General features: G+C 38.6%; 2 protein-coding genes across 4 annotated transcripts; both read left to right on the top strand.

Annotated features, from left to right (window-relative positions):
• The first annotated feature begins 47,314 nt into the window (after positions 1–47,314).
• On the top strand, positions 47,315–56,457 carry LOC110603701 (cytochrome c oxidase assembly protein COX11, mitochondrial). 3 transcript variants are annotated; one of them, XM_043951830.1, is made up of 8 exons: positions 47,317–47,649; positions 49,820–49,901; positions 50,004–50,313; positions 50,425–50,477; positions 51,341–51,413; positions 51,509–51,613; positions 55,954–56,034; positions 56,133–56,457. In XM_043951830.1, exons 2-8 carry the CDS (start codon positions 49,822–49,824, stop codon positions 56,229–56,231), a joined length of 801 nt encoding a protein of 266 aa, XP_043807765.1. In that variant the 5' UTR covers positions 47,317–47,649; positions 49,820–49,821; the 3' UTR covers positions 56,232–56,457. The 3 variants fall into 3 exon arrangements, with proteins under 3 accessions (XP_021597241.1, XP_043807765.1, XP_021597239.1); XM_021741547.2 differs by having other exon boundaries at positions 47,319–47,649; positions 49,989–50,313; XM_021741549.2 differs by lacking the exon at positions 51,509–51,613 and having other exon boundaries at positions 47,315–47,649; positions 49,989–50,313; positions 50,425–50,452; positions 51,341–51,446.
• A 3,075-nt stretch (positions 56,458–59,532) lies between these two features.
• LOC110604310 (phosphatidylinositol N-acetylglucosaminyltransferase subunit C) lies at positions 59,533–64,403 on the top strand. Its single transcript, XM_021742481.2, has 2 exons — positions 59,533–60,012; positions 63,140–64,403. The coding sequence occupies exon 2, from the start codon at positions 63,261–63,263 to the stop codon at positions 64,176–64,178; it is 918 nt and encodes a 305-aa protein (XP_021598173.1). The 5' UTR covers positions 59,533–60,012; positions 63,140–63,260; the 3' UTR covers positions 64,179–64,403.
• The last annotated feature ends 7,686 nt before the right edge of the window (positions 64,404–72,089 follow it).

Genomic DNA, 72,089 nt, shown 5'->3' with positions numbered 1-72,089 from the left:
AACAAGACTGGTGCACCCCAAGGTGAGGTGCTTGATCGGATGAAGCCCTTTTCTACCAGCTCTTGCAACTGTTCTTTCAATTCTTTCAACTCAGCTGGAGCCATCCTGTAGGAGAGATCGGTCGGGTTCCAGGCATCAATTCTATCTCGAACTCTATCTCCCTAGCAGGTGGTAAACCTGGCAGTTCGTCTAGGAAGACGTCTAGAAACTCTCTAACCACTGGCACCGAGGCGGGTTCTCTAACCTGACTGCTAAGCTCTCTCACATGAGCCAAATACCCCTGACATCACTTCCTAAGCAACCTACGAGCCTGAAGAGCTGATATCAGACCTCTAGGTGTACCCCTCATGTCTCCCCTGAAGACAACCTCTGACCCATCCTGACCTCTGAACTTGACTACCTTGTCCCTGCAGTCCAAGGTAGCACCATGGGTAGATAACCAGTCCATCCCTAGAATGACGTCAAAATCTGTCAAGTCTAGAACCACCAGGTCGGCGGACAAGCATCTTCCCTCAACAAACACAGGACTACACTGGCAGACTGACTCTGCCACTGATGGATCACACTTGGGTCCACTGACCCAGAGAGGACACTGTAACTCAGAGATCATCAACCCCAACCTCTGGACGGCTCTCGGAGCAATAAAAGAATGAGATGCACCAGGGTCCATCAAGGCGTACACATCTGAACAACCAATGACTAAATTACCTGCCACCACGGTGTTAGATGCATTTGCCTCCTGCTGAGTCATTGTGAAGATCCGTGCTGGAGCTGATGGACCTTCACCTCTGAAACCCGCTGAAGAAGAGGCTGCCCCTCTCCCTCTGCCTCTGCCACTGGCCTGAGTCATGGCTGGAGCTGCTGGCTGAGCCACACTACCAGAAGCCGTCTGCTGAGACTGTGCTCCAAAAGCTGCCCTAGGACACTCCTGAGCCATGTGTCCCTCTTGTCCGCATCTGAAGCAAGCTGCTGTCCCAGCCCGGCAAACTCCCCTGTGTGGCCTACCACACTTTGCATAAACTGTGTTATCCGCACTAGAGCTCGAGCCACTCCCTAGTCCCAGACTGGACTTGACCTTGTTCCAAAACTTGTTCTTCTTGGGCTTCCTAGTGGTGTTACTCCACTTTTTGCTACCTGAAGCTGCTGCACTCAGAGAAGAAGAGCCTGGGGTCTTGGAACCAGAAGGCTGTGCCACTGACTGTCTGACTGTTCCCTGAACGATGGCACTGGCCTCCATTTTCCGGGCCATATCTACTATGGCATGAAAGCTCTCCCTATCTGCTGACTGGATCAAGGAGGAATATCTGGAGTGGAGTTTCATGATATACCTCCTTGACCTTTTCTGGTCTGTGTCAAGGTTTTGCCCCGCAAATGGCAACAGCTCCAAGAATCTGTCTGTGAACTCCTCTACACCCATCTCATCAGTCTGCCTCAACTGCTCAAACTCTATCATCTTCAGCTCCCTTGAACTATCTGGGAAAGCCCATCCTGCAAACTCGTTTGCAAACTCCTCCCAAGACATGTTGTCTACTCTCGGGTTCACATAATTCTTGAACCATTCCCGTGCCTTCTTGCATTTAAGCGTGAACCCAGCCATCTGAATGGCTCTACTGTCATCAGCCCCAATCTCATCTGTGATTACCTTAACCATTTCAAGATACACAAACGGGTCATCCCCTTTTTCATACTGAGGAGCACCAACTTCATGTAGTCGGTCATCTTGACCTTGCTCCCACTGGCTGAGCTAGGTCTAGGAGGTTGAGTAACTGGGGCTGCTGGTTCTGCAGGTGGTGGAGGTGGTGCAACATTTTCTGAGGTAGGGTTTGCTGGATTTGGATAGTAAGGTGGAGGTGGATACATTGGATACTGTGGGTATGGTGGATAATAAGGTGGGTATGGCATCTGTGTGGGATAAGGGCTAAAGCTATGGTAATCCGATGTGCCTCCCATCGAATACCCAGGGTTTTGTGAGAAGGGTGGGTAGTGGGGTGGCTGAACAAACCCCGAGGCCTGAGCGCCTCCTTGGGACTCTCCCATTCCCTCTTCTGACATGCTAACTCCCAAACTACCATCCCTCCTCTGCTCTACATCCATATCATCCCCCATGTCTTCTGACATTCCTCCCTGAACTGTTCCCCTCACTGACCTGCTCCTACCCAGATCCAGAGACCTTCTAGGGTCTCTTACTGCTCTTTCTCTGTTAGACCTACTAGACATCGCCCTAGGCAATGTAGGAGGATGGGCGCTCGTGCCCTCATCCTCAGGTGGCACTCCAGTCAATCGCGCAGATCGACAAGTTCCTCTCATCCTGTTTTCTGAAAGGCAACACATAACAAGCAAACATTAGCATCATATGGTTCATGTGGGCACACCTCAAAATACCCCTTAAAACACCTCAAAATAATCATGCAAAAACATACAAAGGAAGGCTGGACAGGGCACTTTCAGCGGCAGGTTCGGCGGCCGAAAGTCCCTCTAGAGCCAAAAGTCCGGCAGGTTCGGCGGCACCTTCGGCGGTCGAAACTCCCAGACAGAGGCGAAACTCATGCATGTTCGGCGGCACTTTCGGCGGCCGAAACTCCCAGATAGAGACGAAAGTCCCTTTTCGATGGCAACTTCGGCAGCCGAAAGGCCTGCCTCCCCAGCCATGTTCGGCGGCCGAAAGTCCTTCGGCTGCCGAACCTGGTTTCTGCCAAAGGGCAGAAACTTGGCTCCTCTATGCACATTTGCCTCCCAAAACTTCCAATCATGCATAATCCTATTCTACAACACACATACTCAAACATACAAGCTCCTAGGGGCTTCAAACTACCTTAAACCCCAACTACAACACATCAAACATACATTTACAAGCCATATTGCTCAAAAACTCATCAAAACCCCATAACTCAACATAAGCTTACTCATGCATTTTCTACCCCATAGATCTTACATAAAACTTACTTAAAACATGCAATGAGCTTAAGATCGGCTCTTACCTCTTGAAGATCGAGAGAGAGACGACCTAAACTCGGAGGTGGGAGAGATTTGAGTTCTTGAACCTCAAAGCTCCAAAACTTGAAAATCTTCAAAACAAGATGAAAACTTGTGAAAATCATGAAAGATTTGAAGGAAAAGATGCAAGATTGGTGAGGAACGGCGGAAGGGCTCACCTTGGCCGAAAATGGGGAGAAAGCTCGCCCATTTCGGCTAAGGGGCTCTTTTATAGTGGCTGGCCAGGCCACATTCGGGAGCCGAACGTGCCCCCGCATGCATGCCATGTTCGACGGCCGAACTTGAGGTTCGGCGGCCGAACCTGGGCTTCCCTCACTTATGCCTTCGGGGGCCTAAGGCTCACCTGAAATGCATGCATGTTCGGCGGCCAAACTTTGAGTTTCGGCGGCCGAACCTGAGTTTTCCTCCAAGGTTGTTTTTATTCAAAAACTCATTTCCTCTTTACTTAAAATCATCAAAAACATTAAGACATTTCATGAAAACATGGTTTTACCCTTCTAGAGGTCTCCGACACCCGAGATTCCACCGGACGGTAGGAATTCCGATACCGGAGTCTAGCCGGGTATTACAGTCAAGATGATTACAGATGAGATAGGAGCTGATGACAGTAGAGCCATTCATATGGCTGGGTTCACACTGAAGTGCAAGAAGGCCCGAGAGTGGTTTAAAAATTATGTGAGCCCGATGGTGGATGGTCTTTCATAGGAGGAATTTGCTAATGAATTTGCTGGATGGGCTTTCCCTGACAGTTCAAGGGAGTTGAAGATGATTGAATTTGAGCAGTTGAGGCAGACAGAGGAGATGAGTGTGGATGAGTACACAGACAGGTTCTTGGAGCTGTTGCCGTTTGCTGGACAGAATCTTGACACAGATCAGAAGAAGTCAAGGAGGTATATCATGAAGCTTCATTCTAGGTATTCCTCCTTGATCCAGTCAGCAGAAAGGGAGAGTTTCCATGCTATAGTAGATATGGCCCGGAGGATGGAGGCTAGTGCAATAATCGAGGGAAGAGTTAAGCAGTCAGTGGCACAGTCTTCTGGTTCCAAGACCCCAGGTGGGGGAAAGTTGGATTCTTCTTCCTTGAGTTCAGCAGCTTCAGGCAGTAAGAAGAGGGACAGAGGCTACAGGAAGTCCAAAAAGAACAAGTTCTGGAGCAAGATCAAGTCAGGTCTGGGATTAGGAAGTGGCTCGAGCTCAGGTGCAGATAATGCAGCATGTATGAAGTGTGGGAAGCCGCACAAAGGAGTATGTCGGTTTGGGACGACAGCCTGCTTCAGATGTGGGCAGGAGGGAGACATGGCACGGGAGTGTCCTAGAGCAGCTTTTGTGGCACCGCCTCAGCAGACAGCTTTTGATAGTGTGGCTCAGCCAGTAGCTCCAGCCGCGACTCAGGCTAGTGGCAGAGGCAGAGGGAGAGGGGCAGCCTCTTCTTCAGCGGGTTTTAGGGGTGAAGGTCCATCAGCTCCAGCACGGATCTTCACGATGACTCAGTAGGAGGCGAACACATCTAACACCGTGGTGTCAGGTAATCTCATCATTGGTTGTTCAGATGTTTATGCCTTAATGGACCCTGGTGCATCTCATTCTTTCATTACTCCGAGGGTCGTCGAGAGGTTGGGTTTGATGGTCTCTAGGTTAGAGTGTCCCCTATGGATCAGTGGACCCAAGTGTGACCCGTCAGTGGCAGAGTCAGTCTGCCAGTGTAGTCCAGTTTTTGTTGAGGGGAGATGCCTTTCAGCCGACCTTGTGGTTCTAGATTTGACAGATTTTGACATCATTCTAGGGATGGATTGGCCATCTACCCATGGTGCTACCTTGGACTGCAGAAATAAGGTAGTCAAGTTCAGTTGTCAGGATGGGTCAGAGGTTGTCTTCAGAGGAGATAGGAGGGGTACACCTAGAGGTTTGATATCAGCCCTACAGGCTCGTAGGCTACTCAGGAGGGGTTGTCAGGGTTTTCTAGCTCATGTGAGAGAGCTGGATAGTCATGTCAGAGAGCCCACCTCAGTGCCCGTAGTCAGTGAGTTCTTAGATGTTTTCCCAGACGAGCTGCCAGGTTTACCACTTGCTAGGGAGATAGAGTTCGAAATTGAGTTAATGCCTGGAACTAGACCGATCTCTATCCTTCCCTACAGGATGGCACCAGCAGAATTGAAGGAGCTTAAGGAGCAGTTGCAAGAGTTGGTAGATAAAGGCTTCATCCGACCGAGTACCTCATCTTGGGGTGCTCCAGTGCTGTTTGTGAGAAAGAAGGATGGATCCCTCAGACTTTGTATCGACTACAGGCAGTTGAACAAGGTCACTACCAAGAATAAGTACCCGTTGCAGAGGATCGACGATCTATTCGACCAGCTAGCAGGAGCGGGTTGTTTCTCCAAAATAGATCTGAGATCCGGGTACCATCAGCTGAGGATAAGAGAAGAAGATGTGCCGAAGACAGCATTCAAGACCAGATATGGGCACTATGAGTTCCTTGTGATGCCGTTCGGGTTAACCAATGCCCCTGCAGCATTCATGGATCTCATGAACAGAGTGTTTAGTCAATACCTGGATCACTTTGTTATTGTCTTCATAGATATTATCTTAGTGTATTCTAGGAATGCAGAGGAGCATGCCCATCACCTGAGGTTAGTTCTGCAGACCTTGAGGGAACATGGCTTGTATGCCAAGTTCTCCAAGTGTGATTTCTGGCTGAGGAGCATTTCATTCTTGGGGCATGTTGTGTCAGAAAATGGAATAGAGGTGGACCCCAAGAAAGTGGAAGCTGTAGCTAACTGGCCTAGACCCACTACAGTGACAGAGATCAAGAGCTTCTTGGGTTTGGCAGGTTACTACAGGAGGTTCGTTCAGGACTTCTCTAAGATTGCAGCTCCTATGACCAGACTGACTAAGAAAAACCAGAGGTTTGTGTGGACCGACCAGTGTGAAGAGAGCTTTGAAGAGCTAAAGAAGAGGTTGACGTTGGCACCGGTGTTAGCTCTGCCAACTAGTAATGAAGACTTCACGGTTTTCTGTGATGCGTCCCGTGTGGGACTGGGTTGTGTGCTGATGCAGAATGAAAGGGTGATTGCTTATGCTTCTAGGCAGCTGAAGAAGCACGAGTTGAATTACCCTACACATGACCTAGAGATGGCAGCGGTGATCTTTGCACTCAAGATGTGGAGGCATTACCTTTATGGGGTAAAATGTGAGATCTTCACAGATCATAAAAGCTTGCAGTACATCTTGAGTTAGAGAGAATTGAATATGAGGCAAAGGAGATGGGTAGAACTGCTTAGTGACTATGATTGCAAGATTCAGTACCATCCGGGTAAGGCGAATGTTGTGGCAGACGCCCTAAGCCGAAAATCACTTGGCAGTTTGTCCCATATCACAACAGAGAGGAGACCGGTGGTGAGGGAGCTTCATAGGCTCATGAATGAAGGTCTACAGTTAGAGTTGTCTGGTACAGGTGCTTTGATAGCCCAGATGAGAGTGGCACCCGTGTTTTTGGAGCAGGTGGCTCAGAAACAGCATGAGGACCCAGAATTAGTAAAGATTGCCAGGACTGTTCAGTCAGGCAAGAATGAAGAGTTCAGATTTGACAGCAAAGGGATCCTCCGCTATGGGAATAGATTGTGTGTACCAGATGACGTGGGTCTGAAAGAAGACATTATGAGGGAAGCTCATAATGCCAGATACAGTGTTCACCCTGGAGCCACCAAAATGTATCAAGATCTAAAAAGAGTTTATTGGTGGCCAGCTATGAAGAGAGAAGTGGCACATGTCGTGTCAGCCTGCGAAGTATGTCAGAGGGTAAAGCTAGAACATCAGAAGCCGGCTGGAATGCTTAACCCACTGCCGATTCCAGAGTGGAAATGGAAGAATATTGCTATGGACTTCGTGGTGGGGTTACCGGCAACATCCAATAGATTGGACACCATATGGGTGATTGTGGACAGACTAACCAAATCTGCTCACTTCATCCCTGTCAGGAGTGGCTATTCTGTGGACAAGTTGGCGCAGGTGTATGTTGATGAGGTTGTCAGGTTGCATGGGGTTCCTGTTTCAATAGCGTCTGATAGAGGATCCCAGTTCACCTCCAGGTTTTGGCGGAGTCTGCAAAACGCTATGGGTACCAGGTTGAATTTTAGCACTGCTTTCCATCCTCAGACGGATGGACAATAAGAAAGGACCATCCAAACAATAGAGGATATGCTCAGAATGTGTGTGCTGGATTTTGACGGTTCTTGGAGGCAGCATCTACCTTTGGTGGAGTTTGCCTACAATAACAGCCATCATGCTAGTATAGGGATGGCTCCATATGAGGCTTTGTATGGAAGGAAGTGCAGGTCGCCTGTCTGTTGGGAAGAAGTTGGAGAAAGGGCCTTGGCAGGGCCTGAGCTAGTAGAGATCACCAGCAGAGTGGTGCCCATAACCAGAGAAAGGATCAAGACTGTTGTGAGCAGGCAAAAGAGTTATGCAGATATTCGCAGAAGGCAAGTAGAGTTTCAGGAGGGAGATTTGGTATTGCTCAAAGTGTCTCCAATGAAAGGGGTGATTCGGTTCGGGAAGAAAGGTAAGCTAGCTCCACGGTACATCAGACCCTTTGAGATCTTGCAGAAGATTGGGAATGTATCGTACAAGTTGGACTTACCTGCTTCTATGGAAAGAATCCATCCGGTTTTCCATGTTTCCATGTTAAGGAAGTTCGTGTCAGATCCGGGCAAGGTTCTTAGTGAGCCTAATGTGGAGATCCAAGAAGATCTCACCTATGTTGAGCAGCCAGTACGGATCCTAGACACCCAGATCAGAAAGTTAAGAAACAAGGAAATCCCGATGGTGAAAGTCCTTTGGAATCACCACAACATTGAAGAGTGTACCTGGGAGACACGGGAGTCCATGCTCCAGCAATATCCTCATCTCTTCTAAGGTGAATTTTTGTGCTTCGTATGTGTGTTGATGTTTTATGCTATGCATGTGTTGTTTGGTGAACATTCGGGGACGAATGTTCTTAAGGGGGGAAGAATGTAATACCCGGCTAGACTCCGGTATCGGAATTCCTACCGTCCGGTGGAATCTCGAATGTCGGAAACCTCTAGAAGGGTAAAATCATGTTTTTATGAAATGTTTTAATGTATTTGATGATTTTAAGTAAGAAAGGAATTGAGTTTTGAATGAAAAAGACCATGGAGGCATTTCCAGGTTTGGCCGCCGAACCTCAGGTTCGGCCGCCGAACATGGGATAGTTTAGAGGGGCAAGTTAGGCTTCCGAAAGTGATTCAGGTTCGGCCACCGAACTTGCATGAGTTTTGGAGGCACTTTAGGCTGCCAAAGGGTGGTCTGGCCAGCCCCTATATAAGGGCTTCATGGCCGAAACGGGCGAGTTTTCTCCCCAATTTTCGGCCAACGGTGAGTCCATGCTCTCCCATGGTTGTTTTTGATGATTTTCGTCAAATCCTTTGAGTTTTAAGAAGTTTTATCTTGGTCTGAAGATATTTGAACAAAAAAGAGCAAGTTTTGGAGCTTGGAGACCAAAGGAGCGAGATCTCCCCCATCTCCAAGTTAGGATCGTTTCTCCTCTAGATCTTCAAGAGGTAAGCTTCGATCCTACCATTCTTGTATGTTTTAAGTAAGTTTTGTGAAGATTTGTAGGGTAGAAATGCATGTTTAGGTTATTTTTGAGTTTATGGGTTAATGTTGAGTTTTTGAGCAATGTGGGTTGTTTATGTATGTTTGATGTGTTGTAGTTGGGGTTTAGGATAGTTTGAGACCCCTATATGCTTGTTGGCTTGAGCTTGCTTGTTGTAGAATAAGTAAATGCATGATTGAATGTTTTGGGAGGCAAATGTGCATGTTAGAGGCTGAGTTCTGCCCTTGGAAGAACTCAGGTTCGGCAGCCGAAGGGACTTTCGGCCGCCGAACCTGCCTGTGGAGGCCAGCCTTTGGCTGCCGAACCCTGCCCCCGAAAGTGGAATTTCGGCAGTGCCGCCGAACATGCATGAGTTTCGTCTCTGGAAGGAACCTTCGGCCACTGAAAGTGCCGCCGAAGGTGCATGACTTTCGTCTCTGGAGGGACTTTCGGCCGCCGAACCTGCCGCCGAAAGTGCTCTGTCCAGCCTTCCTTTGCATGATTTCTATGATTGTTTTAAGGTGTTTTAGGGGAGTTTTTGGGGAGTATTTTAGAGTCATGTTCATGTATGTTTGGTCCCTCATTTGAGTCCACCTCTGTAGGTTCGGACCCGAGGAACCGAGGACCCCAGCAGTGAGACAGCTGCTTCAGTGTCTTGTCAGAGCTAGCCAGAGGTGAGTGGAATAACTCTCTATGTTTCAAAACAAATAATGAAAGTTTTAGCATGATTCACGCATCACGAATGCCATGAGATATATTAGGGTGCTTGCATTAGAATTCACGAATATGTTACATTGCATATTATGTTGTTGATGTGGATGAATGTTGAATGATCCATTAGCCCTCATATGTTATGACATGATGATAGGATATGGAAGTCCAGGCGTGCCTGCTCTACGCCCCTAGCACTATGTAAGAGAAAGTCCAAGTGTGGCCTGCACTACGCCCCCGGCACGATTGGATATGTATGATATGATATGGAAGTCCAGACGTGCCTGCACTACGCCCCTGGCATGATTAGACTGTATAGAGGGCTAAATGGTGACAAGTTCATCCTTGATGTGATTTGTTTGTGCTGTGATGCATTCCATGATATCATATGTTTTAAATATAATGTTTTATTATTATGCTCACTAGGCTCTAGTAGCTCACCCCACTCCCAAATTTCCCCAGGTTTGCAGGTACGTGATAGATCAGGAGGTCAGCTAGAGTAAAGTCATGTCTATGTAATAGTTAGAAGTGGACATGAGAATAATGTAATGTAAAGTATAGCATTGAACATTTATGTAATATAATGATGTTATTGAGGATTAGAGTTGTGCTTGACCCTAGTTTGTATGTTAATCCCTTTTGTTACATGATCTTTCAATTGTAATGGTTTAATGATGTTTTATGTAGACCAAACTCATTATATGCGATGTTACCCCATTGGAGTATTGGTTGAGGACTCCAGTGTGGGGTTTGATGCTTATGATCATAAGTTGTGCATGCACAGGTTGAGTTTGGTGATTGAATGTGAAAGTTCAAAACTTTTATGTATGTGTTGGTCATGTATGGGATTAAATAAGTATGCAAGATGTATGTTAGACTTGCTACGGGTCTCGGCGGCCTTAAGCCGATCTGGATCCTAGCGCCGGTAGCGGTCTGATTTCCGGGTCGTTACAAGTTATAGATTATTATATTAGGGATATAGATACATATAACTTGAAATTTTTTCTACGTATGAAATTACTTTAGGTCTTTTAATGAAGATAAGTATAAAAGATGTTTTGTATAGCCTTGTAAAGTGATTAAGTTAGCGTAGAGGATAAGAAAATGAGTTAATGTTGTAACGACCCGAAAATCGGACAGCTACCGGCGCTAGGATTCAGATCGACTTAAGGCCACCGGAATCCGTAGTAAGCCTACTATACATCCTGTGTACCTGATAAAATTCCATATATGATCATACATTATAACAAAAACTTAAATATTTCATGAAACCAAGCTCAACCTGTACATGTTGTTAGTGTATTTGCCCTAGGCCATTATCTTGGACTTTTTTGTATGTCGTTTTGGTTATTAATAAAAGAGGTTTTTATTATCATTATTATTTTGTTTGCATGTTATATAATAATGATTAACACCCCTGGTTACTTATTATTATGTTGATAATAATAAAATATAACTAGTATGGTTATTGATTGATAATCATGAGATGATCATGTATATGTTGATATAATTCAATAATCATAGATATTTGTTAGAGAACAAAGTATTGGATGGACCCGCACTGAGATCACTACATGGATTATTGTCATAAATGAATCTCAAAGTAGTTATGTCTTAATCCTTTGACTTGATATTGTCATAGTTTCAACATAAGGACTGTTATGTTTTGACATAACCAAACATTGTCTTTAATCACGCAATCATAAAGGTTATGATTGAGCATAATAGAAATTATATAGAGGATATTGAACAATAAAAATAGAATTTGTCCCTCTCTTTGAGAGAGATATCTTCTGGGCCTCTCGATAAGTGAGACTGAGAAATGCATGGCCGTGCTCAAATGAATTGATAGTGTGATCAATATCATTTGATTTTATCAGTCTACTTAGAGATCGAGAAATCATAAGTTTGAACATTATAAGTTTGACATTGACCATGACTTATGTTCAAATTAGATATCGTGTGACAAATGGATTAATACATATTCTATTTATTAGATTTTATCGGACTATTGATCCTCATATTAATTGGGTAGTCATAATGTCTTGTTAGAAGCCGCTTATGATTTATGGGTCTTGTGGGACCAGGCCTATTGCCAATTAATATGAGTCTATTGGGTCACACACAAAAGAACATTGTTGATGTGTTATATTAATGGGCTAAAAGCCAATTAGTATAATTAATAATAATAAAAATGTTATTATTATTAATATTAATTATTATTATGAGATAATGATATTTAAAAGGATCTGCAGTCTATCTGTAACTGTTAGAGATAAAGGACTCTATTACATAAGATATTTGAGTATCTGCGAGATTGTGATAGTTGGTTATGAGCACAACTCTATCACATAAGATATTTGAGTATCTACGAGATCATGATAGTGGGTTATGAACACAACTCTTTCACGAAAAGAGTTGTGGGAAAATAAAAGACTAAAAACGAATAAAAACGGGTTCTGCGAAGCGAAAGTAACATTTTTTGAGAATTCATTTTTGAGTTGCAGATCGGAAACACATAGCATATCCATCTTGAGAGAGCTAGCACTCTAGAAGGGTAAGAGATATACGTGTGGATACCATAGCGGGTGTTCGTTGAAAAAGCAGCACCTTGAGTCCGGGATTGTATTTTCTCGTCGAGTCTAACAGGTTAGTAGCTTATCCTTCCTTTCCAATTAAACGAAGCACACGGATCCCGAGAAGGAAACCAGAGATTTTTAATTTTTCCGCTGCGTGTTTGGGTTGCAGTAATCTCTGGATTTCCTAACACATGCATAATACTGAAAACATAAAACCCATACTAGAGCCCTCATCAAATGCTCTAGTATGGTTAACATCACATGCCTCAAGCTTGGTTCAAACATAACTCATAATTAAAAACTTTTACATAAGGATCATGTTAACATGGATTACAAAGGTAAAGAAAACTAGGGCCAAGCTCAATTCTAATCCATTAAAATTTACATGTCCACACTATACTATTACAAAAGCTATATCAGCTACTATGCCGACTTCCCGATACTATTTTTGATTCTGCAAACCTGGGGTTAGGGGAAAGGGATAAGCTACAAGAGCCTAGTGAGCAGAACATAAAAATAGTTTAATAAAGATATGCTCGTATGAAATGCATCACAGCACAAACAATTCACATCAAGATGAACTTGTCACCAGTAACCCTCTACATATTCCAATGTGCCCGGCCCTCGACGGAGCTCCTCAGGACTTTCGCTTAAACATAACATAACATATCCATAATGCCAGGGGCGTAGAATGGGCAGCCCTGGTCTTTCCGTATCATATCATATCATAACATCTCGAGGGCTAGTGGGTCATCCAATATCTATCCACAATAATAGTAAATTATGCAATGCATCATATTCGTGAATTCTAATGCGAACATCCTAATATATAAACATGGCATTCATGATGCATGGACATGCTTAAAAAGTTTGATTACTTTAAAACAATATATTAGTTTAGTTCTACTCACCTCTGGCTGACGCTCGCCTAATATTGATGCAGTTATTTCACTGTAGGCCTATATGGTCTCTCAGGTCTGATCCTACACAGATGGACTCAAATGAGGGACCAAACATCACTATGACATGACTCTAAACATCTCCCCAAAAATTCCCTAAAACATAACAAAACATGCATACAAAACGAGCAGAGGAAGCACCACCTTTGGCGGTCGAACTTTTCGGCGGCCGAACCTGGGGCTTTCCTTCAAAACTCTTTTCTTTCTTTTTAATTCCAAACCTTAAAATTTTCAAATTCATTTTATATAAAAACCTTATTTTTTTTTTTACCCTTCTAAGAGATTTCAGCTGTAACGACCCGAAAATCGGACCGCTACCGGCGCTAGGATCCAGATCGGCTTAAGGCCGCCGGGACCCGTAGCAAGCCAAACATTCATTCTGTGAACCTATTTAATCCCATACATGATCAACAACATACATAAAAATTTGAACTTTTCCTTACATTCATTCATTCTTTCATTCATTCACCAAACTCAACCTGTGCATGCACTATACATAACATAGTCATAAACATTAACCCCTCCTTGGAGTCCTCATCAATGCTCCAATGGGGCGACATAACATACATTGAGTTTGGTGAACCATAGTCATTCATTAAAATCATTACACTTAAAAGATCATATAAACAAAGGGGATTAACACCACTAGGGTCAAGCACAACTATAACCTCAATAGACATCATTACATATCATTTCTATACTATACTTTTACATTACAATATATACATGTCCACAGCTAGCTATTACGTGACCATAACTTCATTACTCTTGCTGACCTCCTAGTCTACCCTGTACCTGCAATCCTGGGGGTTAAGGGAGAGGGGTGAGCTACTAGAGCCCAGTGAGCAGAATGATAAAACATTTTATTTAAACATTTGATATCATGGAATGCATCACATCACAACTAATCACATCAAGGATGAATTTGTCACCCATAGCCCTCTAAGTGGTCCAACTGTGCCAGGGGCGTAGAATGGGCCTCACTGGTCTTTCTCTTACATAACATATCGTAACATAACATTCCAACTGTCCCAGGGGCGTAGAATGGGCCTCGCTGGTCTTTCTCTCACATAGTGCCAGGGGCGTAGAATGGGCCTCACTGGTCTTCCATACCGTATCATATCATATCATGGGAGGGCTAAAGGATCATTCAACATTCATCCACATCATCAACATATTATGCAATGCAACATATTCGTGAATTCTAATGCAAACAACCTAATATATCTCATGGCATTCATGATGCGTGAATCATGCTAAGAATTAATTTATTTACTTTAAAACATAAAGAGTTTATTCCACTCACCTCTGGCTGAAGCTCTACTGACTCTGAAGCAGCTAAACTCACTGCTGGGGTCCTCGGTTCCTCGGGTCCGAACCTACACAGGTGGACTCAAATAAGGGACCAAACATCTATGATCAAGACTCTAAAAAAATACTCCCAAAAACCCCTTAAAACACCTCAAAACATCCATGAAAAACATGCAAAGGAAGGCTAAACAGGGCACTTTCGGCGGCAGGTTCGGCAGCCGAAAGTCCCTCCAGAGCCGAAAGTCAGGCAGGTTCGGCGGCACCTTCGGCTGCCGAAAGTGCCCTCCAGAGACGAAAGTCCATTTTCGGGGGCAAGCTTCGGCAGCCGAAAGGCTTGCCTCCCAAGCAGGTTCGGCGGCCGAAAGTCCTTCGGCTGCAGAACCTGGTTTCCGCCAAAAGGGCAGAAACTCGGCTCTTCATGCACAATAGCCTCCCATTCCATTCAATCAAGCATACAACTCCTCCAAAACATGCATAGATACATACATCAGCTCCTAGGGGCTTCAAACTATCCTAAACCCCAACTATAACACATCACAAGCATCTCAGCAACCTACATTGTCCATAAAACACATAAAACCTAATAAAGCTCAACTAACTTAAACATACATTTCTACCCCATGAATCAACTTAAAACTTGTTTAAAACATATAGTGAGCTCAAGATCGGCCCTTACCTCTTGAAGATCGAGAGGAAAACGACCCTAGCTTGGAGATGGGAGAGATTGAGTTTCTTGAACCTCCAAGCTCCAAAACTTGCTATTTGCTCAAAGATCTTCAAAATAAAGTGAAAACTCATAAAAATCAAGAAAGATTTGAAGGAAGAAACTCAAAATCGGTGAAGGACGGCGGAGAGCTCACCTTGGCCGAAAATGGAGAGAAAAGCTCGCCCATTTCGGCTAAGGGACCCCTTTATAGGTGGCTGGCCAGGCCACTTTCAGGGGCCTAACGTTCCTCCGCATGCATGCCATGTTCGGCGGCCGAACCTGGTTTCCCTCACTTATGCCTTCGGGGGTCTAAGGCACACCCGAAACGCATGCATGTTCGGCGGCCGAACTTGAGGTTCGGCGGCCGAACCTGCATCTTCCTCCAAGGCTATTTTCATTCAACACTCAATTTCCTTTTTACTTAAAATCATAAAACACATTAAAACAATTTATGAAAACATGCTTTTACCCTTCTAGATGTTTCCGACATCCCAGATCCCATCGGATGGTAGGGATTCCGATACCGGAGTCTAGCCGGGTATTACATTCTCCCTCCCTTAAGGACATTCATCCCCGAATGTTCACCAAACAAACATAGCATGGCATAAAACATACACATTCCTATAAAGCACATAAAAACTCACCTTAGAAGAGATGAGGATATTGCCGGAGCATAGACTCCCGTGTCTCCCAGGTACACTCTTCGATGTTGTGGTGATTCTAAAGGACTTTCACCATTGGGATTTCCTTGTTCCTTAGCTTTCTGATCTGGGTGTCTAGGATCCGTACTGGCTGCTCAACATAGGTGAGATCCTCTTGGATCTCCACATCAGGCTCACTAAGAACCTTGCCCGGATCTGACACGAACTTTCTCAACATAGAAACATGAAAAACCGGATGGATTCTTTCCATTGAAGCAGGCAAGTCCAGCTTGTACGATACATTCCCAATCTTCTGCAAGACTTTGAAGGGTCCGATGTACCGTGGAGCCAGCTTACCTTTCTTCCCGAACCGAATCACCCCTTTCATTGGAGACACCTTAAGCAATACCAAATCCCCCTCCTGAAACTCTACTTGCCTTCTGCGGATATCTGCATAACTCTTTTGCCTGCTTGCAGCAGTCTTGATCCTTTCTCTGATTATGGGCACCACTCTGCGGGTGATCTCTACTAGCTCAGGCCCTGCCAAGGCCTTTTCCCCAACTTCTTCCCAGCAAACAGGTGATCTGCACTTCCTCCCATACAAAGCTTCATATGGGGCCATTCCTATGCTGGCATGATGGCTGTTATTGTAGGCAAACTCCACCAAAGGTAGATGCTGCTTCCAAGAACCGCCAAAGTCCAGTACACACATTCTGAGCATATCCTCTATTGTCTGGATGATCCTCTCTGATTGTCTGTCCGTCTGTGGATGGAAAGCAGTGCTAAAATCCAACCTGGTACCCATAGCGTTCTGCAGACTCCGCCAAAACCTGGAGGTGAACTGGGGCCCTCTATCCGACACTATCGAAACAGGAACCCCATGCAACCTGACGATCTCATCAACATACACCTGCGCTAACTTGTCCATAGAATAGCCACTCCTGACAGGGATGAAGTGAGCAGATTTGGTGAGTCTGTCCACAATCACCCATATGGAGTCCAATCTGTTAGACGTTGCCGGTAACCCCACCACGAAATCCATAGCTATGTTCTCCCATTTCCACTCTAGAATAGGTAGTGGGTTAAGCATTCCAGCTGGCTTCTGATGTTCCAGCTTCACCCTCTGACACACTTCGCAGGCTGACACAAACTGTGCCACTTCTCTCTTCATAGCTGGCCACCAATAAACCTTCTTCAGATCTTGATACATCTTGGTGGCTCCACGGTGAACACTGTATCTGGCATTATGAGCCTCTCTCATAATGTCTCCCTTCAGCCCTATGTCATCTGGTACACACAATCTGCTCCCATAGCGGAGGATCCCCTTGCTGTCGAATCTGAACTCATTATCCTTGCCTGACTGAACAGTCCTGGCAATCTTCACTAACTCTGGGTCCTCATGCTGTTTCTGAGCCACCTGCTCCAAAAACACGGGTGCCACTCTCATCTGGGCTACCAAAGCACCTGTACCAGACAACTCCAACTGTAGACCTTCATTCATGAGCTCGAAGAACTCCTTCACTACTGGCCTCCTCTCTACTGCAATATGGGACAAACTACCAAGTGATTTCCGGCTTAAGGCGTCTGCCACAACATTCGCCTTACCCGGATGGTACTGGATCTTGCAATCATAGTCACTAAGCAGTTCTACCCATCTCCTCTGCCTCAGATTCAGATCCCTCTGACTCAAGATGTACTGCAGGCTCTTATGATCGGTGAAGATCTCACATTTAACCCCATAAAGGTAATGCCTCCACATCTTGAGTGCAAAGATTACTGCTGCCATCTCAAGGTCATGTCTAGGGTAATTCAACTCGTGCTTCTTCAGCTGCCTTGAAGCATAAGCAATCACCCTTTCATTCTGCATTAGTACACAACCCAGTCCCACACGGGACACATCACAATAGACTGAGAAGTCTTCATTGCTAGATGGCAGAGCTAACACTGGTGCTGAAGTCAACCTCTTCTTTAGCTCCTCAAAGCTCTCTTCACACTGGTCGGTCCACACAAACCTCTGGTTCTTCTTAGTCAGTCTGGTCATGAGAGTTGCAATCTTAGAGAAGTCCTGAACGAACCTCCTGTAGTAACCTGCCAAACCCAAGAAACTCTTGATCTCTGTCACCGTAGTGGGTCTAGGCCAGTTAGCTATAGCTTCCACTTTCTTGGGGTCTACCTCAATTCCATTTTCTGACACCACATGCCACAAGAAAGAGATGCTCCTCAGCCAGAACTCACACTTGGAGAACTTGGCATACAAGCCATGTTCCCTCAAGGTCTGCAAAACCAACCTCAGATGATGGGCATGCTCCTCTGCATTCCTGGAATACACTAAGATATCATCTATGAAGACAATAACAAAGTGATCCAGGTACTGGCTAAACACTCTGTTCATGAGATCCATGAATGCTGCAGGGGCATTGGTTAACCCGAACGGCATCACAAGGAACTCATAATGCCCATATCTGGTCCTGAATGCTGTCTTCGGCACATCCTCTTCTCTTAACCTTAGCTGATGGTACCCCGATCTCAGATCTATTTTGGAAAAACAACCTGCTCCTGCTAGCTGGTCGAATAGATCGTCAATCCTTGGCAATGGGTACTTATTCTTGGTAGTGACCTTGTTCAACTGCCTGTAGTCGATACAAAGTCTAAGGGATCCATCCTTCTTTTTCACAAATAGCACTAGAGCACCCCAAGGTGAGGTACTCGGTCGGATGAAACCCCTATCTACCAGCTCTTGCAACTGCTCTTTTAGCTCTTTCAATTCTGCTGGTGCCATCCTGTAGGGAGGGATAGAGATCGGTCTAGTTCCAGGCATTAATTCAATTTCAAACTCTATCTCCCTAGCAGGTGGTAAACCTGGCAGCTCATCTGGGAACACATCTAAAAACTCACTGACCACAGGCACTGAGGCGGGCTCTCTGACATGACTATCCAGCTCCCTCACATGAGCTAGAAAACCCTGACAACCCCTCCTGAACAGCCTACGAGCCTGCAGAGCTGATATCAAACCTCTAGGTGTACTCCCCCTGTCTCCTCTGAAGAGAACCTCTGACCCATCCTGACATCTGAACCTGACTACCTTATCTCTGCAGTCCAAGGTAGCACCATGGGTAGATAGCCAATCCATCCCTAGAATGACGTCAAAATCTGTCAAGTCTAGAACCACAAGGTCGGCAGAAAGGCATCTCCCCTCAACAAAAACTGGACTATACTGGCAGACTGACTCTGCCACTGACGGGTCACACTTGGGTCCACTGACCCATAGGGGACACTCTAACCCAGAGACCATCAATCCCAACCTCTCGACGGCCCTCGGAGCAATAAAAGAATGCGATGCTCCAAGGTCCATTAAAGCATACACATCAGAACAACCAATGATGAGATTACCTGACACCACGATGTTGGATGTGTTTGCCTCCTGCTGAGTCATGGTGAAGATCCGTGCTGGAGCTGACGAGCCCTCACCCCTGAAACCCGCTGAAAAAGAGGCTGCCCCTCTCCCTCTGCCTATGCCACTAGCCTGAGTCGCGGCTTGAGCTGCTGGCTGAGCCACACTACTAGAAGCTATCTGCTGAGACTGTGCCCCAAAGGCTGCCCTAGGACACTCCCTGATAGAGCATATTTTAGTCCATATTTTCATAATCTTATTGATGTTTATTTGCACCTATTCTACCTAATTTTATGGTTTTAATCATGTTTTGCAAGTATTAGGTGTGAAGAAACAATTTGGAGAAAATGCTCTTAAAAATTCCAAAAGAAGCCAAAACTAGAGAAGCAACCTTCGGAGGCAACTTTCGGAAGCCAAACATCAGTCACCTTCGGCGGCAACCTTCGGCGGCCGAAAGAGGACTCCAGAGACGAAAGTCGACCACCTTCGGCGGCACCTTCGGCCACCGAACCTTATGTCCAAAGTCGAAAGTCCAGCCTCCGAAACTCACTTTAGGCAGCCGAAAATGCACTCCAATACACACTTTCTTTATTCAAGAAGCCATATCTCAAGTTGCCATATTTGAGGAGCCAAACAAGGGAAGTATTTTGAGATCCAAATCTTCAAGATTCACATTCAAATATTGGATTTCAAGATCAAGCTTATTAAGGAAGCCAAATCCAAAGATCACATGTTTCCCACTTAGTATCATGCACATTCAAAATTCAAAAGGAGGCTCCACCTTCCTTATTAGTGCATGGGCAGCCTCTTAACTCTTTGGGCAACATCTTGAAGACCTTGGGCAGCAATTGAAAAGACCAAAGAGCCCCCACTTGCCTTCCATCACATGTGACTCGTTTTTGCCTTCACTCATGCACAAACAAGGCACATGCAACCCCAAGGACACTTTGGACAGCCTCTAAAAGTCTCCTGGACTTCCATGAAACCCTAGGCAGCCTCTCAAGACTTATATAAAGGCTTCAAGAAGACAAGAAAGGCAGATTGGGTTCCACCTCTTCTCAAGGAAATTCGGCAGCCTCTCCTAGGCTCTCTCTTCATCTAGCTCTTCATCTTTTCTTCTTCTTTTCTTTTATTTTCTGTTTTGGTTCAGCCATGAGTGGCTGAAACCTTCTTTCTAGTTGAGGATTGGTTGAAACTAAGGTTGTTTAATGGGTTGTGAGATCTGAACATAAATTATTGTCTTTGGTTTTGTTCAATATTCATGCAGTTGATGCTTTAATTATATGATTACTTTGTTGTTTTGATCAAATTGGCCACTTGATTTTAATTGCAAAGTTAATTGATTGTTGGATTAGGATATTTGTTAGTCCGTAATTGCTGGAAATATTCTGTCCATAGAACACTTGGGGTAAAAACCCAAGAAATTGTGTGATCTAGCAACATCTCATGCGTTTGAGTAGCTAGGGTTTGGATCTTTCTTGTTCTTCATGCAATTGGCAATTGTTTTGATGCTTATGGCCCAAGGACGTTCCTTGGCAATTTGTTGATTAGTAATTGGTTAGAGGACGTTCCCTAATCAATTTGTTCATAAGGAAAGACATGGTGGTGAGAAGCGTCTTCCACCCCCATAACCAACCTGTTGAATCAATCAAGATAACCATGTTTCAATGATCAACCCAAACAACCAAAGTGGATCCATATATTCAACTAGACTTTTCTCATATTGATTTCTCTCTTATTTTAGATTACTTGCTGTTTTAATTGCTTTCAATAGTTGTTAATCAAATCATCTCAAAACCCCCTTTTTACTTTTATTGCACTTGTTCCTATTTCTCTTTGATCACTTGCTTTCACTTGCGCCTTCAATTAGTTCTATTGGTCTTGATTGAGATAAATAAATAGGTAATCAATTCTCTGTGGATACGATCCTTCACCACTGTCTGCAGTTGTAAATTGTAGATAACCAAGAAGGTTATTTTTTACCAGCTTCGACAACCGCTCCTGTCAAAAATTGGCGCTGTTGCCGGGGAATTGATTTCACTTGTTTGTTTATTTTTCTTTCATGACCAGATCTGAAAGTAGGGACACTCTGCCCTTTGATCCAGAAATTGAACGCACCATCAGAAGGCTAGGAAAGCAAGCCTCAAATGCAGAACCTTCTGCCCAACCTTCGGCCGCCGAAACTCATCAACATTTGGCCGCCGAAAGTCCTGCACTCCAGCAACCAAATCTTGCACCAATGGCAGAACCTCAAGCACCAGCTGCTGCCCATAATGGACATGCTGTCCAAGGCCAGATAATTCAAGAAAATCCAACAAATAGGCCACAAGCACAAAGAGAAAGAACCATGAGGGAGTTAGCAACTCCTATAGGTGATTATGCTCCACTTTGCATCACCTATCCACCTCTTATAGTTCCCTTTGAACTCAAGACAGGTTTGATAAATATTCTTCCTAAGTTTAGAGGTAGAGAGAATGAAAATCCACAGAAGCACTTAAAAGAATTTAAAATTATTTGCTCATCCATGAGACCTCAAGGGATTTCCGAAGATTATGTTAAACTAAGAGCCTTCCCCTTTTCATTAGATGACCATGCTAAGGATTGGTTATTTTATTTGCCACCTAGATCTATAACTTCTTGGGATGATATGGTCCAAGCCTTTTTGGACAAATACTTCCCACCATCTAAATCAATTGGCATAATAAGAGAAATCACTAGCATAAGGCAAAAACCAACTGAGGACTTATATGATTATTGGGAAAGGTTTGAAAGACTATGTACAGGTTGTCCACAACATGATATGTCAGACAAAGCCCTCATTCAGTTCTTCTATGGAGGATTGATCCCATCAGAAAGGAAACTCATAAATGTAGCCTGTGGAGGATCTATCCTAGACAAGTCACCAAGGGAGATGAAAGAGTTGATATCTACTCTTGCAGCCTCATCTAGGCAATATGGAGAAGAAAGGCAACTACAAAGGGCCAATGAGGTAAGTTTTCCCACCATTTCTGAACTAACATCTGCTATGAAAAATATTGCTATAGAAGTTGTGCAATAGATTCAAGCACCCCAGCCTCCTAGGCCATGTGGGATCTGCTTATATGTAGGACACCCCACTGATCAATGTCCTACCCTCCAAGAAGACAATCAGCAAGTCAATGCAATTGGGAGGTACAACAACCAACCTAGATATGATCCATATTCCAATACATACAATCCAGGTTGGAGAGATCACCCCAATTTTAGCTATGGGAAGCCCAACAATGATCAGAACTACCAAAATTACCAAAGAAATCAAGTCCAACCAGCACCTTCAAATCCAAATCAGAACCTTGAAAAGATCATGCAAACCATGATGGAAACAATGGTCAACACCATGCAAGGCGTGCGACAAGAGATAGGCCAACTGGCCGCATCCATCGGCAGATCTGAATCCCAAGGTAAGCTCCCTTCTCAAACTGAAACCAACCCCAGACAGAATGTTAGTGCTATTACTTTGAGAAGTGGCAAAGAGCTTCAAGATACTAATCATGAGCAAGAAAAAGAACCAAGGCCACCTGAAGCCTCTCCATCTCAATCAGAACCACCTCATGCGCACAAGACTGATCCAAAAGTAAGTTTTCACATCCCACCTCCTTTTCCAAAAAGATTTGAAAGAACACAAAAAGAAAAAGAGGAAAAGGAGATTTTTGAGACTTTCAGAAAAGTGGAGATCAACATAACACTACTAGACGCTGTCAAGCAAATTCGTAGGTATGCCAAATTTCTGAAGGAAGCTTGCTGAAAGAGAAAAAGTAAGTGTAGGTGAGGTAGTTACTGCTGTTATTAAAAGAGAACTCCCTACCAAATGCAAGGACAAAGGTATGTTTGCTATCTCTTGCAAAATTGGGAATGTTGGTATCAAGAAAGCCATGTGTGATCTTGGTGCATCTATTAATGTCATGCCTCTCTCCATCTATAAATCTCTCAATGCATGTGCACTAAAAGAAACAAGAGTTGTGATACAATTGGCTGATAGATCTGTAGTATATCCCATAGGTGTTTTAGAAGATGTGTTAGTCCAAGTAGATGCACTTGTCTTTCCTGCTGATTTTTATGTGATTGATACTAAGGAAGATAGTTGCAATACTAGTTCTGACATTCTTCTTGGACGTCCTTTCTTGAGTACTGCTAGAACTAAAATTGATGTGCATGATGGTACTCTTACCATGGAATTTGAAGGGGAAGTCATTAAGTACAATGTCTATGATGCCATGAAATATCCTCATGATATGTCCCCAATTTATGGTCTTGATATTATTGATTGTTTGAGTCCAGATGTGTTTAATGAAAATCAAGATTCTGTTTTAGATGATGATCTTTGCATGATTGAAAACCTGAAACTGAAAGAAACAATCTGCAGCATTCAGCAAGTTGAGATCAAGCAAACAGAAGACATTCGGCCGCCGAACATAGCCCACTTTCGGCCGCCGAACCCTGCTGACCTCCAGATGCCAGAGTCCGATGCGCCACTTCAAGAACACATTGCGCAGGCGGAAAGCATTCTTCGGCTGCCAAATACTTTTCGGCCGCCGAACCCCACTAACTTGCGGAAGCCGAATCCATCGCCACAGCTCATTCCGTAAACTGAAGGAATTCGGCCGCCGAACTCAGAACCTTTTCGGCCGCCGAACCTCTCCCAGCAGTCCCCAACACAAGCAAGCTCTTTCACCCCACCTTCTTTGCAGTCAAGTTCAGAACAGTACCTTCCTGAATCTGAAGAAACCAAGGAAGAACTCCTTGAACAAATCTTTCTTGCTCAGTCTGATGAGCCATGGTACGCCGATATGGTAAACTACTTGGCCACAGGTAACTTACCTTCTGACATGCCTAAGCACACTAAAGATAAAATAAAAAAGGATGCCAAATACTATGTTTGGGATGAGCCATATTTGTGGAAACATTATGCTGACCAAATGATAAGGAGATGCATTCCTGATCAAGAAATAGCCTCTGTACTTACTTTTTGTCATTCATATAGTTGTGGGGGACACTTCAGTCCAAGGAAAACTGCTCATAAGATAATTGAAAGTGGCCTATTTTGGCCCACCATGTTTCGAGATGCTTTTCTATTTTGCAGGACATGTGCTAGGTGTCAACAGACTGGAAATTTGAGCAAAAGAAATCAAATGCCACAAAACCCCATCATGGTCTGTGAGGTATTTGATGTTTGGGGCATAGACTTCATGGGACCATTCCCACCATCCTTTGGGTACACTTATATCATCCTTGCAGTGGATTACGTATTCAAGTGGGTGGAGGCTAGAGCAACTAAGACTGATGATGCCAAGGCAGTGGTAGACTTTGTGAAAACCAACATCTTTGCCAGACATGGAGTACCAAAAGCAATCATCAGTGATAGAGGGACCCATTTTTGCAATAGGGTAGTGGAAAGCCTTCTCAGAAAACACAATGTGATCCATAGAACATCCACAGCCTACCACCCTCAGACGAATGGACAAGCTGAAGTGTCCAACAGAGAAATCAAAGCCATCCTTGAAAAGACAGTTTCTCCCAACCGAAAGGATTGGAGCTTAAGATTAGAGGATGCCTTATGGGCCTACAGAACAGCCTACAAGACTCCCATAGGTATGTCTCCTTATAGACTTGTCTATGGGAAAGCTTGTCACCTTCCAGTTGAGCTTGAGCACAAGGCATATTGGGCTGTAAAGAATTGCAACATGGACCTCAAAGAAGCCGGACACCATCGCAAGCTGCAACTGCAAGAGCTTGAGAAAATAAGACGAGATGCATATGAGAACTCTTGGAACTACAAAACAAAGACCAAAACCTCCCATGACAATCATCTTTCAAGAAAACAATTTGAGGTTGGTGATAAAGTCTTACTCTTTGACTCTCGTCTGAAACTATTCCCAGGAAAGCTACGGTCTAGGTGGATTGGACCATTCATTGTAGAACATGCATACCCACATGGAGCTGTAGACATCCGAAGCATAGAAACTGGAAAAATCTTCAAGGTGAATGGACATCGTCTTAAACCATACTTTGAAGGGTTCGCAGTACAAGTAGTGGAAGAAATTCCACTACAACATCCTTCTGCCTAGAGGATCATGCCATGCACACCACACCCCAGGGGAGTATTCAGATTCCTTTGTTCTCTTTTTCTTTCTTTTACATTGAGGACAATGCATGATTTAAGTGTGGGGGTGCATCTATCTCTTCTTCTCCCTTTCTTCTTCTTCTTCTCTTCTCCTCTTCTACAAAATCTTCATGCGATTTCTCATGCTTTCAGATTGCAAAATTTTTTTCTTTTTCCTTCCAGTTTTAAATTTCTTTCAAGTTAATTAGCCACAGTTAAATTTTAATTTGTTTATGCTTTCAATAAAACACACACAACCACAACCTTCTTCTTCTTTTTGTTTTGCTCTACTCAAACTGATGAACTATGTTGAATGAATTTTTCCTTCCATGACCCCATTAATGTGATAACTCTTTAAACTTATGTTGAACCAATTGCAGTGATTTATATTCATGTTTGAGAATTGCTTTTGAATTGAATCTTTGAGTTTGCCATGGTGAAAAATATATTTATGACCCTCAATTGATTGAGAATAAATTGAAATTGTGTGAATGAACTTAATATGACTTGATTTAGCAATTGGTGTTGATTTGCCCAAATCATTGAGAGAAAGAAAATTCAGCAAAGGCAAAGACCTCAAAAGCACAAATTGAAAAATTGTTCCAATGGTCAAAAGACTATGAACAAGGCTAGTAGCCACTTAGATAGGTGACCAACTGAAAAATATAAACCTTCAAATCAAAAATAGGTTGGTGACCTTTCCAAGCAAGATCTAAAGTGCAAAAAGCCTGAATAAAGTACTTCAAGGTAAGGGCAAGTCAATCCAAAAGCTAGAAAAAGTCTTAACAAACTAATGTGTATGTCTCTCTTGAGGAAAACAAATCCTAGCCATGGTAAGCAAAGGGAAACAAGGAAAGGGGGTAAGTAATCTTCATGCATATATTCTTCACTACAATGCTTCAAAATAAGTGTCTAGAGTATGAGCTTAAGTGGTAATAAGGATCTAGAGGAAGAAAACTTATTTGACTATGTTTATTTGCTTGAGGACAAGCAAAAGCTTAAGTGTGGGGGTATTTGATAGAGCATATTTTAGTCCATATTTTCATAATCTTATTGATGTTTATTTGCACCTATTCTACCTAATTTTGTGGTTTTAATCATGTTTTGCAAGTATTAGGTGTGAAGAAACAATTTGGAGAAAATGCTCTTAAAAATGCCAAAAGAAGCCAAAACTAGAGAAGCAACCTTCGGAGGCAACTTTCGGAAGCCAAAAATCAGTCACCTTCGGCGGCAACCTTCGGCGGTCGAAAGAGGACTCCAGAGATGAAAGTCGACCACCTTCGGCGGTACCTTCGGCCGCCGAACCTTATGTCCAGAGCCGAAAGTCCAGCCTCCAAAACTCACTTTAGGCAGCCGAAAATGCACTCCAATACACACTTTCTTTATTCAAGAAGCCATATCTCAAGTTGCCATATTTGAGGAGCCAAACAAGGGAAGTATTTTGAGATCCAAATCTTCAAGATTCACATTCAAATATTGGATTTCAAGATCAAGCTTATTAAGGAAGCCAAATCCAAAGATCACATGTTTCCCACTTAGTATCATGCACATTCAAAATTCAAAAGGAGGCTCCACCTTCCTTATTAGTGCATGGGCAGCCTCTTAACTCTTTGGGCAACATCTTGAAGACCTTGGGCAGCAATTGAAAAGACCAAAGAGCCCCCACTTGCCTTCCATCACATGTGACTCGTTTTTGCCTTCACTCATGCACAAACAAGGCACATGCAACACCAAGGACACTTTGGACAGCCTCTAAAAGTCTCATGGACTTCCATGAAACCCTAGGCAGCCTCTCAAGACTTATACAAAGGCTTCAAGAAGACAAGAAAGGCAGATTGGATTCCACCTCTTCTCAAGGAAATTCGGCAGCCTCTCCTAGGCTCTCTCTTCATCTAGCTCTTCATCTTTTCTTCTTTTTTTCTTTTATTTTCTGTTTTGGTTCAGCCATGAGTGGCTGAAACCTTCTTTCTAGTTGAAGATTGGTTGAAACTAAGGTTGTTTAATGGGTTGTGAGATCTGAACATAAATTATTGTCTTTGGTTTTATTCAATATTCATGCAATTGATGCTTTAATTATATGATTACTTTGTTGTTTTGATCAAATTGGCCACTTGATTTTAATTGCAAAGTTAATTGATTATTGGATTAGGATATTTGTTAGTCCGTAATTGCTGGAAATATTCTGTCCATAGAACACTTGGGGTAAAAACCCAAGAAATTGTGTGATCTAGCAACATCTCATGCGTTTGAGTAGCTAGGGTTTGGATCTTTCTTGTTCTTCATGCAATTGGCAATTGTTTTGATGCTTATGGCCCAAGGACGTTCCTTGGCAATTTGTTGATTAGTAATTGGTTAGAGGACGTTCCCTAATCAATTTGTTCATAAGGAAAGACATGGTGGTGAGAAGCGTCTTCCACCCCCATAACCAACCTGTTGAATCAATTAAGATAACCATGTTTCAATGATCAACCCAAACAACCAAAGTGGATCCATATCTTCAACTAGACTTTTCTCATATTGATTTCTCTCTTATTTTAGATTACTTGCTGTTTTAATTGCTTTCAATAGTTGTTAATCAAATCATCTCAAAACCCCCTTTTTACTTTTATTGCACTTGTTCCTATTTCTCTTTGATCACTTGCTTTCACTTGTGCCTTCAATTAGTTCTATTGGTCTTGATTGAGATAAATAAATAGGTAATTAATTCTCTGTAGATACGATCCTTCACCACTGTCTGCAGTTGTAAATTGTAGGTAACCAAGAAGGTTATTTTTGACCGGCTTCGACAACCGCTCCTGTCACTCCCGTGCCATGTGTCCCTCTTGCCCACATCTGAAGCAGGCTGTCGTCCCAACCAGACATACTCCTTTGTGCGGCCTCCCACACTTCTTGCATACTGCATTATCTGCACCTGAGCTCGAACCACTTCCTAATCTCAGACCAGACTTGATCTTATTCCAGAACTTGTTCTTCTTTGGCTTCTTGGTGGTACTGCTCCACCTCTTACTACCTGAACTCAGAGAAGAAGGGTCTATCCTTCCCCCACCTGGGGTCTTGGAACCAGAAGGCTGTGCCACTGATTGCTTGACTTTCCCTTCGATGATAGCACTAGCCTCCATCCTCCGAGCCATATCCACTATGGCATGGAAACTCTCCCTCTCTGCTGACTGAATCAAGGAGGAATACCTGGAATGGAGCGTCATGATATACCTCCTTGACTTCCTTTGATTTGTGTCCAGATTCTGCCCAGCAAACGGCAACAGCTCCAAGAATCTGTCTGTATACTCATTCACGCTCATCTCATCTGTCTACCTCAGTTGCTCAAATTCAATCATTTTCAGCTCCCTGGAACTGTTAGGGAAAGCCCATCCTGCAAACTCATTTGCAAACTCCTCCCACGATAGGTTGTCCAACCTCGGGTTCACATAGTTCTTAAACCACTCTCGGGCCTTCTTGCATTTAAGTGTGAACCCAGCCATCTGAATGGCTCTACTGTCATCAGCTCCTATCTCATTTGTAATGGGCTTGACCCTCTCTAGGTACACGAACGGGTCATCACCGATTTCAAACTGGGGAGCACCTATGTAACGACCCAAAAATCAGACCACTACTGGCGCTAGGATCCAGGTCGGCTTAAGGCCGTCGGGACCCGTAGCAAGCCTGACATGCGACCTGTAAACCTATTTAATCCCATACATGATCAACAATGTACATAAAAATTAAAACTTTTCCTTTCATTCATACACCAAACTCAACCTGTGCATGCACTATACATAATCATAATCATAACCATGACCCCTCTGTGGGATCTCATCAATGCCCCAATGGGCGATACAACATATGTTGAGTTGGTTTACATAAACATCTAAGATCATGTATTCAAAGGGATACCTTACACATAGAGTCAAGCACAATCTCTAATCCTCAATATCATTACATACATTACTATTCATAACTTTACACCATTTTACAATTTATCATGTCCACACTCTATCTATTACATACACATGACTTCAAAACTCTTGCTGACCTCCTGGTCTACCCTGTACCTGCAAACCTGGGGGATTAGGGAGAGGGGTGAGCTACTAGAGCCCAGTGAGCAGAATAATAAAAATATTAACCATTCATGCTTTCATGGAATGCATCACATCACAGCTAATCATATCAAGGATGAAGTTGTCACCAATAGTCCTCTACATAGTCCAACTGTGCCAGAACGTAGAATGTGTAACAGCCCGGACGTGATCCCCGGCACTGTTACCGTTCACGGCCCAGGGCTATCCCTCGCCTGGCCTCTTTGCCACCTCGGGCTTTCCACTGGCGTCGTGAACAGCTCTTAACATCCATTCACCCTCACGGGTTCCTGGCAGGATTTGTCCCCTTGGGTTCTTGCATCGAGTGCATCCTTCCCCAAGTGGATTTGGCCCAAATTTCCCTTTGGAAATTAGGTCGCCTCCCCCACTACTCGAACCCTTGACCTCCCACTTTAAGGGAATAGTCTGGTGAGAGTGAGTACCAGTTGTTCCATTGATGGTGAGTGTCTGGGAGACCTGGGAGTTTTACTCCAGCAGTGCCTGTGTCTCTCTTTCAGGAGAGAGATTTTTTAGGTTTTGCTTGTTGGTTTGCTTGCTTGTTTATGTATGATTGATGCTATGATTTGAGATGCCTGTTTGTTTGTGGAACATTCGGGGACGAATGTTCTTAAAGGGGGGAAGAATGTAATACTCGGCTAGATTCCGGCATCGGAATCCCTACCTTCCGGCGGAATCTCCGTTGGAATCTGGAATTCTGGAGATGCCAGAGGCTTCTAGAGGGGTAAAATATGTTTTCTAAAATGTTTTCACATGATTTTATGGTTTTAAATGAAGTGAATTGAGTTTTGAAAGGAAAAGACCAAGGAGGCGTTTGCCAGGTTCGGCCGCCGAAAGTGAAGTTCGGCCGCCGAACATGGAAAGGCTTCGGGAGCGCCTTTGGCCTCCGAAAGTCTTGTTCGAACGAGCCAAGGTTCGGCCGCCGAAAGTCAAGTTCGGCCGCCGAACATGCATGAGTTTAGGGGGCACGTTAGGCTGCCGAAGGTCTTCGACCAGGCCACCTATAAAGGGCCCTCAGATCGGAAATGGGTGAGTTTTCTCCCCATTCCCGAGCTCAGGTGAGTTTTTGTCCTCCCTTGACCGTTTTCATGTTTTTCTTCATCTCCTTCCTGTTTTCATGAGCTCCATGTTGTTTTGAAGAGTTTTTGAAGCTTGAAAGGGAGTTTTGGGAGCTTGGAGGCTTTTGGAGCTTGGATTCTCCACACCTCCGAGTTAGAGATCACGCAACCCTCGATCTTCAAGAGGTAAGTGTAGATCTTTGCTTTCCTAGTGTCTTTTGAAGTTTTATGAAGGTTTTAATGGTAGAGTATGGGTAGATATGCATGTTAGGATTTATGTGGGTTTGATGCCCAATGTATGTTTATATGTGTTTATGTGATGATATGTTGTTAGTTATGCTCCTTTATGCATGTGGGAGTGAGTATGCATGATGGGGAGAGAGTATGTGAGGATTTGGGTGGTTTTGATGGTTTTGGCCTATGTGGGTCATAAACTATCTAGGTATGTTTTGATGTTGTTTTTGGAGTTTAATCTAGTTGTTAAGCTCCTTTATGCATGGTTAAGGGTTTATGCATGTTTTGGTAAGGTTGGGTGCTTGTTTTGGGGTGTTTGGAAGGTTTGGGAGGCTTGAATGTATGAGAAGCTGAGTTCTGCCCTTCTGGGAAGAACTCAGGTTCGGCCGCCGAAGGTGGTTTCGGCCGCCGAACCTGCCTTTGGATGCATGGATTGGCCGCCTAACCTTGCCCCCGAAAGCTGAGTTTTGGCTTGAAAGCAGACTTTCGGCCGCCGAAGGAAGGATTCAGCCGCCGAAAGTGCCTGACTTTCGTCTCTGGAGTGGGACATTCGGCCGCCGAAGGTGCCGCCGAAAGTGCCCGAGTTTCGTCTCTGGAGGGAGGGTTCGGCCGCCGAAGGTGCCGCCGAAAGTGCCCTGTCCAACCTTTTCATGGTTGTTTTCTATGCATGTTTAAGTGATGTTTTAAGGGGTTTTTGGGTAGTTGTTTATGAGTTGTTTAGAGTGTGTTGGCACCTCATTCGAGTCCACCTGTGTAGGATCGGACCCGAGGGATCGAGGAGGCCATCAGTGTTAGCAGTTGCAGAGTCTGTTCAGCGACTGCCAGAGGTGAGTAGAACTAAACTTAATCTTTATTTTATGAAATCAAATGCCTAAAGCATGCTCATGCATCATGTTTATATGTAATAGGTTGATTGCACTAGTTACACGAATATGAAGCATTGCATTATTCACTGTTGATGGAGATTGGACCAAGGGCGACCCCACTAGCCCTATGGAAAAGACCTGGCTGGGCCAGGCATTACGAAGTCCTGTGGTGCCCTCTTTGGTGGCCGGGCAAATAGCTTAGGGATGTTTTGGGGTTAGGTCCAATCCGTGATATGATTTGTTTGTGCTGTGACGCATTTCATGAAAGCATGTAATTAATGAACTGTTTTCTTTGTTTCTACTCATTGGGCTTTTTAGCTCACCCCTCTCCCCTAACCCCAGTGTTGCAGGTTTGAGGTTGATCGGGAAGTCTCAAGAGTAAAGGTTTTGCTTATGTAACAGTATTAGATTAGGACTTTTAGTGTGGACATGTATTGTAATTGATATATTGATTTGTAAGATATTGTAATGAAATACGAGTATAGTGGAGTTATGTTCATGGATTAGAACTGTGCTTGGCCCTAAGACTTGGTTAGTCCCTTGTAGTACATGATGTATATAATGTTTTAATGCTATGGCTTTTGTTGAGTTATGTTTGAACTAATCTTGTGGCATGTGTTGTGTACCACGCTATGGTAATGGATGAGGACCCTAGTAGTGGTCTTATGTTTGTGGTTTGATGCATGCACAGGTTAGGTTCTAGTTCTTTGGATATGACTCCGGCTTGGTGTATGTTATGTTGACCCAGCTAGAGTTTTGATGAGGGCTCTAGCAGGGGATCCTTTTATGTTTCCAGTTATGTCGCATACAGGTCAAGCTCGGTATTTACATCATATGTTTAAGTTTTTATGTTAAGGTTTTTATCATGTATGGGATTTGACCAGGTGATAGGAGGTATGTTTGGCTTGCTACGGGTCCCGGCGGCCTTAAGCCGATCTGGATCCTAGCGCCGGTGGCGGTTCGGGCCGTTACGGTAGGGTATTGGTTTCCGGGTCGTTACAGAATGGGTCCTGGTCTTTCCCTTACATAGCATAACATAACATTTCCAATGTGCCAGAACGTAGAATGGGTCCTGGTCTTTCTCTTACATAGTGCCAGCGAACGTAGAATGGGTCCCACTGGTCTTACATTCCGTACCGTACATATCACATCGTCACATCATAGATCGAGGGCTATGGATCATCCAACGTTCATCCACATCCACAACAATAGAGTATGCAATGCAACATATTCGTGAATTCTAATGCAAACCACCTAGTATATCTCATGGCATTAATGATGCGTGAATCATGCTAAAATGTCCATTTATTTGCTTTAAAAACGTAATGAGTTATTCCACTCACCTCTGGATAGCTCTGACCAGACACTAGAGCAGCTGACTCACTACTGGGGTCCTCGGTTCCTAGGGTTCGAACCTACACAGGTGCACTCAAATGAGGGACCAAACATACATGAACATAACTCTAAACTACTCCCCAAAAACCCCCTAAAACATCATGAAACAATCATAGAAAAACATGCAAAGGAAGGCTAGACAGGGCACTTTCGGCGGCCGAAAGTCCCTCCAGAGTCGAAAGTCAGGCAGGTTCGGCGGCACCTTCGGCGGCCGAAACTCCCAGACAGAGACGAAACTCATGCATGTTCGGCGGCACTTTCGGCGGTCGAAACTGCCCTCCAGAGATGAAAGTCCTCTTTCGGGGGCAGGCTTTGGCAGCCGAAAGGCTTGCCTCCCAGGCAGGTTCGGCGGCCGAAAGTCCTTCGACTGCCGAACCTGGTTTCTGCCAAAGGGCAGGAACTTGGTTCCTCATGCACATTTGCCTCCCAAAACCATCCAAACATGCATTTTTCCTATCTACAACAGATATACTCAAGCATACAAGTTCCTAGGGGCTTCAAACTATCTTAAACCCCATCTACAACACATCAAGCATCCACATTGTCCAAAAATATAACATAAACCCATAAACCTAACCATGAGCTAAACATGCATTCTATCCCATAGATCTACTTAAAACTTACTTAAAACATGCCATAAGCTCAAGATCGGCCCTTACCTCTTGAAGATCGAGAGAAGAACGACCCTAGCTCGGAAAATGGGAGAGAGAGAGTTCCTTGAACCTCCAAGCTCCAAAACTTGCTCAAAAGCTCAAAATCTTCAAAACAAGGGTAAAACTAATGAAAATCGAGAAAGATTTGAAGGAAAGAACTCAAAACCGGTGAGGGATGGCGGAGAGCTCACCTTGGCCGAAAATGGGGAGAAAAACTCGCCCGTTTTCGGCTAAGGGACCCTTTTATAGGTGGCTAGCCAGGCCACGTTCGGGAGCCGAAAGTGCCTCCGCATGCATGCCATGTTCGGCGGCCGAACATAAGGTTCGGCGGCCGAACCTGGACTTCCCTCACTTATGCTTTCGGGGGCCTAAGGCACACCCGAAACACATGCATGTTCGGCGGCCGAACTTGAGGTTCGGCAGCCGAACCTGAGTTTTCCTCCAAGGTTGTTTTCATGCAAAAAATCATTTCCTTTTTACTTAAAATCATGAAATACATTAAAACATTTTATGAAAACATGTTTCTACCCTACTAGAGGCTTCCGACATCCGAGATTCCACCGGACAGTAGGAATTCCGATACCGGAGTCTAGCCGGGTATTACAATCCAACTTCATGTAGTCGGTCATCTTGACCTTGCTCCCTCTAGATGAGCTAGGTTTAGGCAATTGGATGTCTGGGACAGTAGGTGCTGCTGGTGGTGGAGGAGATGCAGCATCCCCTAGGGTAGGGTTTGCTGTACCTAGATAGAAAGGTGGGGGTGGGTACATAGGGTACTGTGGGTACGGTGGGTAGAAAGATGGGTATGGCATCTGAGAGTGATAAGGGTTAAAACTGGGGTAATTCGATGTACCTCCCATCGAATACCCGGGATTATGCGAAAAGGGTGGGTAGTAAGGTGGCTGAACAAATCCCGAGGCCTGAGTGCCTCCTTGGGACTCTCCCATTCCCTCTTCCGACATACTTACTCCAAGACTGCCATCCCTCCTCTGATCCACATCCATCTGATCCCCCACGTCCTCTGACATATCCCCTTGCACTATCCCCCTCACTGATCTGCTTCTACCCAGATCCAAAGACCTTCTAGGGTCCCTTACTGCTCTTTCTCTGCTGGACCTACTAGACATTGCCCTAGGCAATGCAGGAGGACGGGCATCAGTGCCCTCATCCTGGGGTGGCACTCCAGTCAATCGTGTCGATCGACGAGTTCCTCTCATCCTGTTTTCTGAAAAACAGTACACATCACATAAACATTAGCATCAAATGGTTCATGTGCAAACACATGAACCCGCATCACATACATCACATACATCACATACATAGCATATCATTAATGCACATGCATATAATCATGGCATTTCACATCATCATTCAAGACAGGACTCCACATCCTATCCTAGTGGACATGATCTTTCTATTGTGCTTGACCTTCTATAACCTCTATGAGCTCGATACTCTAGGTCCGACCATATGAACCTAGGGCTCTGATACCACTCTGTAACGACCCGAAAATCGGACCGCTACCGGCGCTAGGATCCAGATCGGCTTAAGGCCGCCGGGACCCGTAGCAAGCCAAACATTCATTCTGTGAACCTGTTTAATCCCATACATGATCAACAACATACATAAAAATTTGAACTTTTCCTTACATTCATTCATTCTTTCATTCATTCACCAAACTCAACCTGTGCATGCACTATACATAACATAGTCATAAACATTAACCCCTCCTTGGAGTCCTCATCAATGCTCCAATGGGGCGACATAACATACATTGAGTTTGGTGAACCATAGTCATTCATTAAAATCATTACACTTAATAGATCATGTAAACAAAGGGGATTAACACCACTAGGGTCAAGCACAACTATAACCTCAATAGACATCATTACATATCATTTCTATACTATACTTTTACATTACAATATATACATGTCCACAGCTAGCTATTACGTGACCATAACTTCATTACTCTTGCTGACCTCCTGGTCTACCCTGTACCTGCAATCCTGGGGGTTAAGGCAGAGGGCTGAGCTACTAGAGCTGGGTGAGCTACTAGAGCCCAGTGAGCAGAATGATAAAACATTTTATTTAAATATTTGATATCATGGAATGCATCACATCACAACTAATCACATCAAGGATGAATTTGTCACCCATAGCCCTCTAAGTGGTCCAACTGTGCCAGGGGCGTAGAATGGGCCTCACTGGTCTTTCTCTTACATAACATATCATAACATAACATTCCAACTGTGCCAGGGGCATAGAATGGGCCTCGCTGGTCTTTCTCTCACATAGTGCCAGGGGCGTAGAATGGGCCTCACTGGTCTTCCATACCGTATCATATCATACCATATCATCATTCAACATTCATCCACATCATCAACATATTATGCAATGCAACATATTCGTGAATTCTAATGCAAACAACCTAATATATCTCATGGCATTCATGATGCGTGAATCATGCTAAGAATTAATTTATTTACTTTAAAACATAAAGAGTTTATTCCACTCACCTCTGGCTGAAGCTCTACTGACTCTGAAGCAGCTAAACTCACTGCTGAGGTCCTCGATTCCTCGGGTCCGAACCTACACAGGTGGACTCAAATGAGGGACCAAACATCTATGATCAAGACTCTAAAACATACTCCCAAAAACCCCTTAAAACACCTCAAAACATCCATGGAAAACATGCAAAGGAAGGCTAAACAGGGCACTTTCGGCGGCAGGTTCGGCGGCCGAAAGTCCCTCCAGAGCCGAAAGTCAGGCAGGTTCGGTGGCACATTCGGCGGCCGAAAGTGCCCTTCAGAGACGAAAGTCCATTTTCGGGGGCAGGCTTCGGCAGCCGAAAGGCTTGCCTCCCAGGCAGGTTCGGCGGCCGAAAGTCCTTCGGCTGCCGAACCTGGTTTTCGCCAAAAGGGCAGAAACTCGGCTCTTCATGCACAATAGCCTCCCATTCCATTCAATCAAGCATACAACTCCTCCAAAACATGCATAGATACATACATCAGCTCCTAGGGGCTTCAAACTATCCTAAACCCCAACTACAACACATCACAAGCATCTCAGCAACCTACATTGTCCATAAAACACATAAAACCTAACAAAGCTCAACTAACTTAAACATACATTTTTACCCCATGAATCAACTTAAAACTTGTTTAAAATATATAGTGAGCTTAAGATCGGCCCTTACCTCTTGAAGATCGAGAGGAAAACGACCCTAGCTTGGAGATGGGAGAGATTGAGTTTCTTGAACCTCCAAGCTCCAAAACTTGCTATTTGCTCAAAGATCTTCAAAAGAAAGTGAAAACTCATAAAAATCAAGAAAGATTTGAAGGAAGAAACTCAAAATCGGTGAGGGACGGCGGAGAGCTCACCTTGGCCGAAAATGGGGAGAAAAGCTCGCCTATTTCGGCTAAGGGACCCCTTTATAGGTGGCTGGCCAGGCCACTTTCGGGGGCCTAACGTGCCTCCGCATGCATGTCATGTTCGGCGGCCGAACATAAGGTTCGGCGGCCGAACCTGGTTTCCCTCACTTATGCCTTCGGGGGCCTAAGGCACACCCGAAACGCATGCATGTTCAGCGGCCGAACTTGAGGTTCGGCGGCCGAACCTGCATCTTCCTCCAAGACTATTTTCATTCAACACTCAATTTCATTTTTACTTAAAATCATAAAACACATTAAAACAATTTATGAAAACATGCTTTTACCCTTCTAGATGTTTCCGACATCCGAGATCCCACCGGACGGTATGGATTTCGATACCGGAGTCTAGCCGGGTATTACACCAGCCTTAAGATTTCGGATCCCAACGGGGATTCCGTCGGAAGGTTGGAATTTCGATGCCGGAAATTAGCCGGGTATTACAAATGTATTTAAATTATTAATTGCAATTGTGCAATTTATACATTCTATTTTATAGTAGGGATATAATTATGAGTGTAACACCCCTTACCCTGTCAAGGTGTAGACAGAGCAATGATTGTTACAAACTATATTTTCTTGGATATTTCAAAACTAAACCATTTCCTTTATGTGTAATTATCAAGTTATTAGGTAGTTCATGTAAATTTCAAAAAGTGAGTAAAGTAAATGTGAGATTTTAAATCAAAATTTTGATAGACTTTTTTCTGTTTTATCAGCATTTCAACCTATAGTACATATTATAAAATATATTTATAATTATCAACTGTCATTTGATATCTTACTATTTTTTAATTTGGCACACATTTCATAACAACATCATTCCTTATTTTTTTATGAAGTTCAACACATGCAAATGTTTTGCCTTTTTTCTTTATCCATACATGATTACATTATTTTAACTTACATAATCTTTACAACTCACTCTATTTAATATGTACATGCCAAAATATAACTGTAAAATAATTTAGAGACTCAAAACAACCAGCTATGATAATGGTCTTAATGTCCAATGTTGATCTCTGATGACCTCTGTAGTGATTACTTTATCTATAACCTGTGTGAGGTAAAAACCAGCATACTGAGCTAATACTAAGTAGGTGATTGCAAATAAATAATAAAATAGGGTAAACATATTCATGTATATAGATAATTAAGTAAACAATTATAAGTTTGTCAAATGTAGTTAACATGATACAAATCATACTTGTCAAACTTTTCAGTATAAGATAGGAGTGCAATATGTATCCTTATACATGCCAAAAATTCGCTCGGATTCCTTAAAAACATCTTCTTTTACAACTATTGCACATTTTATACTTACAACAAATTGCCATAGCTTAGTGCATGCAATAGGTGCAAACATGTTAACATTCATTGATAATTTCACAAAATCAAGCATCAATTTAAATTAGGTTCTCAGCCTTTATAAACATATATTAGGGTCGACTAGGTAAATAAGGAGTTATAACCGTGGGCACATGGTGCTAAATAGTAGGCTCAAAGGCCAAAATTGTGATAGCAGGGCTCCGTGGCCATGCTTATGAGGTACTTGATATGTAACCTTAAATATAGATCATATATCAGTAGCAGTACTGTGGACTCTGTATGTTTATATGACATGCCATACCCTTAAGGTAACCTTGACTCCTATTAAGTTTACCAGGGCTAAGTATCATTAATTCAATGTATTAATTGTTCAACGTAAATGCATGTCATTTGAAACTGTTTGAAATCATTTCCAAAGTGCATACATCATATGCTAAGGTTAACAAGATGAGAAACTCATGGAAAATAGTGCAAATTTTGTCGACTTAGCATTTCAATATTGCATCAAGTTAATCCATTTCTTGCATTTTCATACTACTAACAAGCAAAGAATGACAAGTTTTACTCAAATCATCATACACAAATAGGTTTTATTATCAAACAATCACATGCTAAATCAAGTACAATAACCAAGTACGTGTGTAATTCTTATTGATTAAGCAAGTACGTACGTAATTCTTATTGATTAAGCAAGCATGTCAATTTTTATGCATTCCAATTTAAGAGAGCTGCATTCTACCGAATTTTGCATCAACTTTTCAAGTACTTTAAAGTTACAGTTTGACTTAAGTTTCTCATAATAAATGTATATTTATGTCTTATCTTTCCAACAAGGATAATTCATGCAAATCTAATTACTCTAACTTAAGTTATGAATTTTTCTTTACAAGCTCATAAAAAAAGTCTTAATTAGTCCAGTATTGACACTTGTTTCTTGAATCACAAAACATATCAAATGCATGAATTTTCATACAAATTTAAGCTTAAAAGTCTTCTGAAAAGTTTTAGATATACTTCTGAGTATTCATTTAGCATTGGTCTTAACTAATTTCATTGATACTACGAATTGTAACACCCCTTACCCTATCAAGATATAGACAGAGTAAGAATTGTCACAAACTATACTTTTTTAGATATTTCAAATAAAACAATTTCCTTTATGTATAATTACTAAGTTATTAAGTAGTTCATATAAATTTTATAAAGTGAGTAAAGTAAATATGAGATTTTAAACCAAAATTTTGGCAGAGTTTTCTTTATTTTATTAGTATTTCAATATGTAGTACATATGAAAAATATATTTGATATTTGACTATTCTTTTATTTGACACACATTTCGTAACAATATCATTCCTTATATTTTTTATGAAGTTCATAACATACAAACGTTTAGCTATTTTTCTTTATCCATATATAATTACATGTGATTACATTATTTTGACTTACATAACCTTAATAACCCATTCTATTTAATTTGTACATGCCAAAATATAACTATACAATAACTTGAAAACTTAAAACAACCAGCTACAATAATGGTCTTGATGTCCAACGTTGATCTCTGATGACCTCTGCAGTAATTACTTTATTTACAACCTGTATGAAATAAAAATCAGCATGCTGAGCTAATGCTCAGTGGGTGATTGCAAACAAATAATAAAATAGAGCAAACATATTCATGTATATAAATAATTAAGTAAACAATTACAAGCTTGTCAAATGTAGTTAACATGATACAAATCATACTTGTCAAACTTCTTAGTATAAAATAGGAGTGCAATATGTATCCTTATGTACGACAAGAATTTCCTTCAGATTCAATAAAAATATCTTCTTTTGTCACTATTGCACATTTTATATTTATAGCAAATCATCATAGCTTAGTGTATGCAATAGATGCAAACATGTCATAATTTACTGATAATTTCACAAAATCGAGCATCAATTTTAATTAGGTTCTCAGCCCTTATAAACACATAATAGGATCGACTAGGTAGATAAAGAGTTATAACCGTGGGCATATGGTGTCAAACGGTAGGCTCAAAGGCCAAAACTGTGATAGCAGAGCTCCGTGGCCATGCTTATAAGGTACTTGATATGTAACCTCAAATATAGATCATGTATTGGTAGCAGTACTGCGAACTCTGTATATATATATGGTATGCCATACCATTAGCTAACCTCGATTCCTATTAAGTTTATCAGGGCCAAGTATTATTAATTGAATGTATCAATTATCTAACGTACATATATCATATACCAAGATTAACAAGATGAGAAGCTCATGACAAATAATGCAAAACTTTGTTGACTTAGCATTCCAATATTGCGTCAAGTGAATTAATTTTATACCACTAACAAGTAAAGAATGATAAGTCTTACTCAAATCATCATGCACAAGTAGGTTTTATTATCAAGCAAGCACATGTGAAAATCAAGTACAATAAGCAAGCATGTGCGTAATTTTTTTCAATGAAGAAAGCATGTCAATTTTTATGCATTCCAATTTAAGAGAGTTGCATTGTGCCGAATTTTGTATCAACTTTTCAAGCACTTTAAGTTACAATTTGACTTAAGTTTTTCATAATAAATGTGTATTTATGTCATATCTTTCCAATAAAGTATAATTCATACAAATCTGATTACCGTAGCTTAAGTTATAAATTTTTCTTTATAAACTACTCAATAAGGTCTTAATCAGTCCAGTGTTGGTACTTGTTTCTAATATCACAAAACATATCAAATGCATGCATTTTCATACAAATTCAAGCTTAAGAGCCTTCTAAAAATTTTTAAATATACTTCTTAAGATTCATTTGGCGCACTGGTCTTAACTAATTTGATTGATACCACTAATTGTAACACCCCTTACCCTATCAAGGTGTAGACAGAGTAAGGGTTGTCCCAAACTATACTTTCTTAGATATTTCAAACTAAACCATTTTTATGATATATAATTACCATGTTATTAGATAGTTCATATAAATTTCATGAAATAAAGTTAAATGTGAGATTTTAAACTAAAATTTTAGCGGAGTTTTATGTTTTATCAACATTTCAACCTATAGTACATATGAAAAATATATTTATAAGTATCAACTACCATTTGATATTTTACTATTCTTTAATTTGACACACATTTCATAACAACATCATTTCTTATTTTTCCATGAAGTTCATCACATGTAAACGTTTAGCTCTTTTTCTTTATCCATACATGATGACATTATTTTAACTTACACAACGTTCATAACCCACTCTATTTAATATATACATGCCAAAATATAACTGTACAATAACTTAAAGACTCAAAACAACTAGCTATGATAATGGTCTTGATGCCAACATTGATCTCTGATGACCTCTACAGTGATTACTTTATTTACAACCTGTGCGAGATAAAAACCAGCATGATGAGCTAATGCTCAATGGGTGATTGCAAATAAATAATAAAATAAAGCAAACATATTGATGTATATAGATAATTCAGTAAACAATTATAAGTTTATCAAATGCAATTAATGTGATACAAATCATACTTTTCAAACTTCTTGGTATAAAATAGGAGTGCAATATGCATCCTTATGCACAATAAGAATTTCCTTAAGATTCAAGAAAAACATCTTCTTTTGCCACTATTGCACATTTTATATTTATAGCAAATCATTATAGTTTAGTGTATGGAATAGATCCAAACATGTTATCATTCACTGATAATTTCACAAAATCGAGTATCAATCTTAATTACATTCTCAACCTTTATAAACATATAGTAGGATCGACTAGGTAGATAAAGAGTTAGAAAGGTAGGCACATGGTGCCAAACGATAGACTCAAAGGCAAAAACTGTGATAGTAGGGCTCCATGGCCATGTTTATGAGGTACCTAATATGTAACCACAAATATAGATCATATATCGGCAGCAGTCTGTGGGCTCTGTATGTTTATATGGCACGTCATACCCTTAAGCTAACCTCGACTCCTGTTAAGGTTACCAGGACCAAATATTATTAATTCAATGTATCAATTGTTGAACGTAAATGCATGTCATTTGAAGCTATTTGAAATCATTTTCAAAGTATATATATCATATGCTAAGGTTAACAAGATGAGAAACTCATGGAAAATAGTGCAAAACTTTGTGGGCTTAGCATTCCAATATTGTGTCAAGTCAGTCTACTTGCATTTCATACCACTAACAAGTAAAGAATGACAAGTTTTACTCAAATCATCATACACAAATAGGTTTTATTATTAAGCAAGCATGTGCAAAAATCATGTACAATACGCAAGCACATGCGTATTCTTACCGATTAAGCAAGCATGTTAATTTTTATGCATTCTAATTTAAGAGAGCAGCATTCTGCCGAATTTTGCATTAACTTTTCAAGCACTTTAAAGTTATAATTTGACTAATATTTTTCATAACAAATGTGTATTTATGTCTTATTTTTGCAACAAAATATATTTCATACAAATCTGATCACCCTAACTTAAGTTATAATTTTTTTTTACAATCTGTTCAATAAGGTTTTAATCAATCCAGTATTAGTACTTGTTTCTAGTATCACAAAATATATCAGATGTCTGCATTTTCATACAAATTCAAGTTTAAGAGTCTTCTAAAAGGCTTAAATATACTTCTTAAGATTTATTTAACACTGGTCTTAACTAATTTCGTTAATACCATTAATTATAACACCTCTTACCATGTCAAGGTGTAGATAGAGTAAAGATTGTCACAAACTATACTTTCTTAGATATTTCAAACTAAATCATTTTCTTTATGTGTCATTATCAATTATTAGGTAGTTCATGTAAATTTCATAAAGTGAATAAAGTAAATGTAAGATTTTAAACCAAAATTTTGTCAAAGTTTCCTCTGTTTTATCACTATTTCAACCTGTAGTACATATGAAAAATATATTTATAAATATCAACTGTCATTTGATATTTTACTATTCTTTAATTTGGCATACATTTCATAGCAATATCATTCCTTATTTTTTCATAAAGTTCATCAAATATAAACGTTTAGCTCTTTTTCTTTATCCATACATGATTACATTATTTTAACTTACATAACCTTCATAACCCACCCTATTTAATATCTACAAGCCAAAATATAACTATACAATGACTTAAAGACTCAAAACAACCAGCTAGAATATGGTCTTGATGTCCAACATTGATTTCTGACGAACTCTGCAGTGATTACTTTATCTACAATCTACGTGAAGTAAAAACCAACACGCTGAGCTAATACTCAGTGGGTGATTGCAAATAAATAATAAAATAGAGCAAATATATTCATGTATATAGATAATTAAGTAAACAATTACAAGCTTGTCAAATATAGTTAACATGATACAAATCATACTTGTCAAACTTTTGGTATAAAATAGCAGTGCAATATGTATCCTTATGCATGCCAAGAATTGCCTTCAAATTCAATAAAAACATCTTATTTTGCCACTATTGTACATTTTATATTTATAGCAAATCATCATAGCTTAATGCATGCAATAGATATAATCATGTTATCAATCACTGGTAGTTTCACAAAATCGAGCATTAATATTAATTAGGTTCTCAGTCCTTATAAATATATAGTAGGATCAACTAAGTAGATAAGGAGTTATAACCGTGGGCACATGGTGCCAAACAATAGGTTCAAAGGTTAAAATTATGATAGTAGGGCTCCGTGGCCATATTTATGAGGTACTTGATATATAACCTCAAATATAGATCATGTATCGGTAGCAGTACTGCAGACTCTGTATGTTTATATGGCATGTCGTACCCTTAAGCTAACATTGACTCCTATTAAGTTTACCGAGGCCAAGTATCATTAATTCAATGTATCAATTGTTCAAAATAAATGCATGTCATTTGAAGCTATTTAAAATCATTTCCAAAGTACATATATCATATGCCAAGGTTAACAATATGAGAATATCATGGCATATAGTGCAAAACTTTATCGACTTAGCATTTTAATATTGCTTCAAGTCAATCCATTTCTTGCATTTCATACAACTAACAAGTAAAGAATGACAAGTTTTACTCAAATCATCATGCACAAATAGGTTTTATTATCAAACAAGCATGTGCGAAAATAAGTACGATAAGCAACCACGTGCGTAATTCTTACCGATTAAGCAAGCATATCAATCTTTATGCGTTCTAATTTAAGAGAGCTCCATTCTATTGAATTTTGCATCAACTTTTCAAGTACTTTGAAGTTACAATTTGAATTAAGTTTCTCATAAAAAATGTGTATTTATGTCTTATCTTTCCAACAAGATATAAATCATACAAATTTGATTACCCTAGTTTAAGTTATAAATTTTTCTTTATAAGCTACTCAATAAGATCTTAATCAGTCTAGTATTGATACTTATTTTAGTATTAGAAAACATATCAGATGCATGCATTTTCATACAAATTCAAGCTTAAGAGTCTTCTACAAAATTTTAAATATACTTCTTAAGATTTATTAGGTACTGGTCATAACTAACTTCTCAAGTATGTGAGATAGATAACAAATGCCTCCTCACACAGCATTGATTTTATTATCTAGTGAGATAATAAAATATAAGATAATTATAAGTTTTATTTTATTTGTGGATAAAATTGTGAGCTCAAAAAAATTTATAATACAAGATATCATCTCAAAAAGATTGAGAATAATAGTAGGAGATCATTATATTTTACAATGATCCTATGTAAATAAGTCACATTATTTGTCTTAACAGTCAGGTGCAGTTCTGTTTTAAAAAGAGTAAGTTTGAGAACACAAATTTGAACATTAATTATGCTCAAATTATCATCTGTACGATATCTTAAATAGAGACATACGCTCCATTATGAATGAAATGAGATATCATAGCATGTGATTCATACCACATGCTTTTGACCAATGATGGGAGTATAAGTGTTGATCTCTGCTTGTTAATGTGTGAGGTCCTAAAGATTATAAGTAATTTTACTAATACCCTTATGACTCTAATATTTTACTTGAGACTTACTTTAATGTTTGGTATCTTAGGATATTATCAGATGATTATGAATGATGCAATCTGAGTAGGTATTCCTAAAAAATCAAATTGAATTAAGGCTGAGAGTATCGAGATATGAGGAAGATCATATGGAAGTATCACATTAGTTTTATATTCATTGACTGGTCAGTTATGTTTATCTGTGGGTAAAACATAATTATGGATATAAAAGGAAATAATTGAGATTGTATAGATATTCAATGTGATAAATGATCTAGGGTATTATATACTACAACTACTCTAAATTTCGCTATTTGAGCGGTTATATTGCCTTAATAGACATATAACATTTGAGCTTTCAAAGTATGCACATTTTATACAGTTTATTTGTTAAATATGAAAATTGTAGTGTATATATATCATCATGCCCTGTCATGTGTGAGTAGGAGATGAAAGAAATTATACACTCAAAACAGAGTCGAAAATAAAAAAAACCCGAGATAAGATTCTATATCTTATTTATGATCGCTCACTTTTAATTTATTTTATATTATATAAATTTAAAAAAAAGAGAAAAATATATTTGAATTTGAAAATTTTTAGCAATTACATGGCTTCTGCCATGCCATGTAACTGCTCCTTGGGTGAGTGCAACTTCTTTTCTCTTATCAACATCGTAAACCAAGAAAGCGTTCTCTTTCTTTTCTCATGCAAAATGCTTCTCACTTTCTGCTAAAAAAAGTACTCACTTTGCCTTCTGAAGAAAAAACTCTGGGCTGTACTTTTCTCAATTTATTTTTTCTTGTTGGACTATTTTTTTATTAGGGGTGTAAATGAACCAAACTATTTGTGAGCTACTTGAGACTTGGCTCAATAAAAACTCGATCGAGTTCGGCTCATTTTTTAAACGAGTCGAGCTCGAGCTCAATTTTGAGACTTGTCACCTAAATGAGCCGAGTTTGAACTCAATAGTATTCAGCTCATTAAGACTCGCGAGTTGGCTCGCTTAGACTTCCGAGTTGGCTCGCTTTTAGGTTTGCGAGTTGACTAGTTGAGCAGACTCGTTGAGCAGACTCGCGAGTTGACTCGTTGAGCAGGCTCGCGAGTTAGCTCGTTGAGCAGGCTAGCGAGCTGGCTCGTTGAACAGACTCGTTAAATAGGCTCGTGAGTAATATCGTTTACATAAACTTGTGAACTAATTCGTTAAGTAAGCTCATGAATAAGTTCATACATTATTGAAAAAGTAAAAATAACTGTAAGGTTATAAAATTTAAACTATTATAAATACTTAAAAATTATACTATTGAAAATCACAAATAACTAAGATTAACTATTATAATAAGTATTCTTTAAAATTAAAGTATAATTATAAAATTTTTTGTATATAACTATTATAATAAGTATTTTTTAAAATTAAAATATAATTACAAATAACTAATATTAACTATTATAATAAATATTTCTTAAAATTATAATATTACATGATAAATTGAGTTGTGAAAATTATATACTTGTTAAAATTAAAGTATAATTATAATTTTTCTTTTATATAATTAAGCATATAATATGAAAGATGATAATAATTATTAAAGTATATTAATAATAATTAAGTAGGAAGATAATGTGTATTAACTAAGCATTATTGGTTAAAGTATCAAAACTTTATTGATTAAAAATAATAATTATCAATAAAAGTTTTTGGTTTCTAACATTTCTCTTTAAATTTCATCTTAACTAAATATTATTGGTTAAAAACTTTAACTTTAAAACTCCTAATGGAGTCTAATCAGTTCTATATCAATACTATAAATAATTAAAAATTATATTTTTAGAAATCACAAATAATAATAAGTAATATTTAATATTATTATTCAAATAGTATTACATGATAAATTGAGTTGTAAAACTAGATACTTTTTAAAATTGAAGTATAATTATAAAAAAATTTTTAAACTAAATACTCCTATAAATATCTAATTAATCATCGTTAATATATTTATATAATTATTACTAAAATTTATAATTTTAATTAAAATAATATAATTTTAAATGAAATCTTCTAATTATATAAAAAATACTTTTATAACCCATTAATTAAATTATATAATTAATTAATTATAAATAAATACATTTTCATTAAAATTGGGTAGTTTTAATCAAAACTACGTGGTTTTGATGTGTAATTAATAATAACCTAACTAATAATAATAACCTAATTCCCAAATCACCCAAACTATGCTTCTGTCGCATCGCACTGCATAGCCATTCACCATCGCCTTTTAGAGACCGGTCGACATCGCTGGAGGCCCACCGTCGCATCGTGCATTTCGACGATCGCCTGTGAGCCACGGCTCGTCATTCCGCCGCATCTCACCTTGAATCTCGTGCTCCTCAGCCACCGACGACGGTCGTTTGCAGCCATACCTCGCCATTTCATTGCATTTCAGCTCTGCATCTCGCGCTCGTGAGCCACCGACGACTGTCGTTTGCAGCCACGCCCCGCCGTCGCGCCACACGCCAACTGCATGCCCACACTCTGAAGTTAACCAGTAAGTTTACTCAAGTGGAATATGTCTTATTTGATTGATTTTTAGTCAAGTTTATTCAAGTGGAATATGTCTTGTTTGATTGATTTTTAGTCATTGGACTGGTTCAATGAATTTGAAGTCTGGTAATCGTATGCTACTTTGCAAGATTGGAATACTTGCTAAATGGCAGTTGTTTAGTGTGGTTGGGTAAGGGTTTGTTGTTTGTTGCAATCTGAATGGTGTGAAGTCCTTCCATTTTAATTGATTTGCTTTAGATATTGTTGAACCTGGTTATTTGTTATGGGATTGAGAACTTTTGGTTGAAAGATTGAAAAGCACCTGACAAAAAATATATTAAAGAAATTATTACCAATAAAATTAACTCTTGAAATTGATTAAGCCTGCTGTTGTATCTTAGTTTTCTCATCTCTCTTTGCAAAAAATCTAGAAATAGTTATTCTAATCTCTTCAGTTTGTTGAACATTATTGAACAATCCTTATGGAGAGTTATTGGCCAGAAGTTTTGGACATTCTACATGAATCTATTTGCTTCAATTTGAAGAGATGTAGAATGTTTATTGTGCTGCATAGACAAAATATAGGTACCAGTATTAAGGTGTAGGATGTTTCTTTTTGCTATTGAATTGAAATAGAAAAATAGGGGTTCGGGTAGTATGTGGGTATTGAAATTAAAATACTAAACAGTTTGAGATGGCTTCGGGTGTTGAAATTAAAATGCTAAACAGGTTTGTGAATTATATTTATAAACGGGTTCGGTTTGGGTAACTTCAAATTCGTAGGTAGTCTATCTCTTTACCTCCCTAGACTTAGGCCTTCCTTTTTATCTTTCCATTAATTTACCTTCCAACAGCTCATCCCAACAGAGAGTAAGTCCTTAACCCCTTCTCTCTCAAAATGTCAAAACACAATATACAGCCACTGGTCTAGATTCTAGCTTCTTTTCATCCTCAGCTTGCTGTGTCCTTACTTCTCCATCGTTCAGTCATCTGGTTCTGCTCCTCCATTGTGAAGGCGTCCCTCACGCCGGTGCTGCTCTTCAATCGTCCCTCTGCTGGTCCAGTCTCTCCCTCGGCGTGCTCGTCCAGCTTCCATTGCTCCTCTGCTGCTCCTCCATCCTCTGCTTCTCACTGCTGGCCAGTGCTTCTGCTCGCCATCTCTTCCTCAGTTAACACAGGTTTTGAGAAGTTCTAGAGATTTGAGTTTTCTGAAATTTTTGGTTTGAGATTTGTGTGTATATAACTACATGTGACTATATTGAAAGTTTCTGAAATTTATAGTTAGAGATTTGGGTGTATATGTGATGAGTGTTTCTGAAATTTGTAGTTAGAGATTTGTGGGCATATGTGAATATATTGTGAGTTTCTTAAATTTATAGTTTGAGATTCGTTGTTATATGTGAATATACTAAGAGTTTCTGAAATTTATAGTTAGAGACCTGTGGGTATATGAAAATATATTGAAGTTTCAAAAATTTATAGTTTGAGACTTCTGTGTATATGTGAATATATTGAGAGTTTCTCAAAATTTATGGTTTGAGATTTGTATGTATGTTTGAAATAGGTTTTTGAGATCTATTGAGATGTTTGGTCCATCGCATATGCAACAATGCTGCTTGTGCTCCCTAAATTCCATTAATGTGGTTGTTAGGGCTATACCATTTTCTGGTTTGAGATCTAAACTTTTTTACCTATCTATATTTTGGGGTTCAGTTTTGGGTATTTGGACCTGTGAATCCATTTTTGTGACCAACATTTCAGCAAAATTAGTTAGATTTTAATTGGGTCTGGGTAGTATGCAGGTAATGTTAAATGGGTTTGGGGCGGATATGGATAGTGGAGTGTAATTTCTAAACAGGTTTGGATAATTTGTATGCATAAACACATTTGAGTTTGGGTACCCAAAAATTCATGAGTACCCTACTCGGTGGCATTCTATCGATAATTCTAGGTTAAAGAAAATAGGCCATAACTAATCCACGACAGCTTAAGACTTTCCTTGTGTAATGAAGAGAAATTGGGTTCGGTACATTCAAAATGTGAACAGTCCTGAATTCCTGCTTTTTCATGTTGTACCCTATCGATGTTCTTTCACTTTTACAGCACCCAAACACCACATTGAATGCGCCTCAAATTTTGTACTTTGTGAAAAATTGTTGTTCAAATCTCTGCAGACATGTCATGGTTAAGTCTCGCAAGAGCTAGAAGAATTCCTCACATCAAATCTGTACTAAAATGTCATCCTCTTCAACCAAGGTTTGCCCCTTAGCTGAGTTCAATCAGATATATCCCACTACCTTTCTTTCGATTTATATCAGACAACTGTTCTTTTTAAATAAATAGGGCCCATGATTTTAGCGGAGCCAACAGGTACAAGAACATCAGCACTCCACAAAATTGGTCGAGTTTTGTCGGTCATCACCGGGTTCCTGTGCCAAGATTTGAAGTTAGCACGCCACCAATCGGTCGTTGGCTTGATAATAGTTGTAGGAAGAGGCATTTCGCTACTTACCAAACTTTTACTAGTGCAGAACGGAAATCAAGAAAAATGCTGATATATCTAACGGGTGTGGTTGCTGTCATGATTGGGTGTACTTATGCTGCTGTTCCTCTTTATAGAAGGTTCTGCCAAGCTACTGGCTATGGAGGGACCATTCAGCGTCGGGAGGTTTTGTTTATTCTTTTTTTTTTTAATTTCCTTTTATTTAAATTTCTCTTTTTTCACATTTCTTCTTCTTTTGTTTCTGATTATTTGATCATTTGTCTTGTGGGTTTTCAGACTGTTGAAGAGAAGATTGCACGCCATGGTAAAGAAGGAACTGTCACCACAAGGTTCCTTTCTTTCCTTTTTTTGGGGCATTAAATTTTTAAGATACCTTTCTGTCTTTTGGTGAGATTGTTTCTAATTGGCGTAATGGTAATGATTATCATAATATAAATGCTTCAGAAAATTCAGTCAAAATTCTGAGATACCTTTTTCTTGTGTAATCAACTCATCATCATTTTGCTTGTGTATGCTAGCATTTGTTCCTGCTCTTAAAGTAAGGTAAGTCATGTGGAGTATCTTAAAGAGGAAATTTTCTCAACCAACTAATTTGATGAGATGGAAAATCAAGTTTTCTGGAGATTTTTGAAAATCTTTATTTCTTCGTAAAAACCATGGGTTCTACCAAATATAGATCTAAAGATTTGATACCTTGAAAAACCTCCGCACTAATTTTTAAAACCTCGTTCAAAACAAAGGCTAAATTTCATGTCATTGTTGTAAGCTCAGCCATAAATTGTTAGTTACCCTTAGGTCCCCCCCCCCCCCCCTGTTTTTATTGTTTTTAGAATGCATGTCGATTGTTATTGTGAAAGAACCTTACTCTTCCTGGGGTACTTTATTTTGTATTCGCTGGTCAAAAGTCCCTTCTATTCATGGATTCTACCAAGTACATTTATCTTCCTCGTTAAACTCTAAGCTTTTTAGTACTCATAACAGGATGTATGCATTAAACGATTTGTTCACTTTTGGGATTAAAATTATACTCAGCATGACTATTCTTCATATGCCTTAGAAGCATTCTGAGGTTAGTCCCTTGCATTTCTTGGACACTTGGACGCTTTGATGTGAAACTCCCTCACTTTGTTTTTTGAAAAGAAAAATGTGAGTTTTCCTGAATTCTCATGACTTGTGTCTCTATTTTGTGCAGGGATATCGTGGTGCAATTTAATGCCGATGTGGCTGATGGAATGCCTTGGAAGTTTATCCCTACTCAAAGAGAGGTTCCCTTTTGCCTATAACTTATTTTCTAAGAAGTAAGAACTAACTAGGTACTTTCTATTTTACTTGCGTACTTGTATTATTTTCTTCCATTCAGGTGAAGGTAAAGCCAGGAGAGAGTGCTCTTGCATTTTATACGGCTGAGAACCGAAGTTCAACCCCAATAACTGGTGTATCTACATATAATGTGACCCCTATGAGGGTACTGATTTTTATTCTCTTACAATCATATATTCTTTGTTCTAAAATTGGTTACTGTTTTTGTTTTCTCTTACAATTATATATTCTTTGTTCTAAATTTGTTTTGTGTGATTCAAATAATGGAATAACCCTTCAATAGCTTTTCTACATCAACCAGATTTAAATATTTGGCCTGGAAACTTATGGAAAGCTAGTCATAAGAGACTCAAGAAACAACCTAACATACAAAAGCCACTCTAAAAGCTGAGAAACTACCTCCAGAAAATGAACTATATTGATCTATCAATTAGCTCATGATATGGCGAGCTAATTATATATTAGCTCATGATGTGGTGAGCTAATTATAAATTAGAGCAATAAAATGGTAGTTTGGAAGTGTTTTGGAGTTTGGAAGAGATAGCTTCATGCTTCCATCTTTCTTTTTTATAGCCAGAGCTGTGGTAGTTAAAGCCTCATTTTATTGACATCTTCCTAAAGTTTTTCTTCCTTTAGCAGCTCTCCGCATTTGAAACCTTGAGCTAATTATAATATTCACCTATTGGGTTTTATGCTTAATTCTTGAACAAAGAATGCACAAAGATTGTATGTGCTTCTGTTTGCATTCTCAGCAACTTTCATGTGAGTGCTCTTTTTTTTCTGCTTGAGTTTTTTAACAAACTTTTTTTTTTTTTAACGAACTACAGCTGTTCTACCATATCTCAACTATCTGCTAATTTGCCGAGTTCATATGTCATTTAATCTTCCATTTTGACAGAATCTATGGATTTGCCAAACTGACTCGATGATCTTTTCACGTATTCAGTCAGCCTATGTAGACAACACTGATAACAACACTGTCAAATCAGACTAACTGGTCAACTTTACATGAATGCATGTGTATCTTTGGATACTTCTTAACTACTATGATTCATTTCCATGCATATACTATGCTATTCTTTCGTAACATTCAGCTTTAATATTGACATGCATGGGTAAATTATTCTATGATTGGCACATTAACAATTAATAAGATGGGTTCTTTGATTTTTATTTGTTGGTTATGTGTTGAAATGAGGCAATAAAAAAAAATCTAACCATCCAATTTTACCTTTTTTCTGATATATTATATTTTTATGGTTGAGAGCACCACTTCACTCTAATGATATGGTGCACCAGGCTTATAATATAAATGGAATTAGATTATTTGCATTCCCATAATTTGACTATACTCCATTCACTGTATGCTATACTTGTGAAGTTCTTATAAATAAAAGGCAAGAGGTTAGAATGTTAAGTACCACTTGTGTTTGCTGGCTATGCTTTTCATGAAGATTCTGTCACATACAGGAAGATTAGGAGGGTAGTTATTTTGGAGGGAAAAGTAGTTCAATAGTTAGAAAAACAATTACAGATGTTGGAAACAGTTACCCAGAGTTGCATAAAAACAGAAACACTTACCTATAGAGATTCAAACATTTACCTATTGGAGATTCATTCAATGATCAATAACAAAACACATCTCTCATTCTCTGGTTCTTTCCCTTCTCTCTGGCGCCACTTTCTCATCTCTTTCCTCCTCCTGATTCTTTTTGGTACTGTTTCTCTCTATTCTCTGGTTATAGCTACTGTAATCTACTTCCATGACAGTGGTATCAGAGCTCTGCTTGAGGATGGGCTTTGCTTCATGGTTTTAAATAAAGGTCATTATTTGTAGGTTTTTGACCCTTCCATTACCCTTACACCCATCATTTAAAGGGTGAGAAAATTTTTTCCTGTAACGGCTTTTATATAATGGTAATGGCCATTGTTTACCATCAAGTAATGGTAACAGTCTGTTACCTTATCTTTTTTAGGCCATATTGGGCAACAACTCATTTTTTTCCTAGATTGGGAAGTTCTATGCTGTTGTATTACTTTTCTCAAATTTCCATCGAAAGTTAACTATCTATCTATAAATGTCTTACTTCTTTTCACTTAAGATCATCAACTATCTTTCTAATTCTATACATTTATACCTTATAAAATTTGAGTTATTTATCTTTGTTTTTTGGCATTGTTTTTACTTATTTAATAAAGAAAATAATGTTGGATGCCAAATCCTTTTTGTCAAATTTACAGTATGAAGAATTATTCTTTACTATTTATATTCTCTATATTGTTATTTTAGCTATAAATTAAATATTATTAAAGATGTCTAACAACGATGGGTTGGATGTCTTTATTTGATGTGTTAATGCTTATCTTTAAATATCTCTTCATTTCATGAGTTTTGCAAATTTTTTAAGAAAATCTTCATAGCGATAGGCCGTTATTGTTACATTACTGTCATTAAAGGCCTGTTTACTTTACCTGTGACCGTGACGATTTTAAATCCATGCTTTGCTTTTAAATGAATTTATAGGAGTTGCAAATGAGTCGAGATCCCAAGCTTTCTTTCCAACTTCCAGGTTTCTCCTTTGGTTCCTTCCTCTATTTTTCTTCTTCTTTTGTCTCTCTTGTAACTTTTGATAAACTCTCTATATTATTCTCCTTTAGTGAGATTCTCTGCTTCATCTTCTGCTTTTTTTCAATTTCTAATTTCTTGATTTTCCTCAAAATTATTTTCCTTGATTTCTCTTCTTCTTTCTTTCCAAGAATGAGGTCTTTATTCTCTCTCTTTAAGTTCTTGAATCTATAAAACTCAGTTCTTTTCACATTCAATCTTTTCTTCAGGCAATTCTAGGTTTCTGCTTCTAATCTTGCTCCGAATTACTGTTACAAGGCTGATCTTGCTTCAGCTTCCTGTTTCAGCTACCTTTTTATATCCATTCTGGTTTCTTTTTCTATTTTCTTTCTATTTCTGGAACTTCCTTGGCGATTTTCCTTGAAATTCTTATTCTTCCTTAATTGTTCTTCTCCTTTCTTTTCCTTATTGTGGGACACCAATCTTGGTAACAAAAGCTGCTGGGATTAGAACAAGCCATGTGTGACACTATCGATGGGGCATTTAAAAGACTCTAGGAGAGGCTGGATAAAAAAGTGAGAAGTTGGAAATACCATTTCAAGAAAAAATGGGGAAATTGGAAGGTTTAATTCAAAGAACTATGGAAAATCATATGGATCAAGTGCCTATTAATAATATATAAGCAAAAGGGTCAGTTCAGATTCCAATAAAGATCTGATGTACTTGGAGTGAGAACCATGAATTAGCATTGGAAGGTTTAGTTCAAAGAAATATGGAAAATGTTATGGATCAAGTGACTATTAGTGATGTGTTAGCAAGAGGGCCAGTTCAGATTCCAATAAAGAAATATCTGATGCATCTTGGAGCAAGGACTATGGATTAGCCATATCAATTCAAGATGGGAAGACAGCTGATTTTGATGAGAGAACTGGGCTCAATCTTGAACAAAAGTGTGATGAGAAATTTAATTCTAGTCAGACTTCAATCAATTCAAATCCTGCAATACATTTTGGAATTCATTGTGACATGGATATCAAGCTTGCTGATGAAAATGTTGGAAACTTTGATAATTAAGTTTGTTGCATGGCTACGTATCAACTGCTGAAGAAGCTGATATGGCCATCAGAGGTTTGCACAATCGACAGACTGTGCCTGGAGGAGTAGGTTCTATTCAAGATGTTGGCAGGTGTTGGGTCAATGGACAAACAAGCTACAGAAAAGAAAGTTGAGGGACATCTTTCATCATATGGTCACATTGAAGATGTTTATCTCGTGTGTATTAAGTAAATGTTGGTAGAATGCATTATAGTTGAGATATTGCATTCATGTATTTCTCAAGGAGATTGAGTTTGAAATTAGAAGGCAGAGGAAGAAAATTTGTTAGATGCTGCAATCATTTGTTACTCAGAGAATGAGTCTGAAATGAGAAGACGGAAAGAAAATCATGCACTTGTTGCAACTGTTTGTTTATCAAAGGACTCTCCAAGTTGCTGTCAAAGATTGTATCAGCAAGTTTTCCCTCATCTTATTCAATGGACCAACTTCCAGCTGAGTTTGAGCATTCTTGAGGACAAGAATGCAGTCATGGAAGGGGGTATTGTTACATACAGGAAGGTTAGGAGGGTAGTGACTTTGGAGGGAAAACAAGTTCGATAGTTAGAGAAACAGTTATAGATGTTAGAAACAGTTTTCAAGAGGTGTAAGAAAACAGAAACACTTGTATGTAGATATTCATTCAATGATCAATAACAAAATATAGTTCTTCTCTTCTCTGGTTTCTCTTCTATCTATCTCTGCTTTCTCATCCCTTTCCTCCTGATGATTCTTTATAGCACTTTTTTCCCTCTATTTTCTAGTTCTGGCTTACTGTTACACCTTGTTCCATGACAGATTCAGCATTAGTTTGTAACTCTTTGCAGGCTGCCGTGTACTTCAATAAAATACAATGCTTTTGCTTTGAGGAGCAGCGTCTTCTTCCTGGGGAGCAAATTGATATGCCTGTGAGTAGTGATTATCCATCATTAAGTTATGTGTAGTTATTGTGCATCAAGTAGATGTTTGAACGCTTGATGCAATTAGTCGATGATCTTTTCTGCAGGTATTCTTTTATATTGACCCAGAATTCGAAACAGATCCAAGAATGGATGGAATTAACAATATAATTCTATCCTATACATTTTTCAAGGTTGAGGAGTGAATGATCCTTATGCCTGAACATCCTTCCTCAAATAAGAGCTTTGCATGGTACTGCCTGCTGCCTTCATACTTAATTTGGTACAGATAGTTATATAAATGATGGATTAATTTCTGTCTGGTCGTGCTTATGACCATGGATTTTGATTCCTAAATACCTTCATTTTCAAGTGGCAAAGTGGGATTTTTTATATTACAAATGACTGATGTTAGCTTAAGGGTTCGCTCAAGGGTTCTTGTCCACCATATATTAAATATAGAAAAAGCGAACAATTATTACCTTTGGGATTAGGTTATAGTTATTGACAAGGTTTTTGAACAGGCGGATCTTAAATTGGCGGAGTCTCAGTTTGTGAGATAAATTGGGTTTTAATGGGTATAATGTTAAATAAATTTTATAAAATTATTAATTTTATTATAATTACTTATATATGTATATTAGGGATGCCACGTCATGTTAGAAGCACTTAAAACTATGGATTAGTGATTAACCATATATATATTTTAGGCAAAAATATAAAAGTAATTATTTGTAGTTTTGTGCTTTTGATACAAAAGTAATAGAGATTTTATTTTTGTCAAAGTGATACCTTGTGTTTTTCTCTTCTAGTAAGTATGGTCCAAAATTGCCAAGCGCCATTATGTGATCGCTAATGTGATGGACATATTACTTATGCTTTATTCATGTCAGTCGCTTTTAATTTTTAATGTTGGTTCTTATAGTTTTTTTTTTTTTTATTTTTTCATAAAACAGTCAAAAGATTTTTGACTTTGTTCAAAATAATTAATTCAAATTATTCAGTAATTTCATATTAGCTATTATATACAATTTTAATTTTTCATTATCTTCCGATGTAAGATGGCTTTCGCACCGAAAACAGACAGTTGATTGTTACATGTCAGTACTTTATGCAATATTTATATTTGATTTTAAAGTGTTGTAACAGAAGATTAATAAGATGATAATTTTTATTTTTTATTATATTGATATAATTATTTTATAATAAATATAATGAAATTTATTATGATAAATTGCTAATAAGATATTTTAAAAAAATAAGAAACTAATAAATATAAAATTTATTATAATTTTCATTGAAATCAGTGATATATATAAAAAAAAAATTAAAGTTGTTTTTAACACTAGACTAGATGGATATGAAAGGGATAATTTTCACCCATCATCATTCATTGCAATGAATGAATTTCAATGTGTATTAAAAAAATTATTAACGTTTAAATATTTTTCTAAAGCAGTCGCTTTCTAAATTGCATGTCATATATTTTATATGGCTTAAAATAATAATAAAAAAATTAATTATTTTTTTCCAACAATCTAAATATATTTTTATTTTATAGTTTATATATAATAATATAAAATATTAATAATATATATTTATTATTTTTCACTATACGATTATCTTATTAAAAAAAATAATACTTATAGATTAATTATTAGATTATATTTTATATAAGTTTATTTATATATTTCTAATTAAAAAAATATTTAATTAATTTCATAAAAAAATATTTGCAGCTTATTCATTTAAATATGTAATTTTAAGTAAAATTAAATATAAAAAAGATGTATAGATATTATAAAATATGAAAATTGGTTGCAAGTAACATATAAAGACAATTTGTATTAGTATTTTTTTAAAAAAATTTAATGTGCTTAAAAAATATAAGCCTATAAATTTAAAAAAAATGTATTAATAAAATTAAGGAGAGTTTAATATAATTGTTATTACAACTTTTTTATAATAGCTAATTTTTTATAATTAAAAATAATGTTAAAGTATTTTTTTAAAATAATTTAAAATAAATAATTTTGTAGTATTTTTAATGAATTAAATTTTAATTAAAAAAATACACCTACTATAATGGAAGATAATGTTAAAATATTCTTTTAAAATAATTTAAAATAGGTAAATTTATAGTATTTTTTAATGAATTAAAATTTTAATTAATAAAAAATAAATATTTTTTATTTTCTTATTGAAAACAAATAAAAATATTTAGATTAAATAGTTAAAATGTTTATATTTTATTATTATTTTTTAAAATTTATTTAAGTGGATTTTCTGCCATTTTCAATAATAAAAAAAAAAAACATAAGAGATAGTGATTAAAATTCAGCTAATAAAAAGTTTGATACGAACTCGAGAGAATTTTTTAACCATTGAATTAAAAAACAATAAAAAAAATATACTAAATGATCTACCCTTCAATTTTCACTTTTAAAGACATTCATTTCATGATTTGAAAGCCTTACAAATACCCAAGCAGAAAACTTTAAAAATCAATCAGACAATTAATCAAGTCGGGCCAATTTTCTCTTCAAATAATAATTTTAAATAACCGCTATTATGTTATATAACTGCCATTATTTTAAAATTTCCTAAAAAGCTCTTATAATTAAGATCGTTATTTTATAATAATTAAAAATTATATCAATAATGGAAATTATATAACAATTATGATTGTTATTGGCCGCAATTTAATAACCATAAAAACCGTAACTATCGATGGATAAAAATCTTTAAAAATTCTGTAAACATACTACTTGTAATGTAGTGTATGAATTATTAGAGATAAAAAAATTTATTTTTCTTCATATTTAAAACATTCCACTTTCTTTCAAAATGAATATATATATAAAAATAATTAAAAATTAGAATATTAATAACTTATATTAAAAATTTTGAATATAAATTTTGAATTTTTTTATAAAGTTTTAGATAGTTTTAAATTATTTTATAGTGTATATATAATTAAAAATAATTAGAATTTAGAATACTAAATTAAAAATATAGAACTTTAAAAATTCAAAATTATAATCTAATATCATTAAATACTAATTATTAAATGAGTTATATACGCTGGCAATTTATAATAAATGATAACTAAATATTAGTATAAAATATAAATATAAAATATATAAATTTAAAATTTTATAATAAATAAATAATAAATATAAAAAATATAACTTTAAATTAAAATATATTTTCTTCACATATTTTAAATTATTTTATATAATATAAATATTAAATATTTATTTTAATAATAATTGAAGTTAATTATTATATATGATATTTAAAATTTATAAATTTTATATTTATTTAATATATTTGTAATTATTATTTAGTTATATAATTTATTTTTTATTATATTTTTTAAATATTTATTAATTTTATAAAATTTTTTTTAAAAAAAAATTATATAGCGACAAGCAATTATTATTACGTGATGATACGCGAACCGTGATTTGAAACCATGCTCTAAACACACCAAACCCTGCCGTTTCACCCTTCCAAAAAGCAGTCCCCGAAATCCTCACTTTGAGCTCCTCACTGTCACCGTTACCTCCTTTAACGAAAAACACCGTTGTCCATCCCTTCCCTTGTCCACGCCATTCCCCTTCGCCTCCCTCCATCACAGCAGCTCCAATCTATCCAGCTCCCCTCATTTTCCTCAGCCCCATTTCTCTACCTATGACCTCCACACAGCCATCACGATACCCATAGACACACTCCTAAAATCTCAAGCATTCTCGAAACCAGACCACACCTTTTTTCTCCTTCCTCTCAGCTCAAAATACAGAGATTCCTTCCTTTTCAAACCTCGCTCCATCGCAGCAGTAGACGTCCGATACAGAAACCAACCTCCCTCGCCGTAGTTGCTCTCGGATCCTCTCATAACACCCATTTCAGCATCAAATCAGCGCTGCATTTCAGTTCCAGGAGGCACCGACATATTTTCACCGGCATCACATCAGCTATTAGGTCAGGGATTTCGGTGTTCATGGATTTTGTCATTAATTTATTTCATTTTGAGCTTTGCTTTTATTATTGAATGCAAAGATTACTCCTTATTTTGGTTCTGAATGCTTTTGATTTGAGACCTATTTTGGTATCACAATTCCCTGTGTCCAAGATTGATGGCCGAAGTCTTGTTCTCTTTTTGTTGGGTTCGTGAAGCTCTGGGGAGTGAAATGTCGGCGCTGCCGTTTCATGGGGGTATTGATAGATTTGAGTTATCTGTTTTGAATGGGCATGTGGTTTGATTTTCCGCATCTGTTTAAATGAACTTGCTGTGTTCCTGTCATTTGTACTCTCCCTTGCCTTGTGATACTGATCTGTTGTATTTAGAAGCAAGGTTGGAGTTGTTGATCACTGATTTTTAGTGTTTGTTTTGCTGGGTCTGTTTGCAATCCCTTAATATTCTATTTGCAATCTCCGTTGAATAAATATTACAGTCTCAAGTTGGCTCTATTTTTTCTTATTCCCTTAATATTCCACAAGTAGTTAGCGTTGTAAAAATAATAATCGAAATTAACCTTTGTAAAATTTATCCAAAAGGGCAGGTTAGTTCTTATTTGATTTGCATTGAATATGATGGTTATAGTGAAAATTGTGGTTGCTAAAAGTAAGTGTTTATATGAATACAGTAAATGATAGCATGTTCTTTGTGCTGCTACATTGAAATACATTGTTAACTATCTGTGGTCATGCTTTCTCTCTTGTTGGGAATAAACCATTTCATTTATTAAAATGAATAATGATAGCATTAGTGAGAAAAATAATAATAACATATATTCCAAGGTGGTTTAATAGTTTTACTTATATAATTTCTTTTTTAATTAATTTAAAATATTTTTGAAGGGGTTACGGGAATCAATAGACGATTTCCTTTGAATCTCATTTCTCCAATTTAATTAAATTTTAAAAATTATAACATTTTTACAAGGAGTTAAAAAGGTTCAATGGGTGTTTTCCTTTAAATCTTATTACTTCAAGTTAATTAAATTTTAAAAAGTAATAACAAAAAATTAAAATATTTTAGAAGAGGTAGTTCAACAGGCGTTTTCCCTTGAACTATCTTCTCTCTAATTTAATTAAAATTTCAACTTTAATTCAATTATTGACTATACTTTAATTAATAAAGTTTATTAAGATATTTAGAGGTCCAATAGGCATTTTCCTTTGAACCATCTTCACTCTAATTTAACTAACATTTATTTCAAAATAATTTAGATTTTTGAGATTTGGTTATGTTTTTCTTAGAACTTGTTATAGATTATAGAAAGTAAATATATTAATATAGAAAGTAAATATTGATAGATGGGTTAGTTGCTTAATCTTAGGGATTGTATAATCATAGACTTGATTTTCCTTCCTGTTTAGATACCGTCTTTTATATATAAATAAGTTGTAATCTTTATTATGAAATATAATATCAAATATTATATTTTTACATGGTATCAGAGCAAAGTTTGTAGAGATTTTTTTCTCTCTCGTCAAGTTTTAACTTTTTGGAGACTCATGTTATCCATCTAGGATAATATTTGTCTCTCACCGTTCACCTAAAGAGGATGCCAAAGTCGCCTTGCAGCTCCTTTGTCAGATTTGTGTTTCGTTTTCCATTTGGGTGTTGGGTGGATGCGTCTTTTTGATACTATTCATTTGGGCTACCCATAAAAAGTAACTTTTGGAGACTTAGGACTCTGTTTATTTGGATTACCCATAAAAGGGTAACATTTGGAGACTTAGGGCTCTGTTCATTTGGGTTACTCATAAAGGGTAACGTTTGGAGACTTAGGGCTCTGTTCATTTGGGTTACTCATAAAGAGTAACGTTTGGAGACTTAGGACTCTGTTCATTTGGGTTACTCATAAAGGGTAACGTTTGGAGACTTAGGGCTCTGTTCATTTGGGTTACTCACAAAGGGTAACATTTGGAGACTTAGGGCTCTGTTCATTTGGATTACTCAATATTTAAAGATTTAGGACTCTGTTCATTTGGGTTATCCATAAAGGGTAACATTTGGAGAAACAGGTACTGTTCACGAGTACTATTTATCGGGTACTGTTCACGAGTACTGTTCATCGGGTACTGTTCAAGAGTCACGAGTACTGTTCACGGATTCGAAATTCTATTCACAGTAAGGTGATTAGTCTTATTAATCATTCTGAATTTGTTAAAGAATTAATGCATTATTTGGATTTTCTATATTCTGGTAAAGGGAATACTTATCGTATTTATGATGTGTGTAAGGCGTTTTACCAAGCTAGGAAAATGTGGTCTCCCGTTCTAGTGCTGAATTTGAATGTCCAGTCATGGCAAAAACCGTTTGTGAAGTTTTGTGGGTACGTCAATTATTGAAAAAAGTTTGGTTTACAAATTCGGTGTCTGCTAAGTTGCATGGGACGAGTTGATTATATATATAACAAGTTAAGCATGATTAACATTTATGCTCCAACTTGAGGGGGAGTGTTATAGATTATAGAAAGTAAATATATTAATATAGGAAGTAAATATTGATAGATGGGTTAGTTGCTTAATCTTAGGGATTGTATAATCATAGACTTGATTTTCCTTCCTGTTTAGATACCGTCTTTTATATATAAATAAGTTGTAATCTTTATTATGAAATATAATATCAAATATTATATTTTTACAGAACTTTTTGAGATTTTTGAATTAGATTGTAATTATATCTACAATTGATGTGTCATATAAATTTATTTCATGAAATTATTGTGTGTTGTTGTGTAATTAGCAAGCTATAGTTAATGCTTTAAAGGTTTGAAATTGCAAGCAGATGTGGTGTTGTCTTGATTCCGGGTTGGGTTTTACCGTCGGTTATGGTGTTATTTGATTGATTTTCCAGCAAAAGAATGTAAAGATAGACAAGTTCCTGCCTTATGCAGTATTAGTAATTGGGACTCGAGTGGTGAGACCTGAATTCTAATCAGGCTTGGAATGAGGATGGGTAGTATTAAACATTTAAGGCTTAGATTTTGACACTTGAACTTAATTTCGTGGGTATCCTACCCATTGTCATCCTTTTCTTTTTGTTATTCTTTTTCCTATAAAATGATTGTAATCTCAGTTGGCTGCTACAAAACAGGTTTTTGGAATTATACAAATCATCTGAATGAAACACAATTTGGAATGGTGGAATGCAAATATCTCCTTTGTTGATCATCTTGAAATTTAAGTGTTGCTTGGACACAACATAGTGAAGTTAAATGGTAATGGATTTCAACAATAGTGAGATCTCATCTCCTCCTCGTCCTAGATGGAGAAAAGTGGCATATGGAGGGATGCAACCTGGTTTTGATGACAATAACACTGATGATTCTTTTCTTGAAGATATGGTTATGAATGCTAGTGTTGTAAAACGGGATTTGCTGAAGGTGATGCAAGACTCAGTTTCCATCTCTCAGTATCTATGCATTGTTGCACTTGTTGGCTTGGTCTGGACTTACACCCTGCAGTCTATCCTTGATGAGAATTCCCTCTTACTTCTTGATGTGAGCCTGCTTGGATCAGGTTTTATTGTTCTACTACTAACCAAAGAAATGGTTTCTTTGAATCTTCTCTTCCATTATATCCTCAACATCTCTTTTTTTACAACTGGGTTATATGTGTTAGCTCCTATTTATCATACTCTCACAAAGTCCATAAGTTCAGATTCCATTTGGGCTGTAACTGTTTCACTTATCATACTTCATCTTTTCCTGCATGACTATTCAGGATCCACAATAAGAGCACCTGGGGCTATAAAACCTCCAAACTTGACCAGTTGTGTATCTTTAAATGCTTCTGTTGTTGCCTCTGTTTTCATTGCATCTCGCCTTCCATCAAGGCTACTTGTCTTTGCCATAATGTTGTTTTCCTTGCAAGTCTTTCTTTTTGCTCCATTTGTTACTTTCTGCATTAAGAAATACTCCTTCCGCTTGTATCTTCTGTTTTCTTTTGGGTTAGTTGTTGTTACTTTGTCTTTTGTTTATATGTTGCACCACTTGCTTTTTGCTTTGTTGTTGGCTTTGCTGGTGTTTGTAAGTGTGGTGTGTCCATATTGGCTCATTAAAATTCAAGAATACAAGTTTGAGATAAATGGCCCTTGGGATGAGGCTAAACTTTGCTTTGATATAACAGATTGAGGTTCTTTTGGATGTTGGATAAATATTTCATATATTCATGCAGAAATGTAGAATTATCTCTCAAAATTTTCTACTTTCTAGGCAGGCATGATTGAATTTTATGATAATTGCTTTGGCAGAAATATTTGTAAGTTTCGTTGTACTAGTCTAGTCGATTTGCACCTATTCATGTTACCAGTTGCCATCATTTTGGAAATGTGTAGAAATTTGGTTGCTACTATAAAACTTGACTGACCTGGGATTGATTGTATAATCATGGATGTTGATTTAAAATGATCAGTTGAAATTTATTGAAAAGAAAATGTGCTTGCAAAAAAAAAAAAGTTGTTATATATATATATGCAAATCCCTCATTTTGAATTTAAGGTTACAAATTATTAATAATGCAAACCAGAGCATGTGTAAAAAGAAAATGATAGGTTCATGATTTATCATCTCATTTTGAATTATTTTAATGATAGAATTCAACTCTATTATATTAAAAGAATTCAATTCAAATGAGTTTGTTAGAAAATTTATGATTTGAATTGAATTGCTTGAAACAATTAATTAGTAAAATAAATGTATTTGTCTCATATTTTGTTATAATTTAAACAGAGGTGTTTTGGGTGATTAATGAAATAGTAAAAGAAAAAACCTTTATATGCATGAATTTATTCTAGCAGAAGTTAGGCTAGATGGTTTATTTATTTTTAGTTAAAAGAATGAAACTAGAATTTCTCCCTGGCAATCAACTCTTTTTAGTATGAATAAATTTCAAAGAAATTAAAATTATGCATATTTTATAACAATTTATTTGAATTTTTTATTTACATAATGAATTATTATAATTTCGTATGAAATTTTACAATAAAATCTTGGGGATGAGCTTTTTCTTGTCTATTTATGATAAAGTTGGGGAGTGGTGAAGCTGAATGGATTGGATCAGACCTCAAGAGGTAATCAATACTTTACATGGCAGTCAATAAAAGTGAGAATTGTGACTCCACTGATGCTCTTGATATTTGATCTTTGGTGACCCTGTTCATCGTTTTACTAAAAAAATATGCGCTAGATGCTTTTTTTTTCACTGCAACATTTTGATGCAATGTGATTTTCTTCCTCTCTCCCTAGTTGGTCTCAAATAACCTTGCAGGAAAGTTGGCCAAAAAGCTTACTTTTCATTCTCACTTATATACATATATATACATATACATGTATATACATATATATATACATATACATGTATATACATATATATACATACATCTATATATATATATATATATATATATATATATATATATATAAACAATAAAATGAAAAAAATTTATAAATTAAAATCTATGATATTTCATTTTTACGTAATATTATTAATATGAAATATAGTTTTCTATATATAAAAAATATGCACATAATGTTAATTGATACTTCACAAGGATCGAGCCAAAGTAAGTCATGAATTGTCATAAAAAAATATAGCCATGTGGTAAGAATCTAATAAGTAGGTAATGCAATTTCACCCGAGAAAAGAAAGATTTGGATATCTTAACATCCGATTCATCATAAAGATTCGCCCTTTTCAGGATAAGGTCAAGTCTCAGCATAAGGTTATAATTAGTAGACACAATTCAGTAGGCTTTTGTTACGCCTGTAATCACAGAATTCTCGATCAGTTAATTTAGCGGGATTGCTTAACAAGCAGTCGGACACATTATTGCCGGGTTATCAGGAAATGCTATATTTATCTCCATCTTTTCATAGCATAAAAGGAGAACGATCACAGAGGAAAAGGTACACAATTCTCTTACACAATTACTTTAAAGGTCTAAGCAATTATATTTCTTCACCCTTCTATTCAACCTTATTAATTTGAGTATCGGTGTGGCTGCCATGGACAATTACCACCTCACATTCTCTTTTTTGTAGGTTTAGCAAATCACAACACAACTTTGTTTTTCAACCGCATCATTTGGTTCTGTTGTTGAGAATCTATTGAATCCTTCCTATTTATTTGAATTAAAGTTAGTTTCTTATTCCTTTTCTCTTAGAAAGAAATCTCTCTTTTCTCTTTGGAAATGATTGGTAGTTCATGAGCTGCTACTATGGTTGCAATCAATGAGGACAACATCATTTCTTCCACCTCTGGCAGTGGACAAAACACACCCTCAATGGTTAATGAAGCAGATCTTAATAATTTGAATAATGAGCAGATACTCCAATACATTCAAAAGTTACAGGCTACTCTCGAATAGTATAAGACTTGAGGGGAGGCGTCAAACATGGCTTCCAGTGGAATGGAGGAAGCCTCCATAGACACCCCAAGGACTCGGATAGAGGTGGTTCAAATGCGACCTAAAGGAAAGGCCGAGTTTGAAGATGAATAAGACGAGACTCTGAAAGGTATCAATTAGAAGCTGGTAAGGACTGTGCAAAGGTAACAGAAGGAGCAAGAAGAGGACTTTGGCCTGGATGGTGTCTCGCCTATTTCAGAAGAAATATTAGTAAAAACATTCTCAACCAAGTTCAAGTTGCATAGCTTAGACAAATATGATGGAACAATAGATCCCAAAAGCCACCTGGCGATCTTTAGGATGACCATGCAGCTGTAGGATGTTAACCATTTTGTGTTATACCAAGTGTTTCCATCAACACTCATAGATTTGGCTCATAAATTGTACCAATATTTGAGCCCAGGTTTAATTCAAAACTTTACGCAGTTTGCTATATTATTTAAATTCAGATTTATTACTTGTATACCTCTTAAAAAACTTTCCTCTGACTGTGGAAGATCCACCGAGGAGATGGTGAGTCTTTAAGGAGTTTTATCTCATGGTTCAATACTGAAGCAATACAGGTGGAGTTAAACTATGAGATAACGTGTGAAGCATTGAAGAAAGAAATGCGCAATGTCAAATTTATGGATTCCTTAATAAAAAACCCAGTCACAACATATCAACAGTTGATAGACAAAGTCTAGAATTATATTAGGCTGGATGACGAAATCCAAGCACTGAGAGAGGATAAGAGGGCGGACCAAAAGCAGAGCCAAAAGCCAAAGAGGCGAGGACACGAAGGAGACCATAAGAGTTACCCCGTCTCTTGAAGGAGGGATGATCAAAGTAAGTATAAGAATTATACTCCATCCAATGATTCATGAATACATATTCTAATGTGGATCAGGAAAAATGACAAAGAAGTCAGTGGTCGCCTAAGCTCAATCCCAAGAAAGCGAAAAGACGGGACATGATCAACTACTGTTATTTTCACGAAGATCACAGTCATACGATGGAGGAGTGTCAACAATTGAAAGATGAGATTCAGAGGCTGATAAAGGATGGCACTCTTCAAAAGTTCGCCAAGAAAGATAGGGAAGAAAGGAGGCCTGAACTTGAGGCAACAACTCCTGAAACTATCTCTGATCTGGAGCTTGTGAGGATTATTCATGTAATTGCGAAAGGACCTATTGATGATAAGGGGAAGTAAGCAAACCATAGATGTAGCAGCCAGTATGGTAAGCTTGGCAAAATCGAAAAGGACTATTTAGGGTCTCAAAGTTTTTTTGCTCCAGGATTTTATAGGCTGACCAAATTAGATGGTCGAGTCATGAAATATTTGTAACATTGAGAAAATTTTATTAATGACAATTAATGAGTTATTTTTTCATATGTGTGTTCTTCAGTGACAAGGAACGTGGGGGTTGCCTTCTTTGAAAAAGATTAAAAAGCATTCAATTAAGGTCACAAGGCGAGTTCCGCCAGGCTAAGTCACAAGGCGGGTTCCGCCAGACCACAATTCGAGTGTTGGTCATACTAATTAAGGCCACAAGGCGAGTTCTGCCAGGACATATCACAAGGCAGGTTTCGTTAGACCACAATTTAGGTATTGGTCTAACTAAATAAGGCCATAAGGCAGGTTCTGCCAGGCCAAGTCAGAAGGCGGGTTTCGCTAGACTATAATCCGGGCATTGGTCCCACTAAAGAATGCTACAAAGTAGGTTCCACTAGGTCAAGTCATAAGACGGGTTTCATCATGCCACAATTCGGGCATTGGTCCTACTAAACAAGGCCATAAGGCAGGTTCCATCAAGTCAAGCCACAAGGCAAGTATAAGCCAGGCTAAAGGATTGGGCGTTGGTGTCACAAATCAAGGTATTCGTGTCAGGCCACGAGGCAAGTTTTGCTAGGCTCAACTACTGGGTGTTAGTCCTCTATAAAAAGTTCGAAGGTATTTGATGCCCAATGCCACAGGGCGAGTATAAGCCAAGCTAAAAGGTCGAGCATTAGTCCCATTAATCAAGGTATTCGTGCTAGGCCACGAAGCAGGTTTCACCAGACTCAACTACCGAGTGTTAGTCCCCTATAAAAAGTTCTAAGGCATTTGACGTCCAAGGCCAGAGGCGAGTATAAGTCAGGATATTGGGTGTTGGTCCCACTAAAAGGCATTCGTGCTAGGCAACGAGGCAAGTTTCGCTAGGCTTAGTTACTAGGTGATAGCCCCATATAAAATTTTTGAGACATTTGAGGCCTAAGCCATAAGACGGGTATTCCCGGATAAGTACTAGTCTCGAGATTAAAAGAAATCCTATAAGGTATCTTAAACCCAATGTAGGCATTCGCTAGGCCATATGTTTGGGTGTTAACCCCGCTGTTCAAAAGTTTTCAAGTTATTTATTGTAATACCCGGTTAGACTCTGGCGTCAGAATTCCTAACCTTCAGACGTAATTCCTGTTGGAATCCGGAATTTCCGAAGCTAGAATCTCCTTAGAAGGGTAAAATAAAGTTTTTATAAAAATGAATTTGAAAATTTTAAGGTTTCAAGTTAAAAGGAAAGAAAATAGTTTTGGAAGGGAAAAACCAGGTTTGGTCTCCGAAGGTGGTGCCGTCGCGGGACCTCCCCTTTTGGCCCCGAAAGTGGTTTGTCCAGCCACCTATAAGAGGCCTTCAGCTCGAAAATGAGAGAACTTTCTCTCCATTTTCGGGTAGTTCTCTCATTTTCGGGTAGAGGTGAGTCTTTGCCCTCCCTTTTATGGTTTTGTTGTTTTCCTTTCAAACCTCTTAGAAAATTTCATGAGTTTCCTTTTGTTTTTTGAAGATTTGAGTTGAATATAAGTTTTTAAACCTTGGAGACTTCCGGAGATCGTTTTCCTTTTATCTCCAAGTTTGGGTTGCTACTACCCTTAGATCTCCAAGAGGTAAGCCTAAATATTTGCTTTTTCTTATGTTTTAAATAAGTTTTAAGAAAGGGTCAAGGGTTAATAATGCATGAAATAGTTAGATATAATGTTTTAGGGTTTGTGTTAGTCTTGATGACAAATGCTTACTCTTGTGTTGTGTTTGTTGTTGCTTGTTAGGGATTAGGCTAGTTTTTATGTCTCCTATGCATGTTGAATGAGTATGAATGTTTTTGAGTAGTTGGGTGTGAGGATTAGAGTGTTTTGGTGGCTGTGTGCTTAGGGCAGAATCGGGTTCTGCCTTGCTGGAGAATCCAGATTCGGCCGCCGAAGCAAGATTTTATGGTTGGATACTGATCATACATAACTATCAAAATAAAATATTTTTTATTCAAATAAAAGACTTATTATAGGGCAGGAGGGAAATCATCAGTCGCCTTCTCCTGAGCTTCTGTTACAGGTTTATCATTGATTATGGCATTAGAAGCTGGGTCATGAGGGTTGTCTTCAATTAGCCTTTCTTCATCCTGCCCATTCTCATCCTTATTCTTCTCCTTAGGGAAGATGTCGTCGATCCAGGAGAAGTCCACTGCAGGAAAATGCTTGAGGAGCTCCTTCTTGACTGTAATACCCGGCTAGACCCCGGTATCGGAATTCCTACGTTCCGGCGGATTTTCCGTTGGAAGTCGGGATTCGAGGATGTCGGAGCTTGCCCTAAGGGTATAAGAAAGGTTTTTAAGATGTTTTTAAGTGTTTTTATCATGTTTGCATGTTTTGAGTTAAGAAAATTGAGTTTTGAAATGAAAAGGCCAAGGGGACAAAAGCCAGGTTCGGCCGCCGAAGGTGAAGTTCGGCCGCCGAAAGTTGCATGGTTTCGCATGCACGTTAGGCCGCCGAAGGAAGAGTCGGTTGGCCACTACAAAAGCCCCTTTGCCCGAGACTTGAGTGTTAAACACTCTGTTTTTGGGTCAAAGGTAGGGTCAAGCTCTCCTTGGTGTGATTTCTCATGTTTTCCTCAAATCTTGCATGTTTTAACTTGATTTGAGCTTTGTTTTAGCGATTTGAGCAAAAGGAAGCAAAGTTGAGCACTTGGAGAGTTTGATTGAGTTTTCTCCTATCTCCAAGCTTGGATCATCAAGCCTCTAGTTCTTCAAGAGGTAAGCATGGATCCTCACCTCCCCTTATGTTTAAAGCAAGTTTTAGAAGTTTTAAGAGAGTTTTATGGCATGTTTTGGGGTATAAGCATGAGTTTGAGCATATGTTGATCATATGCGTTTTGTTGTTGTTTTTGGGGTTTGAACTAGTTTTTAGGCCTCTATATGCATGAGTTATGTTAGATGTTAGTTGAGAAGTGTTGGTATGCATGTTCTGGGTGTTTGATAGGATTTTGGAGGCTGAGAGCATGAGTTGTGCTCGGATTCTGCCTTTCTGGCGAATCCAGGTTCGGCCGCCGAAGCAAGGTTCGGCCGCCGAACCCCTTGTGGATGCAGTTTCGGCTGCCAAACCTTGCCCCCGAAAGCTAGGCTTTTGGGTGAGAAAGGGGCTTTCGGCCGCCGAAAGAGGGAGTTCGGCCGCCGAAAGTGCATGAGTTTCGTCTCTGTATGAGACTTTCGGCCGCCGAAGGTGCCGCCGAACATGCATGAGTTTCGTCTCTGGAGGGAGGTTTCGGCCGCCGAACCAGCCGCCGAAAGTGCCCAGTCCAGCCTTCTTTTGCCCATTTTTCCATGCATGCCTATGATGTTGTAGAGGGGTTTTGGGGAGATAGTAGGAGTTATGTTTAAGTAAGTTTGGTTCTCATTTGAGTCCACCTGTGTAGGTACGGATCCGAGAGACCAAGGAGGCCCACAGAGTTAGAGTTACAGAGACTGCTCAGCAGTTGACAGAGGTGAGTGGAACAGAACTTTATTTTAAAAAGTTAAGAACTGTTTTAGCATGATTCATGCATCATTAATGCCATGTTTATGTAGGATGCTTTGCATTAGTATTCACTAAGTTGATGCATTGCATTATTACTTGTATATGTGGATTGGACCGAGGCGATCTCAATAGCCCATAAGTCTGTCATTATTGTATGTCCTGTGTGAGCTCCTTTGGGGCCGGGCATTTACCTTGGATGAGTCCTGTGAGAGCCCTTATAGGGTCGGGCACCATGAGTAGTTAGTGAAAGACCTGTGTGAGCTCCTTTGGGGGCCGGGCACTGACAGAGGGAGTTTTGGGATCATGTCCAATCCGAGATGTGAAATGTTTGTGCAGTGATCGCATCATATGATAGCATGTTTTAAATGTGATTTTTTATAGATTCCGCTCACTGGGCTTTAGCAGCTCATCCCTCTCCCTAACCCCATTTTTCAGGGCCTCAGAGAAGAGAAAGAGAAAGAGAAAGCAAGGGTAAAGGCATATGTAATAGTATAGAATAGTGGACATGATAATGATGTACAGTACAGAGTTTATGTAATGTATAGAAATGATGTAATAGCAAGTTATGTATTGAGTTATAGAATTGTGCTTGGCCCTAGTGTATGTTTATCCCTTTGCACATGATCATTTTATGATTGAGATAATGTTGTTATGATGCGCTAGGCTTGGTGCATGGTAGTCTTTCTATCTCTGTAGTTACTGTATGGTACCATAGCAGGTATCACTCTTCGAGTGCATACAGACAGAGCATGCATAGTCCAGGCTTAGTTGATGAGAAAAGTTTCAAGAAAAGAAAAGATATTCAAGCAAAGAAAAAAAAAAAAGAAGAGTAAGTAACAGT

Source organism: Manihot esculenta, chromosome 16 (assembly GCF_001659605.2).
Source record: "Manihot esculenta cultivar AM560-2 chromosome 16, M.esculenta_v8, whole genome shotgun sequence".
Classification (NCBI taxonomy): domain Eukaryota; kingdom Viridiplantae; phylum Streptophyta; class Magnoliopsida; order Malpighiales; family Euphorbiaceae; genus Manihot; species Manihot esculenta.
This window is presented reverse-complemented; position numbering and strand designations above follow the sequence as displayed.

Coding starts and splice junctions, on each gene's coding strand:
- LOC110603701 (XM_021741547.2), top strand. CDS start 49,822: ATGTCATGGTTAAGTCTCGCAAGAGCTAGAAGAATTCCTCACATCAAA. Junction 49,902..49,988: donor TGTCATCCTCTTCAACCAAG/GTTTGCCCCTTA, acceptor TTAAATAAATAG/GGCCCATGATTTTAGCGGAG. Junction 51,414..51,508: donor TTATCCCTACTCAAAGAGAG/GTTCCCTTTTGC, acceptor TCTTCCATTCAG/GTGAAGGTAAAGCCAGGAGA.
- LOC110604310 (XM_021742481.2), top strand. CDS start 63,261: ATGGTAATGGATTTCAACAATAGTGAGATCTCATCTCCTCCTCGTCCT.